Below are 71,746 nucleotides of genomic sequence, written 5' to 3'. Positions count from 1 at the left end.
TGGGGCTGTGGCTCAAGTGGTAGAATGGTAGCCTCGGGCAGGTTAGGAACAGTGGCCAACACACACACACACACACACACACACACACACACACACACAGAGTTTGTGATCAGCTTATGGTTTGACTGAAGACTACTTAAAAGTAGGGAGGACTTCTTTTTCCTTTCCATTTCTTTCCTAGGACAATCAAGACAACCTGATGAGAATTGCCTGCTACTGTGAGATTATTAAAGAACAAGTTTATATTCTGGAGGTCAATCTCAAGTACTTAAAAAAGCAAGCAAACAAGCAAAAACGCTTTCGACCCATCAAAAAAAAGCTAGGGAATACTTTCCAGAAAAATAAAAAATTAAAAAATTGAACCAAGACAAGAAATGATGTAAGGCAGGACAAGCACCTTTTCCTCTTATGCGGAAAGTTTTGAGAGTCTGTGAGTTCTGAGGAATGAAATTTAATAATAACAATAACATAAATCATAACATAGACAAGAAGGAGTGACATGGATGATATCCAGGTGCTGTGGTAAGGGCTGATGTGTACATCCATGCCTTGGAATCTCTGAGAGAGTGGGTCTAGGATATCCCCCAAATTTTCACACCAGTTCTTTTTTTTGTCGGTCATGGGGCTTGAACTCTGGGCCTGGGCCTTGTCCCTAAGCTCTTCAGCTTAAGGCCAGTGCTCTACCACTTGAGCCACAGCACTACTTTCAGTTTTCTGGTGGTTAATTGGAGATAAGAGTCTCACAGACATTAGTGCCTGGGCTGGTTTTGAACCACGATCCTCTGATCTCAGCTTCCAGAGTAGCTAGGATTACAGGCATAAGCCACTGACGCCCACCTCACACCAGTTCTTTATGATAGCATAATACTTGTGTATAACCCGAGCAGATCCTTCTGTCTACTGTAAATAAGACATATTATTCACAACTCTTGATACAGTGTAAACAGTTGCCATGCTATATTGTTTAGAGAATAATGACAAGAAAAACGTGGCACATGGTTAGCAATGATATCCCCCTCCCCCCACAAATAGTTTCAGTCCAAGGTTGGTTGAAGACACAGGCAGTATGCAGTATGAGGACCAATTGAATTGTTTTACAGAATTCTCATACAATCTCATTGGCTATTCACTTCCTCAGTAAGAACATGTGCAATAATAGATGTTAGGGTTTCTGTCAAAATAGTTATCATCTCTCCTTCTGAAGAGCTTATGATATAATCCTCTGGCGTGAGGAATATCTGGCCAGCAGGCTGTGTAATGACCTCAAAATTACTTGGTACATGGCAGGACAAGTGCACGTCTCATATGCCTAAAGGCATGTAAGATTTTATAAATATCCACAACACCCTTGTCAGAAGAAAAGAGTCCTCACCCCTGGATGGGAGAAATAGACATAAACAAATAAAAATAAATACTTATAATGAACGATAAATGACATGGACGGTGTAAGTAACAAAGAAAGGGAATGCACTTCTGGGAAATTCCTTCATGAAACTGACATTTAAGGCGAGACCTGAAGTATAGGAGGAACCCAGCAGACAGAGGAAGGATCTTGAGAAAGATGTAAATAACTGTAACAGAGAGGACCTTTTCTTCTCCTAGAGAAGCTGAAAGGTCAGGAAGGGTAAATAGAGGCAACCGGGGAAGAGTGCTACAAGCTGAGTCTAAGCCAGACCATTTAGGAACATGGTGAGTGGATTTTTCCCAAATGCAATGGGAAGCCTGTGAGGTTATAAGCAGGTGAGGGAAGGGTCTGATTTATGTTAAAAACAAAATAAAACAGAACAGTGTTCTACCTGTCTTGTGGAGAAGGGACAAGAGCAAAATTAGGAGAACTCTTCAGAGGCTGGTGAAGCATTCCACATAGAGGAGGCGAAAGTTGTTATAGGATGGTCATTGGAGAAAAGTGAATGTGTTCAAGATACATTTTGGAAGTAGATTTCAAGCTGATCGAAAGCTGTAGTCAGGGATGACTTCAATTCCTGGTCTGAGCAGTGGAGCTGATGTATTGCCACCCTCCTTGTTTCTTCAGTTGTGGAGACTAACTTTCCAAGAGAGGGGACATATCCTAGGAGATCTGGGTAGTCAATGACATCCCACCCAACTCCAGGGGCTGCATACCTCATCAAAATACATTATTCTATTTCAAATAGTCACAGCCTGCTGCTTCCTGAAAGGAGAGAAGTGATTACCTGCTGAATTATAACCTGTCAATTATAACTCTGCATGTTTAGCTTCAAAGGGAAAAACAATCTACAGCTGTATTTGTGGAAATAGGTGTTGCTCTGGACTAGATTGAAAAACATCATTTGGATTGCAAGCCGGAGATGTTGTCATTCCTTAGGCGTATGACCGAAGTAAGCAGGATCAAGTCTGATGGACTGGAAGCAAGAATCCCAGGTATTCAGATTCTGTTGCCAGGCAGAAAACCAAAATCAAGCTTTCCTTCTTTGTGTCAGCAGAAGGGTCATTCCTGAAGTTTGTTGAGGTCTTTCAGCAACTTACTTGATGTCATTAATGCCGGTTGTCCTGGGATGAAAGGGCTTCCTCTACAGGGAAATAAAAAAGGAAATGATAAAAGTTAATAGACACCAGAATAGCAGCCCACCAGACCAGACCAGACCAGACAGCCCCCACAGATAGATAGTAGGAATATTGATGGATTATAGCAGGATTAAATGAACAAGAACAAAAACAGCGTATTTACCCTGAATACAGAATAACTTTATTTTGGTGATGTCCTGAGAATTTCAACAGACTGTGGGTATTTGGGCATCTGTAAAGTGGCCCTTTTATGTTTATTTTATTGTGAAAAATCAGAGGACTGAGGAGATGGGTAAGAATATGAATAATAACAATTGAAAGAATATGAAAAATAACAATTACCTCCCTGGAATGATTAATGATGGAGTAAATTGTTAATGAATCATCATTTTTCATGAGTGTTGGGATTTCCATTTCCTGTACAAAGAAACATATTTGTTTGGACCACACAGAGACAATGAGATACATGCATTTCCCATTCTTGGGAAAGACAGTGTGACAAAAATATGCCCGAGTGTCCTTGCAAAGAGGATCAGCAGTGTTGAGTAATCAAAGGGCCTGGGTATGACTTAAATAATCTGCCTAGCAAAAATAAGGCCCTGAGCTGGGTGCTAGTGGCTCACGCCTGTAATCCTGGCTGCATAGGGGCTAAGATCTAAGGACAGCAATTCAAAGCCAGGCTCGGCAAGAAAGTCCATGCCACTCTTATCTCCAATTAACCATCAGAAAACCAGAAGTCGAGTTTCAGCTCAAAGTGATAGAGTGTTAGCTAGCCTTGGGCAGAAAAGCTCAGGGACTGTGCCCAGGCCATGAGTTCAAGTCCCAGTACTGTCAAAATAAAGAGGATTAAATGATCAAGCACCAACAGCGCAGACCTGTGAGCTTTTAGGGAGTATAGCATAGGGAGTATAACAGAACAGCAGCAGCCCACCCAGCAAGGCTGTGTGAAATTGTGTGCCAGAGGATTATTATCATGTATTCATTCATTTTTGTCGATCATGGGATTTGAAATCCGGTTCTAGGCGCTGTCCCTGAGCATTTCAGCTCAAGGCTAACACTCTACCACTTGAGCTACCGTGCCATTTCCAGTTATCTGGTGGTTAATTGGAGATAAGAGTTGCATGGGCTTTCGTGTCTGGACTGGCTTTGAACTGCGATCCTCAGCCTCCTGAGTAGCTGGGATTACAGGTGTGAGTTACCAGCACCCGCTGCATTATGTCTTTTTTTCTGGAGTTTTTGTTAGCAATAACTGGAGCTGCATGCTTTGCCTGCTGTATTCATCCCTGTCTTTCTAATGGCCTGGGCACCGTGTTGCAGCCTTCCTGGTCACCAGACACTGGCAGACCAGGAGCACCTTGGTTTTGAGAATGGCTCTGTCTGGAATATATACTGTAGTTGTAACAGCTGTAGACTTCGTCACAATTTTGGACATTTTGGAGTATTTAGACAATTATAAAGACCTGTGGGATGCTGCAGAGTACTTTTTTTCCCTTGCCCCAAAGAAGCAGCTAACAAGTTGGCTGGAGGCTAGTGTTTTTGATCTGGTGGAGACTGCTTTTTAGTTTGCCTTCATCGGGAAGTAGGAAGGCATCCTGGCCTTCCAGGATGTATAGTGTTATTTAGAAATGTGCCACCACCGGTGCTTTGTGTGGGGTGGGGACAGAGGAATGACAGGAAATTTTCGATGCTTAGCTATGGCCGTCCTATTATGTTGCTAAGGAGGAGGGGATAAATGAGGGCTGCTCATTGAATTAGACTCTCTTATTATGGAGTTACATATAAATTCTTGACCCTCTGCTCTTTACTCTGAATTCTCCATATGTGCCTAAATCCAGAGTTTGGAGCTTGCAATAGTTTGCTTTGGAAACTCTAGCTTAGTGCAACATTGATCTCTACCAAGTTTGTATACATGTGTGCATGCACGCATGCATGCATATGTGCATGCATGTATATATTGTGTTGGTACGGTACTGAGGCTTGAACTTCTGGGCACTGTCCCTTTGCTTTTGTGCTTAAGGCTGGTACTGTACTATTTGAACCACAGCCCCATTTCAGGTCTTTTACTGGTTAATCAGAGCCAAGTGCCTCAGGGACTTTCCTGCCCAGGCTGGCTTCAAACTGTGACCCTCAGATCTCAGCCTTCTGAGAAGCTAGGATGACAGTTATTAGCCACCAGCACAGGCTCAGCAAGTATTCATTGAATTCTCTAGGCTATAAGAGGATGATCTAATTTGTACTTCAGGTAGCTGGTAACGACACCAAATGAACAAGATCTACAAATGCATCCAACTGTTAGAAAGCAGTGGAAAGCAAGGTAGGAATACATGTCCTTTTAGGGAAGACTGGCAGAGTCTGGAGTGGTTTTGCATATAACTTTGCTGTCCCTGGTGCTATCTTCTCCCTTCAGTGGTGAATGTCATTTGGTTCAGTCAGATAATTGAGGTGACAGTTCATGGATAATCATTGTTTAACAACCACAACAACCACAATGATGGAGTACCCGGCTGAATGGACTCACCTGTCTTGGATGAGTGATCTGCGCATACACAGTACTCCCTGGAGAAACTAAGGTGTGTGTTAGGTTCTGTGAGGACTGTGCTGTTAACACAAAAAGTTGACATCAGTGGTAGAAGGACTTGGCTGTGGTCCTAGGACCTTGCTTTTTCTCAGAGCACTTTCTGTTCCTCCCAAAGTAGTTGTTCTAGGCTTTGCCCGCAGGGTTCATTCATTTTTGACAGTCTTTGGAATTCTGGATTGAATCAGAACCTTTCCAGTCACATGGTTCATGCCTGACTTCCTCTCTTGGGTGAGAGGTGCTCTCATACATATACCCTTATACTTCAGTGTCTCCTGCCAATACATGAAGAGTGAGTGACATTGCCTAGGGAAGAGCTGGAAATACTTAACTGGCTTGTATAAAGTCACAGAGATACCAGTTGCTGAAACAGGAACTCAAATGTAGATCTTCTCAGACCTCATATTCCCTCCTCAACAATGTGTCTCCTATCTCTCGCTCACAGGGTAAGATTCAAAGCCAACCTGAGTCACATTTTCTTTTTCAACTGTGTCTGTCCACTGCCCATGCTGTGTCTGAACAGAAATGATAAAGTCATAGGCAGTCTGGCTTTGGCCTTTGAGATTCAAGCTCTGTCTTTGGATTTGTTGGGTGACAATGAACAGGCCACAAAACATTTCACTGGCACTTATTTATTCCTGGCAGTGACCCTGATCTTGCTCTAAGAAACCATGATATCCCTCACTTGCTTGTAAGGGACGCTAGGGGTGTTTCAGGTCCAGTCATCTCTCCTTGTACCATAAGGTTTGTTTAAACAATGAGATCCTGATTTCCTCCTCTTTCAGTCCTTGGGCTTAAACTTTATACATCGATTCCTGTCTACGTTATGAATGGCAGTTGGCAGTTTGATGCTTACCACGATGCTGAGTTTGCTCAGTTGAAAAATGAAAGAAATTGGAAAAAAAAACCCAGGAAATTCAAACTAAGGACAGCAGTGAAAGAAGCCTTTTTACCTTACCTTCCTCCCAATAGGAGTCAGCAGATGTGTTCAAAAGATAGAGCAAGCTGGACACCGGTGGCTCACACCTGTAATCCTAGCTACTCAGGAGGCTGAGATCTGAAGATCATAGTTCAGAGCCAGCCTGGGCACAAAAGGTCTCTAATTAACTGCCAGAAAACCAGAAGTGGAGCTGTGGCTCAAGTAGTAGAGCACTAACCTTGAGCTGAAGAGCTCAGGGACAGTGTCCAGGCAGAGCAAGTGGGCAAATGGACTCTGAGGCTGAGTCTTGCTTTTCCCAATAGGCTACCTCCTTCAGGATATTAGCAGGTGGGTGGCCATCCCAGTGGACTAGGCTCAATGAGGGTTTGCATCCCTTCCACACCCCATTCGCCTGTCTTTGACAAGAGAGCCTTGGCAATTGAGAGACTTCAGACTGAATACCCACACCCTTGGAGAGAAAATTCAGAAGAAAACCTGCCTCTCAATTTCCTCCAAACAAGTATGCACACAAAGCTGATTATAAGTATGGTGATAACAGATATCATTATAATCCATATAGTGTATCGATTTTCCTTTGTCAAAACACCTGAAAAGAGAAAAAGAAAACACTCAGTATGTCTTGAGCTACATTTAATGGGACCCAGAGTGCTTGTGTCCACATCCCCACTGGGTCTTTCTAGGCTCTCTGCAAGGGCTGGGTGGGATCGTCTGTATGTAGAGCTCTGGAACTCTGGCAGGCCTTTGGGGAATGGGAGTTCATGTGATAGCAGGGAAGAAGGGGGCCTCGAAGAGAAGGGGGAGAAAGTACTCCTGCCTTCCCGAGACGTTTGCTCTTAGAGAAGTGCTTGGGGAGAGCTAGGAAAGGGAGGAGGGAGAGAAGCATGTACCCTTCCCAGCAGCCATTTGGCTGCTTCGCAATGCTACTATCTTGGGATCACGTTTGGAGTAGGAGGACATGCTACAATGCTGCAGCTGCTCAAGGCTCTCAGAGTGATCCGAGGTAGACTGTTACCTTTGCAGAGACTCTGGGCAGACACAGATATAGATAATTTGGTGACTGGGTTCTTAGCTATGCAAGTATAGTTCTGTATGCTGGAATTCTTGGGGTCCCAGGAGGTAGTGAAGTTTGTTCCATTGAGGCAGGTGTTTCTCGAGTCCTGCCATCTGAATGAGACAGTATCATCTGCATTTTCCACAGCACAGGTCAGGTGGATGTCACAGGTCTCATTCTCAGACAGTTGAACATGGTTGATAACTTTTACATTTCTAAATTGTCCTATGGACAGAGAAAAGATCTAGGTTAAGGACAAATGGCCTGACCCAGTTCCTTGTGAAAGAGTCTTTATTTTTGCCAATCCTGGGGCTTGAACTCAGGGCCTGGGCACTGTCCCTGAGCCTCTCTTTGCTCCAGGCTAGCACTCTACCACTTTAGCCACAGCACCACTTCTGCCTTTTTCTGTTTATATGATACTGAGGAATTGAACCCAGAGTTTGATGCATGCGAGGCAAACACTCTACCACTAAGCCACTTCCCCAGCCCTGTGAAAGAGTCTTTACCCTTCTATTTTTATATTCCAACTCTGCTGTATGCTATGGTCTATTTACTCGGTAAAAGATTCTAATTGATATCAGCAAGGTCTAAAATGATCAAATAAGTCTTTTTTTATTGTAATTAGTAAAAGGGTTACATGATATTTGCCAGATAGAAGGTGCATTAATTCACATACATTGATACCCTTTCACATGTCTTGGTACCCATTTCCCTCCCCCTCAAATAAGTCTTATCAATATAAGACTAAATAACCAATAGGGGGAATGGGAAAGGAGACTAAGGTTTCCATCATCTAGCTGGGACTTTGGAGCTGGTCATATGAACTGGCTCCAGGTTATTACTTGTGTTTCTTTTAGGCCTTGGATTCTACCATTTGTAAAGAATTTGGAGACTAAGTTCAGGGTCCTGAGGTAAAAGCAAGCAGGCAAATCCAGGGAGCAGAGAATGCAAGATATGCAGTCATTTGAGGAGAGTATGAAATGCAGAAATTTCTGAGAACAAGGGCTATGAAATATTGCTTAGAAGGATATCAATAGCTATGGACTAATGGGGACATGCCATGCTATGTCATAACAGGAAGACATGAAAAAGTTCTTGACCTGTTCTTGGCTGCAAGCATGAGCATGAAGTAAAGGCAATTCAACAAAGAATGGAATGGTTTCAGCTCTCTGATTAGAAGTGACCGAATAACTTTCATTACCTGAGTAGGAGTTGTGAAGTTACACACACACATATATATATATATTCATATTCCTATGGATCTAGCTAGTACTGTCTTCTCAACCATTGATTAGACAGCGTGATCTTGCTGGTAGTGGTTCGAATAATAATCTCACAAAGAAACATCAATGTCCTACTTCTAAGAATCTGTAATACCTTATCATGGAAAAATGGTCTTTGCAAAAGGAATTCAATAAGATGAAGATGTCATTCTGGATTATCTGTGTGGGCCCTACATTTAATGACTAAGGTTCTTACAAGAGAAAAGGAGAGGAGAAAGCATAGAGGAGAGGTGAGGAATTGCGACCACAGAGACAGGAACTGGAATGATAGAGCCATAAGTCAAGGAACAGTAAGGAATGAATGCTGATAGCCAGCGGAAGCTGGGAGAGCTGAAGAACAGCGAGTCTTTTTGAGGCCTCCCAGAAGGAAGCTAGAAGATAGAAGAGGCAGGAATAGATGGTTTTCTGGGACCTCCAAAAATAGCACAGCCCTGAACATTCCTTGATTTTGGACTTCCAGTCTCCAGAGCTAGAAAAGAATACATTTCTGTTGTCTAGGCTGAGAACAGCCCTGGGGCTGTTTCAACCCTTTATCTTTAATCTCCTGCTCAGAGCTTCTCCAAATATCCTGTCTTCTCCTGTGATATTTGCCTAATCTGTGTCATATTCTTTCAAGGACATGATTTTGACAACTCTGAAGTGGTACACTCATCAAATATTCAGGAGATACTAGAGATTAACAACTGATTTATTTGTGCCTTTCAAAAAATCTCCTAAATCAAAGGACTTCAAATGATTCTAGGCCTTATGATCTCTGGTAGGAAGGAATTTCAGAATCCCAGTGGTCTTTAAAATGGTCTAGCAGGAAAGTCTGCGAGACTCTTTCTCCACCAAAAAGCTACCACAAAACCTGAAGTGGAGCTGTAGCTCAAGAGGTAGAGCATTAGCCATGAGCACAGAAGCACCTGGGCCCTGAGTTCAAGCCAGAGGACCAGCACAAAAACAAAAAAGTTAAAGTTGTTTAAGCAGGCAATCAATTTTATGCTTCGGTCTCCTAGGAAACATTCCTGCTAAGTAATTAACATAAAGCTTTTTATGGCATCTCTGATTTTTTTATGATATAGATTCATAAATTCTTTCGTTATAGTTTCCTTAATTGTATACTGAGGAAATTTTCATTCTTGTATCTTGGGAAGACAGTTCTTTTTGGTTTTGTCTTTAGACAGTCTCACCATGTAGCCCAGAATGGCTGTTCAAGTACCATCTTTCTGTCTCAGTTCTGTAAGTGCTAGGATTACAGGTGTGGGCTCCTACTCTTGGCTAGATGGGAAGGCAGAATTTTGAGTGATGACCAACATGAGTCATCGAGGGAAGCTATTGTTAGATATCAATGCTCAGAGTAGAATTTTCTCTCTTTTGGCTTATTAGTACAGAACATTTTGCAATACATACCCTGGTGTATACAAGTTACATGGGAATTGCCGCCATCTGACATCTCTGTGACTGTGAAAGAGGCTGGGCCTAGGCATAAGATTGTACCTATCTCAGGCAGGGAGTTTGGCTAGTGCTAGAGAGCTTGCCTAACATGAACAAAGACCTGGGTTCAATTCCTCAGTACCACATACATAGAAAAAAGCCAGAAGTGGTGTTGTGGCTCCAGTGATAAGAGTTCTAGCCTTGAAAAAGCCCAAGGACAGTGCTCAGATCCTGAGTTCCCAATTTCAAGCCCCAGGACTGGCAAAAAAGTGGTAGAGTACTAGCCTGGCCTTGAGTTCAAATCACAGTAAAAAAAAAAAAAGATTATACCTGTCTCATGGAGCCTTGTGAGGATTACATGACAGGCACATGTGATATGCATGTGAAAAGTGCCAGTAGTAGTTCACTTCCTTTAATTCTATTAGATTGCTCATTGCAAGGGACTATTTTTCTGGATTCTGGGTAAGAAAACCACGAGACTTGGGTTCTAGTCTCAGCCCTGCCACCATTGGGTTGTGTCATGTCATTGAGTTGCTTTACTGTGGAACCTCATGGTCACTCTCAATACCATCCAGGCTACACTAGGTGCCAGTGAACACTTATAATCATACACGATTAAAACATACAATTTGTTTTCTTGCCTCTACGTAATTAAATCTCACATTGAAACTCACTGAAAATCCTCAGAGTATAATTAGAAGGCAGTAAAATGGTGTTTGTCGTGGTCATCTGGATGCTATAATTTCCTGCGTCTGCCATTGTCAAGTTGATGAGATGCAAAGAGTAGGAGTAGGTGAGGGCTAGCCGCTTTCCCCAACTTGGATTTAGCACCAAAGGTTTCGGCCTTCCTAGCTCTTCAGATATTTCTGTGGTAACAACAGCATTTCCATTATAAAGCCAGGTGACAGCCGACACATTCTTTTCTGCAGGAAGCTTCACGGGGAAGGTTACTGACTCCCCTAGAACCCCATTTACCACCAGAGAGGTTGAGTTGCTTCGTGACACTGCATTCCCTGGAAACAGAAGGAAAAGGCTGTAAGACTGTCCTTGATAACTATTTACCAGTTCCTTGAACTCTGCCAGTCTGGCAAAGCTCTTTGAAATTGAAACCCAGAAGATGCGATGAAGAGAGAAATGGTTAGAAGTGTTGCAGTGGACAACCACAAATGCCTTGGCATCCATGGCTAAATTGAATAGTTGGTCCAGACGATTTGGTCTCTAGCTCACTTCCACTTGGGGATCATGACCATACTCTGTGATCCCCTAACCTTGATTTCTTTGGGGATCAGGTGGTGAGGGCCAAGGAGCTATGCCAACTTTTGACATTGATTCCTCAAACTGCAGTCAAAAGACTTGCGCTAAATGAAGGCACTTACTGATTACCTATGCATCACAAAAGTAGGCTTGTGTGATTTAAAGGACTAATAACTGAGATTTACTGCCCACAAAATTCTTCTCATGCATTTTACTTGGGGATGACAATAGTTCTTTGAGATAGATAGGGTGAATATTATTATCTCCATTTATAGATCCTAAAAGAACCGAGGCACAGATGTGAACTAACTTTCCTTAAGGTTGCACAGCTAAAGAATAGAAGAGTCACAAGTTGAACCCAGGACTTTTGATTCCAAATACTTGTTGCTCTTTTCATGACACTAGAAGATATCTTCTCTGATCTGAAAGAAGATTCATGTTCTATAATGGCTGCATTCTCATGAACCCATTTTAGTGCCTTCAGTGTCTGAGCCAAAAAGGTAAAATATACCAGATGGTGCTTCTGTGATCTTACAGAAGAAAACAGGCAGAAGATGCTTCTTTAATATCTTTTCAGGTTCTTAGCACTTGTATGATTTTCTAGTTCTCCGTTTACTTGGCCATCTATCTATGCTTCAGTGATCCTTGCATGGCAGCTCTCTGTACTATGTTTGACACATGATGGGATGTGGAAATGTTTGAGTTGTCAATGAATAAATAACTATAACCACAATATCAATTTCCTTGGGATTTTTATTTCTCAGGAAAGGAAAGAAATTGTATGTGTGTGTGTGTGTGTGTGTGTGTGTGTGTGTGTGTGTGTGTGTATTCATATGTCTCCTGGTGTTTTGATAATCTACTCAGCATTTAGGGATCTCATAATTCCTTTTTCTTTCCTTCTCTGTCATATGGATTCCAGTCACAAGGCATTGCTATCCTCAATTCCCACCTACATCTACATCTACATCTACATCTATATCTGTACCACATCTGTTCCATCAGCATTTTGACACACTGTTATTTGTGATCTTGACCCTTCTTCCATTTTAGAATTAAATGAGCAAATATTATAAGCAAAATCTTGAGCCCCAAACTCCAGACACAAAAAAGAATTACAATGGTATAATTTCACTTACTTAAAGTTAAAAAAACAAAACACAACAGGCAATATAAATCTTTGCTGATAGAAGTCATGAGAATGGTTATCTTTTTTTTTTTTTTTAATTTGTGTTGGTTGTAAGGTTTGAAGTCTGGGACTAGGCACTCTCCTTGAGCTCTTCAGCTCAAGGCTAGAGCTTTATCACTTCAAGCCACAGAGCCACTTCCAGTTTTCTGGTGGTTAATTGGAGATACAAATCTCATGGACTTTCCTGGCCTGGGTTGGCTTTGAACCACGATCCTCAGATCTCAGCCTTCTGAGTAGCTAGGACTACAGGTGTGAGCTACTAGTACCTGGGAGAATGATCATTTTTGAGAAGGAGGGAGAGGTATGAACATGAAAAGCCTCAGGTGAGGAATCTGGGAATGCCGATGTCTGTGTTCCATGTCTTCATCTGCGTTTGGCTGCACAGACAGTTACTATCTGAGAATCCATGGAGCTAATACTTCAGATTTTGTATTTTTCTCTTTGTACTTAGTATAAAAATTAAAACAACAAAGCCAAAACAAAACAAAATCTTTATTATGACCTATAAAGACCAAATGATCTGACCTTGGTATTTTTTTCATTCATCTCATTCCTAAATGTGTCACTCTGTTCCCTTTGCTCCAGCCCATGTGGCTTTTCCTTGAACAGAACAGGGCTTGTGCACTTGCCATTCCCACTCCCTCCAGATAGTCCTGGGGCTCACACGTTGGTCTATAAAGCAATTGATAGTCCTGGTGGCTCACACTTGTAATCCTAGCTACTCAGGAGGCTGAGATCTGAGGATCAAGGTTTAAAGACAGCCCACGTAGGAACGTCTGTGAGACTCATCTCCATTTAACCTCCAGAAAACTGGAAGTAGAGCTATGGTTCCAAGTACTAGAGTGCTTACCCTGAGCAAAAACGCTCAGGGGAAAAAAGAAAATAATACACTCATAAACTTCTTCATGTTTTTGCCTGCCAATCTTCACCCATTTATTTTTCTCTGTACTAATCATCTGACATACTTTGTAATTTATAACTTTATTTTCTTGGTTCTTTCTCAATTCCTCTTACCTATTGGTTCAAAGACTTGCCAGATACTGTTCCTCTCTTGCTTGCACTTCGCTTATTTCCCTTGTTTTGATAAAGTTGCAGTTATTTAGGTTTTTTGTTTGTTTGTTTTGTTTTGAGATCAGGTCTTGCAGTATAGCCTACCTATGTTTCTCGGATTCACTGTGTAGCCCTAGGGTGGACGCAAACTCATGATCCTCCTATCTTAGCCTCTCCAATGCTGAGATTATCATTATGTTCCACCACTTCTTTAATAAATCATTTATTTTACTATTTTTTCCAATTCCATGTTGATTCAGCAAGTGAGAAATTAGAAACAATAGCATACAGACTACTTTTTTTTAAATTCACTTTAAGTACCAGTTCTTGGACTTGATGCTGAGCATCAGTATCTGGGTTTGGCATCTGGTAGAGGTACCTGACAAGTAAATGATTAATCACTTATGTGGTGATGGATTAGGCATTGGTTTAGGATGGGGCCTCACCCCTGCATTGTCCTTGTACTCCTATTGCACCATCAGTACTAGGCACATTTTTCTCTTTGTTATAGATTATTCCCTTTCATTTCTAAAGTCAAAAGCAGGCATTGGATCTGTTTTTCCATATTGCTATAACTTAGCACAATTTCTAGCACACTGAATAGTAAGATGATGGAAGTATGGAAACATATCCAGGGAGAATGTTAGACAGGGACAAGTGGGTATAGTCAGGAAGCACTTCAAAAGAGACGATGTTACAGGAGAATTCTGAATAATAAGTACTAAGTCTTGATTGCTCAATTATTAGTAACCTCTTAAGAATGTCCTCATTGAGGGCCTAGAGAAGCAAGCCAATGGAATAGGAAATGTATTAAATGGAATAATTGTGAAGAACTTCCCAAATATCCAAAGGACAGACCCATCCAGATACAAGAAACTCTTAGAACCCTTAACAGACCAGATCAGAACAGGACATCCTACTGCCACATAATCCGTACAAGATCAATAGAGACCAAAGAAAGGATCCTTATAGCTGCCAGGGGGAAGAAAACAATTACTATCAAAGAAAACTAATCAGAATAACCACAGATTTTTCAGCAGAGACCACGCAAGTAAGAAGGGTGTAGAATGCCATACCCTAAAGGCAAACAACTACCAAGGATAGTATGCCCAGCTAAGCTCTCATTCATAGTTGAGGGAAAGATAAAAACTTTTTACAACAGGGAAAAATCGAAACAATATATATTGACCAAACCAGCATTGCAGAACATTCTCAAAGATGTTCTACACATCGATAATCAACATGAAACAATATTAACAGAGAAATGGCACTAAACAGAATTCTACACAATTATAGAATAAATTGATAAGACAAAGTCAGTAGTTTAAAAAAAAGAAGATAAAATGGCAGGAACTAATAAACACCTTACAATCCCAACCTTCAATGCTAATGGACTCAACTCTACAATTAAACAACATAGACTAACCGGTTGGGTTAAAAAACAAGATCCATCTTTCTGCTGTCTTCCAGAGATACATCTTGCTCAAAACCAACCAACCAACCAAACAACCAACCAAACAAACAAACATACACTAAATGTGAAAGGTTAGAACAAAATCTATCAAGCAAATGGTCCCAATAAACCTATTGGAGTCACCACTCTTAAATATGATAAAATAGATTTCAAATTAAAATTAGTGAGAAGAGACAAATATGGCTATTTTGTATTAATTAAGGAATCGCTTTTTCAGGAGGTTATAACCATTCTTCATATTTATACACCAAACTCCGGAGCCCCCAAGTTATCAAACAAACCTAATTACACTAAAAACACACATAGGTCCAAACACAATATTTGTTGGTGACTTTAACACACCATTGTTACCTCTGGACAGATCAACATGACAAAAACTCAACAGAGAAACCTTAAAACTAAACAATTTCACAGACCAACTAGACCTAATAGACTTCTACAGACTATTTCACCCAGTAACACCAGAGTGCATGTTCCATTCAGCAGCACATGGAACATTCTCCAAAATAGATCACATCTTAGAGCACAAAGCAAATCTGTGCAAATTCACAAGCTCTGAAATTACCCCCTGTATTCTCTCAGACCACAACGGTATAAAGCTGGAACTCAACATCACTCTACACCAAGGAAAACCCTGTAACTCATGTAGACTGAACAACATGTTGTTGAATCACCAGTGGGTTCTGTATGTAAAGAACCCTATGGATTCCACTCCCAAGCTACTTGAACTAATACAAAACTATGGTAAAGTAGCAGGGTATAAAATTAACCCTCAAAAATCAATGGCTTTCCTCTATACCAACAACGAAAATAGTGAGGCTGAAATCAGGAAAGTAATTCCTTTTGCAATAGCCTCAAAGAAAATAAAATACTTAGGAAATAGCTTAACCAAGGAAGTAAAGAACCTCTGTAATGAAAAATTTAAAAACCTGAAAAAGGAAATTTAAACAGATCTAAGGATGCTCCTGGATTGGAATGAACATTGTAAAAATGGCAATACTGCCAAAGGCTATCTACAAATTCAATGCAACAGCCATCAATATCCCAATGTCATACTTTAACAAAATAGAGAAAGCAATCCAAAAATTCATATGGAATAATAAAAGACCCTAAATAGCAAAAACAATCCTTAGTGGAAAGAACAGCAGTGGAGGAAGATTAATACCAAACTTCAAGCTCTACTACAAAGCTATAGTAATAAAAACAGCTTGGAACTGGCACAAGAACAGGCCTGAGGACCAATGGAATAGAACTGAAGACTCAGAAATCAACCCATAGACCTATGGCCACCTAATCTTTGAAAAAGGAGCCAAGAATACTGGCTGGAAGAAAGACAGACTCTTCAACAAATGATGCTGGCAGAACTGGCTAAGCACATGTGAAAAACTAAAGTTGGATCCTTATCTGTCTCCCTGCACCAGAATCAACTCCAAATGGATCAAAGACCTTGAAGTAAAAGCAGATACCCTGAAAAATTTAAAGGAAGAAATAGGAGACACACTTGGGCTCCTTGGCATGGGTAGAAACTTTCTTAATAAAGACCCAGAGACACAACAAATCAAAGAAAGCTTGGACAAATGGTACTGCATTAAACTGAAGAGCTTCTGAATGGCAAAGGACATAATCAGCAAGATAAATAGGAAGCCCACAGAGTGGGAAAAGATCTTCACTTCTGATACAACAGCCAAGGGTCTTATATCTAAAATATACCTACAGTTTAAGTAATTAAATCTTCCAAAAACAAATCCTCCGAGAAACAACCATCCCATTAAAAGGTGAGTTAAAGACTTAAAAAGATTTCTCTGAAGAGGAAATCAAATGTCCAATAGACACATGAAGAAATGCTCTATATCTCTGGCCATAAAAGAAATGAAAATCAAAACAACTTTGAGATTTTACCTCACCCCAGTTAGAATGGCCATTATCAAGAAATCTAATAACAGCAGATGCTGGCAGGATGTGGCCAGAAAGGGATCACTACTACACTGTTGATGGGAGTGTAAACTTGTCCCGTCACTCAGGAAAGCAGTATGGAGGTTCCTCAAAAGACTAAACATAGAGCTCCCCTATAACCCAGAAATCCCACTCCTGGGCATCTACCCAAATATCCAGAAACAAAGCCATACTAAACCTACCAACACAACTATGCTCATTGCAGCAGTATTCACCGTAGCTAAGATATGGAACCAACCCAGATGCCCCTCAGTAGATGATTGGATCAAGAAGATGTGGTATTTATACACAATGGAATTTTATGCTGCCATCAGAAAGAATGACGTTGCCCCATTTGTAAGGAAATAGAAAGACTTGGAAAAAATCATAAGTGAAGTGAACCAGACCTAAAGAAACATAGGCTCCATGGCTTCCCTCATTTATAACAATTAGTATACATTTAGGATTCTCCTAACAGAGGTACATATGGCCATATAGGATGAGGCTAAGCTCAATGAACTCCAGGATATGGAAACAAGAGGTTTATCTTTGTGATTGTTGTTCTTAATGTACTATGTGAAGCTATTTCTTTTTTCTTCTTTTCCCCTTAAGGTTTATCTTATGTTGTTACTGTATCTGGGTTTGGTACTTGGTATATTATATATATGTTTATTTGTCTATTTGAAAATGGGAAGGTAAGAGAAAAACAAGATGGGTGGCAGGGGGTGAGGGGAGGGAAAGTGTGAGAAAAACATAGGAAGGGGTAACAATGTTCAAGAAGTAAGGTACCCACTACCTGATGAATGTAACTGTAACCCCTCTTTATATCACCCCAACAATAAAATAAAATAAAAAAAGAATGTGCTCATTCTTTAACTACTGCTTTATCTACAGCTCCTTCTGCCTAAAATGTTCTTCCTTACTTTTTCTATGTGACAAACTCCTATTTACCCTTTAAGAATGCGGTTGCTTCTGTTTATATTTGGGGAAGGGGTAGTTTGCAAAAAGCAAAAAAAAGTCAATCCTCAAATTCAAAAGGTCCCAAATTGTAAATGGTTTCAAATAGTCAAAATATTAATGCCAAAAAAGGAGGCCTCATGTTCCCCAATTTCAAAATGAATACAACTATAATATACAAAAGAGTGTAGTATTGACATAGGGTAGACATTTGTATATTTATAAGGAATTGAATTGAGTCCAGAAATAAGAGTGCCAATACCATTCACTGGAGAAAGAATATTCTCTTCAATAAATGATGCTACACAACTATATATTCATGTGTGAAGAAATGAAGTTGAACCCTGACCTTTTACTGTATACAAAAATTAACTCAAACTCTATTAGTCAACTAAATATAAAAGTGAAAATCATAAAACTCTTACAGAAAAACATAGTGGTAAACACAAATGCTCTTGTATGACAACAAAGTCTTAGATGTGGTACCAAAAGCACAACAACATAAGATAACAGATAAATTAATAGAACAAAACCTAGATACATAGCCCATATAGAATGATGCTAAATGAAAGGACCTCCAGGATATAGAAACAAAAGCCATATAATGAGTGATTGTTGTCCTTAATGTACTATGTTATCTCTCATCTCTTCTGTCTTCCCTTGGTTATCTCATATTGTTACAGTATTTCACCTGGTTATCTGATATATTGTATATATGCGTATTTGGTTATTTGAAGTTGGATAGGGAAGGAAGGAAAACAAGATGAGGATTGGGGGTCAGGGGAGGGAAATGAGGACCAAGACATGAGAAAGGGTATCAATGTTTGTGAAGTAATGCACCTTCTATCTGGTGAATATAATGTAACCCTTCTATTAATTACAATAAAAATATGAAAAAAGAAAACAATATAACCTAAATTTTACTTGCTCAAAATAAAAACTTTTTTTTAACATCAGAGGATATTGAATCACAATCTCACCAGCAGAGTCTTATCATTCTGATTGGTCAGATAAAAAAGATCATATATTGTATGATTTCATTTATAAGAAATAACTTGCAATGGGCAACTCCATGGAGATAGAAAGCACATTGATGTTTGCTAGGAATTGGGGTAGGGAGAGGGAAAAATGATGAAAGTAGTAGAGCTCTAGCCTTGAGAAAGCCCAAGATAATGGTCAGGCCCTGAGTTCAAGGCTAAGGACTGGGAAAAAGAAGGATTTTGTCTCATGGGAATTTAATAATAGTGTGGACAGGGATACAACTGAAGCTGGATCTGGAACGAGAAACCCAAAACTGAAAGGCATGGAAGGCTAGGGAGACCTGGAGGGGGAGGAGCACAAGTTATTCATGCTAATAACCTCCTGTAAAATGGCTCGCTTTTTGTGATGAGCAAAAATACCCATCTGAAGGTGTGAATGGTTACACAGCAATGCTCGGGGGAGGGAAGCTATCAGCTTCCAACCTTTCAGCTGTAGAGCCTTGTACAGTTCTGACTCAGAATCTCAGAGCTGCGGCTGAGGGTACAGCTCAGCGGGAAAGTACTTACTTGGCCTTTAGCACCACAAAAATAAGTAAATAAAAAATAAACTTAAAATAAAAATCTCTGGAGGACACCACTTTACATTTCTAGTAAGTATTCTCTCCTGGGTCTCAGAATACCCATAGCTTCTTCTTGTAAGATAGAACTAGTTTCTATTTTTCCCTATCACCAGTCCTGGTATGCCTAGAACTTAAGGGTCTTGCTACTCAACATGGTCTATGGATAAGGACTTTGGTGTCATATTAACCTTCAACCCAGAATCGACATTCTAGTAAAATTATCAACCCGGTTATGTGCATATTAAAATATGACAAGTTCCCATTTACAAAGAACAAAATAGACAAAGAGATGAGGTTGGTTTTCTCCAGGAACTCAGGATGGTTGATTTAGTTGTCCTGTTAGTCTCTCCCCTCCATTTGTGTTGGGGTTTGAACTCATCGTTCTTAAATTTTTGAATTAAATTTTTTTTCTTTTTGAATGGGTCACTGGTGGCTCATGATTGTAATCCTAGCTACTGGGGAGGCTGAGATCTGAAGATAGTGGTTCAAATCCAACCAGGGCAGAAAAATCTGTGAGACTCTGGTCTCTAGTAAATGACTCAGAAAAAGCTGAAAGTGGCACTGTGGTGAGCAAAAGAAGCTCTGGGACAGCACTCAGGCCTAAGTTCAAGCTCCAAGACAGGTACAAAACTTTTTTGTTTGAAATAGAATCCTATTTTCTTACTCAGGCTAGCCTCAAATTCCAGATCCCGTGCTGGGGGGACTGGAGTGAACCTCCATACTTGGTTTCGTTCTGTTCATTTTGCCAGGGTTTGAGTTAAAGCAACTGAGATTATTTTTCTACAAAGTTTGTGCTTGTCTTTTAGCTACATTTCCTAGTTGAGAACATGAAATGAGTAATTTCTCTTTAAGCTTCTTCAGGAGAAAAGTTGAATTTGTCCCACACTTCCGCCACTGCAGTCTTTCCTGTCCACAGTCTCTCCAAACTCTTCTGGACCTTTACATGTACAATTCCCCCTGCCTCATCTGCCTCCTCTCCTATACAGCCCCTTAAATCTCAGACGAGATACTGCTTTCCCAGCAATTCTATTCCTCATCACCAATCTAGAACAGGTCCCCTGGTTTTTCTCTATCATGGCAGCTGGCATCAGTGTTTTCTAGTACCATATTGTGTGTGTGTGTGTGTGTGTGTGTGTGTGTGTGTGTGTGTGTGTGTGTGAATCTAAACTGTGTGTCAACTAAGTGAAGTGGCCCTGAACACAGACCACAAAGGCAGGCCTCCCCCATTTCTCTCCAGCTGGGGCTATGGAACCCCTGTCTTCTCAGACACAGTCAAATGTGTTTCTCTTTGTATGCCCCACCCCTCCAACTGCTAGCATTAAGCTGGTTGCTTATGAACTGTTTTTATTTTCTCATTTGTAAAATTGGGACTGGAACAGTGTATATTCTATTCTAGAGGATTCAAGAAAAATACCATAGCAACTGGGAGAAAGAGACATTTCAACATGAAGACATTGAGAATAATCATAGAGGATACTTTTACAAGGAGGAAAAACCTGAAAACTCTCAGGAAAGTTTGGAAATGGTGCTTTTGTTTAAATGGCCCCAGAAAATTGGGCTAAATTGAACCATAGACTTTCTTTGTTCTATCCCCACACCATAGACTCATTATTTAGATTATCATCAGGAAGCCCAGAAAGGATAATTAACCTATTGAAAAAGCCGCACAGTAACACAATTGCTAAATTGCTAATAAATTAAACTGAGTTCTCCTTACACAACAATCTGCCTGTTGTGAACCCTAAACTGTCATGACTTACACAAGCTCATTTCCTATGTCCCAGATAACATGGACTTCACAGGGGAATCCAGCTGAAGTAGTCATCCTCACACCACCGGAGGCAGCAGCATTCAAAATGGAAGTAGGGTGGTAGCTTACCAGGTGCCATTCTTACCCCTACCAGGTCCCTGGACAGAGAACCAGCCAGTCACTTGATTTAGACTGAGTTGGCTACACAAAAATAGGGAATCCCTTAGCAACTACGTGGGTTTGCATAGACATTTACCTGAACCAAGGCAGAAGACAAGTGGGAGAGTCAGAAGCAGCCAGAACATCCTCTGAGTGGTGGGGACGAGTGCTAGTGCTCTGGAGGCAATCAAGGCGCTCTGTAATAAATTGAAAGTGCTTCTCACCGACACTTCCTCTTCCTCTGAGGTGTGTTGGTAAGACCTCGTTCCCCACCCAAGGGCACAGACTCCTTCTGTTACTAATTTTGAACTTCATTCACAAGTTGGTCATGAAAAGAATTTTAATTTAGAAGATTTATGACGCCTCACCATGCCCTGGGATTGTTGGGTAGTGCATTCTGCATGTCTGTTGGGTCTGATTTGTTTGTAGTGTTGGTCAATCCCTCTGCTTCTTGAGTTTGCCTTACGAGTTAGATATCTGGACTTTTGGGGGGGCTCTGGTTACCAGTTTTGTTCCTTTTGAATTTATCATGTTTTTCAAGTTTTGTATGTTCTGTATTTTTATTTTTGCCAGTCCTGAGGCTTGAACTCAAGGCTTGGGCACCATCACTGGGCTTCTTTTGCTTAAGGCAAACAATACTACTTGAGTCACAGTGCCACTTCCAGCCTTTCCTGTGTATGTAGTACTAAGGAATTAAACTCAGGGCTTCATGCATGCTAGGCAAACACTCTACCACTAAGCCACATTCCCAGTCCTGCTCTGTAATTATTTTTAAGCTGTAGATAGAAAGTTGTACAATTAAAATATAGATATCATTCCCAGTGTTTATAAACTAGTTCTGTAATGGGCCTGTCCCTTGCTGATTATCTGTCTTTCTCTGGAATTTGGATATGGCTTGGATGTGCCCCTAAGAGGTTCATAAGCTGGAAGCCTTGTCTCTAGGGTGGTGATGTGGATAGGATGTGGACCCTGTAGGACTTGAGGCCTAGTGGGAGGTAACAAGACCATTGGAAGGGTCAATTGTATCCTGAAGGACTCTAGTTCATTCCCATAAAAGTGGGTTGGCCCCTCCCGAATCTCCCTAAATCTCTGTTTCACCATGAAATTACCTTCCACTCACCATTTCCACATTGTGACACCATCGTTAATAAGGACCTTATCTAAGATCTAAAATCCAGTCTTGGATTTTCAGCCTCCAGTGCTGAGAGATCAATACAAGTCTGGCTAATTGAAGACAAGAGTGTCATGGATTTTTCTTCCCAGGCTGGCTTCAAATAGAGATCCTTAGATTTCAGCTCCCTGGATAGCTAGGATTACAGGGGTGAGCCACCAGCACCTGGGTAGATTTCTAGAACTGTTTATTGCTTGATAAATTTCTTCCTTTCCCTCTTCAAAATTGGTTTCCTTTGTTCAGCTTGCTGAATTTGCAGTATTTACCACTGTTCTAGTTTCTTTTCCCCTAATGGACATTGATTGAAACACTTTGATAGCTTACTAAGAAATTAATTTTCTTTATTTTGCCAGTCCTGGGCTTGAGCTCAGGGCCTGAGCACTATCCTTGGATTTTCTCAAGGCTAGAGCTCTACCACTTGAGGCTCAGCACCATTTCTGGCTTTTTTCTACGTATGTGGTACCGAGGAATCGAACCTGGGTCTTCGTGCATGCTAGGCAAGCACTCTACCACTAAGCCAAACTCCTGGCCCAGAAATTAATTTTCTTAATCATGAGTTGTGACATTTATCAGTTTATCTTGTGGAATTTGTTAGAATGGTTATATTTTTTGGTTCTCTTTTAATTTGTTTAAGTAGCAAGTAACAGTAGAAGATTCTCACAGAACTCAGTGGCATTCTGAGGATAAATCCTACTTAGCTATATTTTTCTTTTAATTCATCACTTGATCCAATTTGCTAAAATGTAAATTAAGTTGCTAATTTATAAATGAGATTGGTCTGTATCAGGATGTGTGTGAAGGTTTAGATAAGGAACATTTTAGATTTTACAGACACTATCTCCTATGCTACTCCTCAGCTCTACTGTTGTACAGTGTAAGCACACCTAATCAATCCTTACACAAATGAGTGTTGACTATGTCCTAACAAAACCTTATTTAAGGACACAGAAATTTGAATTTAATTTAAGTTTTTTTTTTTTTTTTGGCCAGACCTGGGGCATGAACTCAGGGCCTGGGCACTGTCCTTGGCCTTTCTCAAGGCTGGCCACTCTACCACTTGAGCCACAGTGCCTCTTCTGGCTTTTTCTTTGTATACAGTGCTGAGGAATGGAACCCTGGTCTTAGTGCATGCTAGGCAAGCACTCTACCGCTAAGCTACACTCCTAGCCTTTGAATTTCATTTAATTTTTACAAGTCACAAAAATACTATTTTCTTTTGAATTTATCCCAGTCATTAAAAAATTTAAAAACTATTCTTCACTGTTGAGTCATATAAAACTAGGTGGAAGCCCAGACTGCATAATAGATTGTATGTATATGTGTATGTGTATTGTATATGTATTGACTATATGTCACCGTGCGTGTGTGTGCGTGTGTGTGGATGTGGGTGGCATTTTCATTTGACTTTGGGATCAATACTGGATTAACTTGGAAGCTTTTGACTGTCTTCCAGGACAACTCAAATTACATGGGAATAATTCCAGGGTGGGACTAGATTGTTCAAAATTGCTTAGGCTTGTTGGATTTTGGGGGGGGGATTAGGTTACTGCATATCTTTTCCATTTTATACTCCAAGTCAAGAAGTTCTCCCAGTTAGGAACTCTAAGTTTATGAATTATTACAGAGATTAAATTCTGCTCCTGAGCAGTCTGTTGATTCCACCCCCAGGGGCTCTGACCACCTCTGTATTTTGGAGAAGTCTGTCTACTTCTGGGGTAGATACTGAGTGGGACTGCGCAAGTGTGAGTGCAGGTGGCCAAGTGCTATTTCCTGAGTAGGAGATGATGGTGACTTCAACACTGTGACTGGTAATGAAAGAGGAGCAGTAAGTATGTTGTGGAAACATTTTGGAAAGGGGTTGGGTGCTCTCAGAGTCACCCTCTGGTTTGGTGATTCAGTTGAGAGACACAGGACTCTACACATAAGCATGTATGTGGATACAAGGAAACACAGCAAAAGGGAAAGAGGAAATGGGGTGCAAGTTTCCAACAGTCCTTTAGTGCAGTCACTCCCAAAGTGCTAGCTTTCTTCCACAGCATATTTAAAATGTCATCTGCCAGGAAAGCTTGCCTAGGAATCCAGAAACTTATCCTGCAAGTGGGCATCCCCTGCATAGCAGACACCCAAATTTCAGAATTCAAGAAGGAAGCAGGGCCAGGAGCCTAACTGAGTGGTAGAATGCCTGCCTAGCATGCACGAAGCCCTGGGTCTGATTCCTTGGTATCACATATACAGAAAAAGCCAGAAGTGGTGCTGTGGTTCAAGTGGCAGAGTGCTAGCCTTCAGAAAGCTCAAGGGACAGTGCCATGGCCCTGAGTTCAAGCCCCTGGATTGGCAAAAACAAAAACAAAAAAACCAAAACAACCACAACAGGAAGGAAGCAGATGTTCTGCACAAACCAAGCAGTTGTGCAGTTTCTGTTCAGTGTGAGCCATTCTCAGGGAATGGAGGGCAGGAGACTTTCCAAGTTCAAGTGCTCATATGTCAACCAAGAACCAACCTTATAAACATCGATTTCAAAGGACAAGACTTGATCACTCTCTTGGTGTGGTTGGCAGTGTGTCAGTCTCATACTCAATGGAAAATATTCTTAAACCTATTACATTAACTCTGTTTTCCAACCCAACTATGTTTCTGCACAGGAGATAAAGTTAATATGTTTCTGACTGCATTTCCTACCAAAGGTCCTGTAGAATCTAACAAGGAAGTATTTTTAGGCATAAATAGGATGGCATCTATCTTTGTCATTGAGACCAAGGATTGATAATCCAGGTCATACCTGCAGGTGCTTCCTCTGAAGCATGTTCAAGCTTAGATATTGGTTCTTAGTAGTGAGATAACCAGACATGCTTTAGAGCCTGACAGAGCTCACAGTCCAGGAGAGAAGGAGACATTAATGAAATAAAAGGAAACATTGAAAGACAAAAATTTAAGGCTGCTATGAAAAAAGAGTCATAGTACGAGTTCAAAATTTGGACACTAGATATGGTGTGGAGAAAGAGAGAAGGGACATTTGAGTTGCGCTCAGAGGAATGAATGGAGTTCAGGGTGAGTTATACATTAGAGATGGTAAGGGAAGGAGTGGTAGGTAAGGTATTTCCAGGAGAGAGAGACAGAGACAGAAAGTCAGAGTGAGACAAAGACAGAGAGAGAGGGAGGGAGAGAGACACGGAGAAAGAGGAGGGAGAAAGGGGGAGGAAGAGAGAGGGAGAGAATCTTAGGGCTAAAAGAAATGAAATGAGCCAAACCTTAGAAGGAGCTAAACAAATAGTAACAAAATCCGTAACCCATTTGAAGTGGTTGCTGTATCAGTAGGATTTCTATATGGGAGCTCTGAAATTTGACGAGTGGTGGGGTGGGGGAGGAGTGGAAGTCCATTTAAGCTCTACAAGAAGGGACTGTGGAAATGTAATTGGGTGTGCTGAGAAAGCAAGCCCTTCTGCTGCAAAGACGAGCTCCGTACAGAGAGAATCTGGGCCTCTGTGCTCATAAGAGGACAATAGAAGGAAGTGTTTTTCTTACATTCTTACATTTGTTGTCTTACACAAGTGACTTCCTGTTTGAGTGTTAGAAAACATTCAGAGGCCCTGACCTTTGCATTTGTTTTTTTTTTTATAAATTTTTTATTGTAATTAGTAAAAGGGTTACATGATATTTGCCAGATAGAAGGTGCATTAATTCACATACATTGATACCCTTTCACATGTCTTGGTACCCATCACCCTCCTCCCCACCCACCGCCCACCCCCATCTTGGTTTTTCCCCCTTCCCTATATTTCAAATAACCAAATACAAATAAATTCAATATATCAGATAACAAAGTGAGATACTGTAACAATATGAGATACCCAAGAGACAGCAAAGGAGATGAAAGATAATATAGTACATTAAGGACAACAATCATTCATTATATGGCTTTTGTTTCAGTATCCTGGAGGTCCTTTCAATTAGCTTCATACTATATGGCCTTATGTATCAATGACCTCTGCATTTGTAAGATCACATTTCAGATTCCAGGTTCTTCATTTGAAAGTCTAGTCTTTTCCTTGTGTGTGTGTGTGTGTGTGTGTGTGTGTGTGTGTGTGTGTGTGTGTGTGTGTGTGGTGTGTGTGTGTGTGTGTGTGTGTGTGTGTGTGTGTGTGTGTACTGGTGTATGAACTCAGGGCCTGGGCTGCTGTCCCTGAACTATTTTTGCTCAAGGCTAGCACTCTGTCACTTGAGCCACAGTGCTCTTTCCAGCTTTTCAGCAATTCATTGGAGGTAAGAATCTCATAGACTTTGCCCATCAGGCTGACTTTGAAGCATAGCCCTCAGAGCTCAGCCTCCTGAGTAGCTAGGGTTACAGGTCTGAGCCAGCAGCATCTGACTAATGCAGTCTTTTTGTCTCTTCTAGGTGGCACTATGGGTGAGAACTCATGAGTCCCCTAGTCTGAGATTCTAAATACATTTTCCTAAGGTCTGACCCCCTCAATCCAAATTCAGCTCCACAATTATTTATTTATTTATTTATTTATTTTGCCAGTCCTGGGCTTGAGCTCAGGGCCTGAGCACTGTCCTTGGACTTTCTCAAGGCTAGAGCTCTACCACTTGAGGCTCTGGACCACTTCCGGCTTTTTTTTTTTTCTATATATGTGGTACCAAGGAATCGAACCCGGGTCTTCATGCGTGCTAGGCAAGCACTTTAACCACTAGGCCAAACTCCCGGCCCCTCCACAATTATTTATTAAGCTCTCTAAGGATAGACTTCTGCCATGCAGGACTGTGAGAGAAAGCAGAGTAGGGCTGTGAAAACACAGGACCTAAGTGCAAACTTTCCTCTTTGGCAGGCTGGTCAGGGCAGAACTCTTTTCACACCTCTGCTGCACTCCTACTTCTTTGTAGTATTAGTTTTCCCCACTTGAAGCTGTTCCTCTCCCCCAGTTGGTCTCATCTCAGATATGTTTTGCCCCACTCTTGTCTTGTGACCTCAATGTCTTGACCTCTGGATATATGCAGGGCCTGTATGCCTGAGGTGGTTTCCTTTTTTTTTTTTTTGTTAGTTCCTTCATTTCTTCTTCTCTTGAAAAGCAAAATACAGTAGGAGAGAAAGCCACATTTTAAAATGATGTTATCATGATTACCTGGTGAAATGAAGCTATTCATACCATTTCTTCAGCACTTGTAGATTACTAGGCAATATTTTACTTATAGCAGTTTACAAATGTATAAAGTAAAAGTTGATGTGTAGAGAATAAAACTTCCCATGACAGGCCCGGGTTGTGGTTCAAGTGGTAGAGAACCCACTTAGTCAGTACAAAGTACTGAGTTCAAACTCTAGACTATTCCAGTACTACAGAAAATCCCGCTTCCCAAAATTCCTGTCACAAACAGGAGATCCAGATTTAGTAGCATTTGTTATTATTCAACGCAATCTTCATGTCATTTTTAATAGGTCCAACGACCTTCTTTCTGAGGCTCTAAGGTTCATTAAATACAGGGAACTGAAAAAAAAACCTAAAATAACCCAATGAGCAGTTGACACGGCTCTGTAGTGCCTGTTTCAGAAGGAAAGCAAGCTCTTCCATACTGAATGTTGAAGGAACGTAAATAGAGAGCTGTGTATCAGCTTTGGGTGGGAGGTTCTGGAAGGCTACATAATAGAACATACTTGGTCTAACTTGTGCAGTAAGAGCCAGGTGTGATGGGAGAGGAGGGCATTCTAGGTAAAGGACATAATGTGGGCAGAAGAATGGGAGGCAGAAGTAACTGAATGGATTCATGAACTCATGATTATGCCCCGTGGTTGGAACCTAGGGAGCAGAGGTTAGGACAGGGTCCTGGAAAGTGGGATTGGTTGCTAAGGAATTTCATCCTATAGGAAAAAGTTTTTCCAGTAAGAAAATAAGAGTGATGAGCTCTGTGTTTTCTGTGGTAGCAGCCCAGGTAACTAAAAAAGCAGTAGGCACACAGGGAGAAGTTGTGCTGGAGAACAAGGCAGTCTGAGGGAACACAGTTGAGAGTAGATATAGGGAGAAGCCGTCACTGACAAGGCCTAATATCTGACTGGATGTAGAGAGGAATTGAAGTGGCAGGAAGAAAAGGAAGGGTCAGGAACTCAGCTTTTTTGTGATTCAGTTTCTAAATTTGCGATTGAGAGGACAATCATATCTCCTTCAGAAAGATGAATTTCGATGTCTCTTAGGAGCTGTATAAAACAGTACAGGGAATGTTCCATAGCATACACTTATATGTTACTTACTGCTTTGGTAGATAATTACAGTACTAGAAGAAAGCAAGAATTACAGAAAGAAGAAAGCAAGTTGGGAGTGGGAGATGGGTAAGAAAAAGCCATACATTCAATCTGGGCCCAACTTTGAATTTGAAATGACTTCTCATCTCTATAATGACCCCAAAGCAGTCAGACATATAGGTTATAAGTGGAAGGACTGAGATTGGTATGCATTATAAAATTCTCTAACAGATACCTTATGTAATTATTTCCCTACAATAAAACCTCACAAAAAGGATCTCAACTTTTCATTTGCAATGATATGGCCATTTTCAGATCACAGATAGTTTACAACCAAGACTATTGGAAGACTGTTCAGAATTGACTGCACCATCAGCTAATAAGAACTAATACTTTATCATCCATGTCTTAAATTGTCAAAGTACATTTCTCAAGGTCTGAAAGTCTCTAGAGAGTGTACTCAGATCAGAGTTCAGGACTTTTATTGATGGTGCTTTGCTAGAATCTTGAAGAAAATCATAGAATTTCCTCATGCTTGGGTGCACCCTTATACTAGAAGGGTGCCGACTTATTCACTATTTTAGTAACCACTGAATAGTGATGTACAGTTCCCATGTCTTCCATTCCTATTATTTTCATTATATTAGTGGTGGGAATTTACACTGTTCTTCTGTAGCAACTCACCAGAAGTGCAAATAGGTCCAGATTTCTTATTTAGCTGGATGTTTATTGAGAGCTTCATCAAAGCTTCTTAAATTTAACGGAAATTTCCATTGGAAAAGTCAAGTGATTGTCCAGATCACAATGGGATTAATACATGGAGTTAAATATTTTGAACTGCTTTTAGTAACTTTGAAATATTAAGCTGTGCTGGACAGACATCTGTGCTCTACTATTATGTGTCAAGGAAAGTGCTAACTGCAGGCAACACCCGAGACCTGAGTTTCAGGTGTTGATAATCCATAAGAGAAGAAGAGAGGCAGTAGACACAGGAAGTCTTGTGTTCAAATCTTGCCTTCCTACCTTCGCAGGGACATTTTACTGACAACATTGTACAAACTATGTAATGTGTGGCAGTTGGTATACGAAGAATACCTTGAATTTCTGCCCTCGGGAGCCCTATTTCATTTTCATTACTATTGAGATATAATGCCTGTCCTCTGAGTCTCCTCAGAGAGGCAGGTATTTTAGCAGGTAATTGGTGATGGTGTGGAAATGACCGAAAGAACAGCCAGTGCATCTAATAATGATCAGGACTGAGTTAAAAGATTGTCACACAACACTGCTACATTTCTGCTGCAAGAAATTTATGTTATTACTGTGGAGTAGTGTCCTGTGGAGGTTTAAGAACCTGCAAGAACAGCCTCTGAAAAGACCCAGAACTTTACTATGGCTTTGCATAATATCCTAATAAATTTTAATTTAATGCTCATGCCTCTGCAGTGTAGGGCTACTAATAATTCCCATCTTACTAGACAGGCAACCCAAGGAACAAGAGGTTAAAGTTACATGCGCAGGGTCATATCAGTAAGAAGCCAGATGTCATACCCTAGCAGTCTAATAGCAGGGCCTGAATTGTGGTATAGGGGATTAGTGGTTTTGCGCATGCGGGGTGAGCATTCTACCTTTGGAGCTACGTCTTCAGCCTTTTTGTTTGTATTTTATATTGGGTATAAGCTGTCTTTTGAACATTGCCCAAGGTGCCCTGGAAGTCAAGGTTCTTCCACCGAGCTTCGTGAGTGCTGGGGATTACAGGCGTATACCACCGTGGCAGGCAGAGGTCAAGTTTCTCACCACTCATGACACTTCCTCCTATTGCTTCATTTAGAGGTTGCCACTTGTTATTCTTAAGAAAAATCATTCAAGTCAAGGGAAATTCAGGGAAAGTCAAATAGGAAAAAAAGTAATAGAACTGTAAGTAAAAGACAGTCCATCTATTTCTTGTCTCCAGGTGGGACTTGAGACCTGCCAATTGCACAGCCAATTCCAATTATGTTCCTTCTGGTCAGTGATATTATCAGTGTTTCATCTAGCCGCTTCTCTTGTGGACAGCCTGAATAGTTTAGAGTGTTATGCACAGGGGTTTTTTTTGTTTTTTTTTTTTGTTTTGTTTTTGTTTTTTGTCAATCGGGGGCTTGAACTCTGGGCTTGGAGGCTGTCCTTAAGCTCTTCAGCTCAAGACTACCGCTCTGCCACTTAAGCCACAGCACCACTTGCGGTTTTCTGATGGTTAATTGGAGAGAAGAGTCTCACAGACTTTCGTACCCAGGCTGGCTTTGAAGTGGGATCCTCAGATCTCAGCCTCTGAGTAACTAGGATTACAGGCATGAGCCATCAGTGCCAGGGTATGCAGAGTTTTTTTTTTAACAACACTTTAAGTTAGTTTTCTTCTTCTTCTTCTTCTTTTGAGGAGCATGAGTTGCAATAGTTCTCATTTCCTTAGCTGAATCTGCTGAAAGCCAGTGTTCTCAGTTTCCACGAGAGGGCGCTGTCCCTCAGATTTCAATTTCTTTGCATATTGGGAAAACAAAATAAAAAACCCAACCAACCAAAAATGGACCTCTCAGTCCAGTATAGGATCTGAGTCCACTGAAAGACTGCTTTGCTTTTATATATCTATTGGTAACAGGAAAGCTGTGAAGGAGAAAATAAGACATTGCAGGTTTTACAGAAAGAAAATCTGAGAACTGAGCTCCAAAGGGGAGGATGGGACCGGTGAAGGCAGTGGGGAAGGTAGGTGGGAAGGAGAAATAGCTTTCATTATCAATTGGGAGAATCACAGGAATGAGAGCAGGATGGTCTTGAACCAATGGACATGTTAAGAATTTCTGTGCACAGGCACCATTACAAGTTTTATCTTTTGGAAACTCTTGCCTTGGTTCCTCCTTAGGTTTTGTGGCAAAAACTAAGGGTTACACTGGGACATGGGGATACTAGGAATTTGTATGGGCCCTTCAGGGAGAGGAGCAGATAGGCTCAAGACAGGGTATTCAGGAAGGCCTCCTCGGCTCAACCTCTGGATAAGGAACAATTTTATGTTAGGAGAAACCCAGCTTGTCACTTTGGAACTTCTCCATTCTTTATGATCAGGCCTCTTTCTTCCTTCATGTCCTCCTTGTGCTCAGTTTAGCATGTCAGTTGACCTCCTTGTTGTTCTAACTCTGAAAGTCATTTCGTGCCACATGCTCTGACACAGAGCCTGACCTGTCAGGCAGCATGTGATGTGGCATCCTTATCATCAAGGAATCATTTGGTTTCCCTATGCCTATTAGCTCCTATGTGTCTCTGCTTTCAATATGTACCATCTCTTCCAGCTGGCTGATCACCTTGGATGCTGCTCAGTGCGATTGTTGGTGTACAAGGTATTCTGTGTTGGATGGCAGTATCTACAGGGGCAATAAAGGATTAAGTAAAAGTCATGGCTCTTGTCCTTAAGTAGTACAACAATGTGAGGGGAACAAGAAGTTGCTTATGTTGCAAAGCCAAATGAAATGAGTTATAGTAATAGAAGGGCTAAGGAGGGGAAGGGAGAAACTGTTGAAAAGGAGAAATGATGAATTTTAACTGGCGATGCCAGGGAAGGCTTCGTAGAGGAGCTGCCATTTGGGATGGGTATCTGGAATGTGGATATGGACAGGGGAGAGGTGCCATTCTGGGGGTGGGTAACTCTGATAGGTGTTGGCAAGGGATGATGACGGATTTTTGTGATGGATTTTTTTCCATCCATGTGATGCTCACTTTTCCCATTTCCCTCATTAGAGACCTCTGTCTAATGTCTTTCCTACCCAAATCCCTAGTGTCCTTAGAAGCCCACTTGCCTTCTCTCTGTTAGGTCTTTCCCAAGGGCTTTAGCTCATGCCACTCCCCTCAGCTGCAGTTCAGGACTCAGTAATGGAATTACCTTTTTGGTTAAACAAGAACAAGACATGATGCTCACCTTACACTTTGGGGCCTGGCAGCCCTAACAATGGGAATCAATTTTGGATCTAGCAGTGGTAGTGCTGGAAGGTTCTATGGGTCAGTGTACCAAGACCAACCATTTCATTTTACCAAAATGTCTTACCAAAATGTCGTTCATTTCTGCTGACCAGGCTGAATGTTTTCATGGGGATTGAGGATTTAGCTGGTTAGCTTTGCTAGCACAAAGATACATAATCACATGACTCTAGTTGAACAGCTGGGAGTAAGTCCCATGGTGAGGCAGCTGGCTATGGGTTTGTAGGGGGTGGTGGGGTGAGGCTACTCAACCTCAGCTTGAACCCATGCCTCTCCTAGCTGAGCCTTAGGAACTGGGATGGACCTGGTTTCATAATCTGTACTATCATGTCTGAAGTTCCCCTGGTGAATGACTGTTCCTCCATGGTCTGACTGGGTTACACCCAGTACCCCAAATTGTCAGAAATGAAGCTGGCCAGTTAATTCTGGGGAGTGGGGATACTGAGCATAGTATCTTCTTTTGACCGAGACTGTTTGGAGAGACACAAAAGGAAAACTTAGCCGTAAAGAAAATCTTACAGAAAAAAGAAAAGAAAATCCTGTAGTTCTACAGTACAGCCCAAAGAAAATGCTCTCTAGGCTAGTCCATATAGAAAGAGCTTTTAGAAAATAAAATAAAATGATGGAACAGCCTGGTGTTGATGGCTCATGCCTATAATCCTAGCTAGTCAGAAGGCTGAGACCTGAGGATCACAGTTTGAAGCCAGCCTGTGACTCTTATCTCCAACCACCAGAAGGGGAGCTGAGGCTGAAAACACTGGAGTACTAGTCTTCAGCATAAGAACCCTAGAACAACACCAGGCTCTGAGTTCAAGCCCCATGACTGACAAAATCAAGCAGTCAAACAAAATCCCACTCCATTTGGAGAGTGTGTCTGCGTGGCTGATTGCTACAACTCACGGCTTCCCATGCAGCAGCAGCTTCTATATTTGGTTGGATAGAAACAGTGTTGTCCTAAATGAAGGTTCTCAATCACAAGAATGAGGGAGAACTGACAGGCTGCTCACCAAGCCTTGCATTCAAGGAAGAGGCTATATGTTCCTCAAGGGCAGGGCACCTTTTCCTAATTTGCTCAAGGTGCTGTAGGAACTGGTAGAGGCCATGCACCAGGACTCCTTGTGGGTGCTGAATGTCAGCAGAGCGTCCTACCTGACACATCATGGCATGGTAAAGGTGTACAGAATATTGATCTTCTTTTTCCATAGCTTCTGGACAGGGGGTCATCACCTCCAAACATGAGAGTCTTCCGGCCATGTATAGTCTCCAGAAGGGGAGTAATCTTGCTTGGTTGCCCAAGTATATTATTAAAAATATTATTTCCTACAGGTGCTTTGATGCAAGGAAGTTTTGAGAAGCACCCTACTGGGGAAACCTGCCTTGTCATTCATCCAGAAGGGAACCAGTCAGAAAGGTCAAGAATATCCGTCTGTCTATCTGGGAATAAACTGTGTCCAGCAGCAGAGAGCTGCCTACTTTGCTTACATGTTAGAATGTGGTGATTCCTAATCTTTTGGTAGGAGCTGCACATGGAAGGTCTATATCCAGGGCCATCTGTCACTATCAATGATTGTATCTAATTTCCTAGAGGGAGACCACTGCTCGCAAGCCTAGACGACAATTTCATAGCCTGAAGACCTGGGAGGTTTGCTCTTCTGTGTGCTGTTCTCCCCCACCTGTACATGAGAGGAAAATTTGAAAACATATTAATGGAAAAGTGTGGCTGGGAACGCCAGTCCTATGAGGTAAGAAAATGACCCAGGGGTATATCTTAGAGTTCTGCCGTGCTGGGGAAATCAGGGGCAGTGGGTTCTTTTCCTTTATTGAGTCCTTTGCTTAGTTGGGACCCCAGAAATCTTTTGGAACCCCTAGAAACTTTTTAGCTCAGAAAGGAGCAAACAGATGGGGTGATAATGGCTCATGAATATAATCCTAGCTACTCAGGAGGATTGCAGTTCAAAGCCAGCCCAGGCACAAAAGTCCATGAGACTCTTTATTTCCAATTAACCACCAGAAAACTGAAAGTGGCGCTGTGGCTCAAAATGATAGAGTGTTATCCTGGAGCAAAAAAGCTCAGGGACAATGCTCAGACTCCAGGTTCAAGGCCCACAACTGAAAAAAAAAAAAAAAAAGAACAAGCAGTAGGAAGGAATGGGGGGGGGGGAGTTGGTACTAATCATGGTAATAGGCTTGAGACAACATCCAGCCTATACTCTTTCCCCCGCCTGGGGGATTGAATTCAGTGGTAGGTTCGATCTCTACTAGTGGAACCACAGCGCCACTTCTGGCTTTTTCTATGTATGTGGTATGGAAGAATCAAACCCAGGTCTTTGTGCATACTAAGCTAGCACTCTACAGTAGGCCAAACTCCCCGCCCCAGCTTTGTTCCAAGTTGAATTCTATGTTTTCTCTATTCCTCAATATTTCACTTTCACCTATACCCAGAATTAAGTAACTACCTCTAGTCACCAGGAATGTCACATATGGTCTACTCATTTGGTGCCATGCATGGCTTTCCATACTGATGGATGAGCTCACAGATAGAAAACAAGGATAAATAAATGAAAGAAGGTTTACCTTCTCGAGGCTCTGCACTGTGTAGTAGATGGTGTTCTGTGGCACGTCTTTGGAGGGGAGCATCTGAAAAACACCCACCTTCCCCTTAGTGAGGGTGCAGAGGCCAAACTACAGAAGTTTCCCTTCCTAATTCTTCCCCTGCCTCCAACCCTCCTTGGTCCCACATTTACTGTATGGCTTCCTCTCTTGGCCTCAGCTCTGCTTCCATCCAACTTTGTAGGGGATCAACATTAAGGGTGACAGGGAATGGGTGGCAATTGGACAGACCCTTGGGGCAGGAAAATCTCAAAGCCAAGAGGAAAGGTCTGTCTGCTTCATATGGACTTCTGCTCCCTACGGACCGTTGCTTTCTGGATCTCCCTTCTCTGAGAGTCCAAGCACAATCTAGAGTGCCCAGGGAGACCCACCCCCTCTCACTCTTTCAGTGTAAAGGTAGAGGTGAGAGATGAGCAGATAGGTAAAAGGTAAGGAGGAGAAGCAGGTCTGTGATAGAAAGATTCAGAGTCTGCAGAAAGCAAGCCACTACCGTGGCTTAACCAACAGTCCAAGAGTCTTCCTGTTTGTCGGTGCCCTTAGCACCAACCATGGCACTGGCTCCAAGTTCTCATCCCATGTGAGCTCCTCTAAGTAGTGATTCTTCATCACAACTCACAACTAAATCCAGAGCCAGGTCTCCACGCAGAAGCCCATGGCTTCAAACCATGGGAGACTACCATGGGGTGACAGTTACCCACTTTCTTGTCCTCATGGAGAGAGACTCTGGAGGTCACTGATCTTAGTGTTTCCTGGTGCATGCCTTCAGACTCTTGACTATAATGTGTCCTAGGCAACAGCAAGGAAGAGCAATGCTTGGCCATGCTTTCTGTCTCATGGTGGGGGTGGCAGTGGAGGTGTTTGTGAATAACGACTCACCTTGGACTGGCAGATTTCATCATAGATCCTGGCCTCTGCTGGCTGGATGTCTCTGGAAGAGGTGATGTGTGCGTATATTGTTTTCTTTGAGTCATCATCTGTCACAAATTAACATAGAAACATAGTTGGTGAAGGTTGGGTGTGCCTTTAGAGATCAAGTCTTCCCTTTTTATGATGAAGAAATGAAGTCCTAAGAGTTAAACGGCTCCCATCCTATGGAGATGGATGCTTGGATCCTCTGATGGCTTTTTCCCTTCATAAAGTCTGCCTATGGGATGGGAGGTATCTGGTTTAGGTCTCACCTAGGATGTCAAGGGAAATGATCTTCTATGGAGGTCAACTTAGGACAAAAAGGATGGCTCCATCCCCTGTGTGGGAAGTCAAAGGTAGCTCTTCCATCCAAGGCCTTCCTCAGTTTCTTTTGCACTTAACATTGAAAGCCTTATATGACTAGTTTGCCTTTTATGGCAGTGTCTTAGTTTTTGAATTTGATCAATTCTCTCTGATTATATGCTGTCGCATTATTCTGGTTCATACCTTACTGAAGTGTTAAACACAGCAGACAGATCACAAACATTTTCTTTTTCTTTGATCTCAGCATAGAACCTTCTAAGGAAAGTTGTAAAAAGCTAGAATATTGGGTATTCATATTTGAGGGCACCATTCACAAATAACTGGTCTGAGCTGAGCAGTGTCACAGGGCTCGAACACTTTGAAGTTTAATCACCCAGGGCCTAAGAGGCTATGACTTTTCTTTATGAGGCCCCTTAAGTTTTGATGCATGTCAGAAACTCCTGTTCTTAGAATCCCTCCTTGGTACTATACTCAGGCCTGGCAAATATAAATAGAGTAGTTAAACATTTACTTAGTATGCACTAGGTGCCAGGAACCAGGCCAACTATCCAACATGTGCAATTCTAGTTAATAAGCTTGTGCAGCAAAGATATTGTACAACTGAGAAAACTAAAGTTTACAGTGGCAAAATAACTGGCAGCTGATGGATGATCAGGATGAGATTTCATCTGCAGTGACGTGCTCTGGAACATGTGCTTAGTCTGAACTACTCTGCCGAGAGCTCCCATCCCTCCCAGTTGTTTACTCAGGGAACCCGTGGCTGAGGACATACCAGGACTCTTAGTGAAGGCCTTCAAGTAGGAACCTGAGGAAGCAGAATGAAAGAACAGTTAGGAACATAGATATTTCACATTGTTTGTTGTGATGGATGGGAAAAGAGGATCTTGGGTAGACAGGAAATTAAGCCAGAAGAATTAAATTAAGTCAATAGAATGATCACTTAGGAGTCTAAAATTAAGTCCTCCTCTTTCCCTCTCTCCCTTCCTTCCTGATGAAGTCTGAAATTACAGGATCAAGCTAACTTCAGACTCCTGGGATCAAGTGATTCTCCTACTTTCAGTCTCTTGGTAGCTGGGTGTGTAGGAGCTCTTCACCATGCCCAGAAGATTAGGCTTTCTTATCATCACAGCAAGATTCAGAGGAAGCCCCAGCTATCTAGTGACGACCAGACCTATCCGTACATCTCCCTGGAGGACTCTCCAAAGGGTATTGTGCAAATGTAATGAAGTCAGGAGCAATCCTGGAGACTCCACAGGCTCATTGAGGACGAGAGATGTGAACACACTAGCATAACTAATTATAGCACGTCAGTGGCAGTGCTGCACTTTGACCCTCCACGTAATGGTGACCCCAGGAAGTAATTCTGAAGACCAGAATAAAGTCATACAATGTTCAGGACCATCCTCCTGGTAGGTGGTAAGGTAGTGGGGATTGTAGAAAGGCTGAACAAAAGGCCTCTCCTCTCTAGCTTGGACAAATGGCTTTAGATCCTGGGAGAAAAAAAGGTATATATTCTCACATTTAGCCTACCTTGTCTTCTTTTGTACCAACGGAGCAGAAACACTGAACTCAGAATGAGGGCAGCCAGAATTAACATGGCCAGTACACTTAGGAGTCCAGTGTGGTGATTTTGCAACGCCCAAGGGATGTCTGGGAACAGAAACTGCCATGAGTCTTGACTCTCAGGAAACAGGCCCACCTCCTTGCCCACATATCTACTAGGGCATCCCACCCCCCTCCAAGTACCAAATCTCCTACTTTCTGAGATTAAAACATCAGGAATTAAGTCAGTGAGTCAAACAGAGGCTGCTTCAAAACATCCCGAGACATGCAAAACTTTTGCATCTCTTCCCAGTGGCCCTGGGTGGGGGGTGGGGAGTGAGATGCTCCAGGACCAGGTTCAGCCAAAAAGAGGCATCCTCTGCTGGAGACAGGGCCAACATTTAGGCCTTGAAGCGCTTTGGAGTGGTATCTGAGACTTGTGAGGAGAAGTGGAGAGAGCTGCTCACCTGCACAGAGCTGCTGGCCAGAGATAGAGTCAGAATTGTTGCTGACAGGGTTCCAGGCGGTGCAAGTGTAAGTCAGTTCTTTGTCTGTGGGAGTCTGAAAAACACGAAGGACACGGCCTTCTCCTAGGGGACTCCACCTGTAAGTTACATTCTGTTGTCCTTTCTCTACAGAGCATACCAGGGTGACATTACAGGTATTGTTCATAGATGTGATTAAACTCTTGGTAATTTTTGGTTTCCCAAGCCGACCTAAGAGAGGAAAATACATAAGTCTGTGGTGAGCTGGTTGACTCATAGCAGCTTGTGAGAGCCAATTATTAAATTAGCAGATTTTTTTTTAAACCAGGTAGTTGTTAAATGCAGGAACTATTAAAATGATTTTTTGAAAATTTACAGCCAAATAAATTATATCAAAACAAAGGACAAGAGCTGGAAGCATGGTTCAAGTGGTAGAGCATCTACTTAGCACCTGCCAAGTCCATCCAAAAAAAATAGGATAAAAGTAACTTTGTATTAGTTTCTATAGTGTCTAACATTAAAATTTAATAAGATAACACTACTCACTGTCCAAAATAACACAAAAAATTATTACTGGTAAACGACTCCCTCACTAGAAAATGGAGGTGAGTTGACCTCAATCTTAATGTCCCTTATTATTGGGACAATAGCTTCCATTAGGTATTGTAGGACTAATTTGTACAGAAACGAATTCATAGATTCATGGAGATCACCCTATCCAAACTTCTTTATCATACTAATTGTTAAACAAATAATGTTAGGAGAATTTGAAGAAAAGAATAGCTTCTGTGAGAAAAAGTTGTCTTTTCTCTCAAAGTAGGTTGCTTGGAAGTAAATCCCTGCTTTGACCAGACTCTGGATGATTATCTTGCTTTGACAATAATATCCAGTAAAGAAAAGGAAAGAGGAAATGCTTTAGGATAAAGAAGCACTTTTGAAATACAAGATTTTGACTTAAGTGCTTGTCCCCAAGGAACAGCCTGCTTGCTCGCTCGAGGGGCTAACTTGCCAGATTTTTGACCGGTGGTTCACCCTTCTGCAGAGTTAAGCTTTGGCTTGCACAGAAAAGAAAATCCTCACCAAATACCAGTGAAGATACAGAGAAAATGTTCACTTATATATCTCTGGTGGGAATGTAAAATACATAATCATTTAATAGTTTCCTTTAAAACCAGAAATAGATTTGCCATCTGATTTCACTTTGAGGCATTTAGATAGATAAATAGTAATGTATCTTAGGCACACACTTGTCCATAAATAGTCAGTACTGTCATAAATGACAGTATTTATTTGTTATAGCCTCAAACTAGAGACAGCTAAAATATCCTTCAGTGGAAGAGTGGTTAAATGCACCATGGAATATTTCAAAAGAATGAAAAAATATACATATATATATAACTGTTGATACATATTATAGTTTGGATGAATCTCAAAGAAATTATGTGAAGGGCTGGGAGTTTGGCCTAGTGGTAGAGTGCTTGCTTAGCATGCACAAAGACCCGGGTTCAATTCCTTGGTACCACATACATAGAAAAAAGCCACAAGTGGTGCTGAGGCTCAGGTGGTAGAGCTCTAGCCTTGAGAAAGTCCAAGGACAGTGCTCAGGCCCTGAGTTCAAGCCTAGGACTGGCACACACAAAAAAAGAAATTATGTGAAGTGAAAAAAATCTGTAATAAAGGATAAATACATGTGGGACTATTCTATCTACATGATATTTGTAATATAGATAGGAGCAGATTAGTGACTTGCAGAGTTAGCAAGGGTATGAGAGCAGTTGGCTTTGAAGGGATAGCAAGAGGGAATCTAGGGTGCTATAGTTAGTTTTCTTGATTGTGGTAGAGTTTACATGTGACTAAATTCCACAATTCTGCATGCACGCCTACACACATAAATGGGTGCAAGTATAGCTGGTGAAATCTAAATAAGTTGTAGAGATTGTATCAGTGCCTGTTTCCTGTTTTTGAGACCGCATGCCCAGCTACAGTTATGGAAGGGGCTAACCCTGACAGCAGGGTACAAGCCCAGCTGTGCATTTCTTGGCACTTTTCTATGCATTTGCCACTATTTCAAAATAGAAGCCTTTTTAAAAAATTATATTTGTGATTGCTGTCTCTCTGGATTGTTCCTGAGTTGTATGCTGGTGGTTGTTCTATAAAAATGGAAAACAAGGGGATGGGTGAGGCTGGAAGAGATGAGGAAGCATGATGGAAGGGATGACATTGATCAAGAGACATTATACTCTGTAAACTGACACAAATTGAAACTCCTTTGTACAGTACTTAGGTCTGCCAGAGAGAACAGTCCCTTCCCCTTCCTCTTCACCTGCCTGAAACCAATAAACACAGTCAGGTGATTGACAGTCCCAGACTCTGAAGTAACTTCCTTATCCACTGAGGTCACATCCTGGACCACCCTGGTCACACCTCCCTCTGACAATGAAAGGTTCCCCAGACTCTGAGATCACTTCCACGTCCACTGTGGTCCTGCCTCCTGCCTTTCCCTAGATAATCAGGCCCATCAGGAGTCTCCTCCTCTTCTCTCTTTTTCTTCTCTTCCTTCCCCTCCATCTCTGTGCACCTCCATCTTGTATGAGCCCTAAATTTGCCCAGCCCCCAATAAACTCTTCTTTGCCTGAACCATGTGGCAGGTTTCCTTTCTGGTGAAACTTACAGCTTAAAGAAATTTCACAAAAAAAAGAAAGAAAAGATTAAACAATTTTCAGAGGACAAAGCACTGATAGAAAATAGCATAACTAAAATCTGAAGAGCCTAAAACTATAATTACATACATCTTTAAAGTATTGATGTATTTATACAATTATAAGTGTAAAAAGACTTTTAGGAAACCCAGTTGTCAGAAATACAGGTGTTTTTTTTTTAAAGATATTAACTTCAAAACAAAGATAAAACCGAGTCCTCTTTCCTCCCCCGCCTTACGGTAGACTTGCAGGTGGTAGTGCTGGGTGATGGTGTCTTCCTCTATACTTATATCTGCTTTGTAGTCACCTGTATCTTCCATCCTCAAACCACTAATAACCAGGTTGTAGTTCTGAGCTATGACTTTTATTCGGCCATAATATTTTTTGTGGGTCACCGTAAGCACAGGTGTTTTTTCTGATTCTCCTGGTTTTATGAAAGCAACAGATGTTTTAGCAGTCCAAACAATGCTTCTCAATTGCTGTGATTCTTGGAGATTTAAGGGGAAAGTAACTGATTCTTCAAGAATCCCATTCACCATGTGCATATCCGTGCTTCTTCCAGCTGCTTCTGGCCCTGAGAATGTAAATAGAAAACTGTAACCATCTGATTGTTCCACCATTTAGAGTTCCTTGTTTTCTGCTTCAGTCTCTCTGGGCAGCTTCCAAGGGTTCACCTCATCCAGTTCCTGGAGGATCTCTCTCTCTCTCTCTCTCTCTCTCTCTCTCTCTCTCTCTCTCTCTCTCTCTCTCTCTCTCTCTGTCCCTCCATTTTCTTCTCAATATATTAGTATTTTATGATAATGAAATTTTCTAAAAGATTCTCATTCAAAACCTGAATATCTAGATGAGTTTTCTAGGGATCCATATCTACCAAGGTATACAAATTCTGAAAGCCACAAAGCATGTGAAAGATGAAGACTACAAATCTCTATGAGGTACAAGATCCCACTGCCAAGTAGTTGAAGAGTTTGAGACAAGAGGCTTGAATTGTCTAGGCTGGTGAACTCTGATGTGTACTGGATTTCTAGAAGTCCCAAAGGCCTGACCACATTTTCTACATAAGATGATCCAGCTAACACGGTGACTAAGTGTTTTAGGAGCAGAATAAAGTCCACAAAGAATACCTAAAGGCCAGGCATAGTGATTCATGCCTGAATCCAAGCCATTCAGGTGAAGGAGGAGACCAGAAAAAGAACCATTTGAAGATAGCCTAGCAAAAAAAAAAAAGTTAGCAAGACTACATCTCAACAACTGGGGATAGTGGTATATACTTGATGTTCTACCTTCACAGCAAGCCAGGTTGGCAAGACGCTGGTCTGATGGAGGCTGGCCCCTGATAAAAACATGAGACTGAGCCAGGCATGGTGGCTCACACTTATAATCTTAACTACTCAGGAGTCTGAGGTCTGAGGATCAAGGTTGAAAACCAACCCCAGCACAAAAAGACCTGAGACTCTTATCTCCAATTAACCTCTAGAAAATGAAAAGTGGGGCTTGGCTCAAGAGTATGGCAGTAGCCTTGAGCTGAAGAGCTCAGGAACAGTGCCCAGGCTGAGTTCAAGCCCCATGACCCACAAATAAGCAAACAAACAACAACAGAAACTCACAAGACTGTTGAAAAAAGTACCTAAAGCAAAGAAGGGCATTCAAGTGGTGTAGCCTGCTGGACAATCACAACAACCAAATGTACTCGAACCTCTCTAGGACTTACTTGAACCAGTTCATTAAAAATGGCTTAAAAATGTCTCCAATGTGGTCCTGACATTACCAAGGACACCATAGACATGATTAATAGAAACTGTAAAGGACATACGCCAATTGATTATTAACTCCCAAATAATGGAGTTGTTTTAATTTGATAATTAACAAAGCACTTCTATTCATATCAGGTTATTTGCTAGCCACTAAGTAGATAGGGCTAATAACATAGTTATTATAGATTCTGGAAGGTTTTGTAGCTTTAATAAAGTTGCTTAGTTTGTAAATAAATGCCCCAAGCATGCCTCTCTTTCCATTCCACGATGTGGTCTGCAGCTGCCTCTCTCAGACAACGGCATCTGGGAGAGTTTTAAAGTGGCAGAATATCTTGTGCAAGCTCTTTGGCCTTTTCTCAGGGTTTTCCTTAACAACACCAGCAATGCAAAATGCCACAGGACTTCCTCAGCTTTACCTCCTACCACCTCTACTTCCTGATGGCCCTCTTACAGCACAGCATCACTAACTAGGTGACAGGCCATGAGACATGAGCCACGCTTTTCAATTTTACTTTATTGCTGGGATAATGTATGGAGGGGTCACAGTGACATTTGTCAACCACCTCAGGCCAGCCACTTGTCCTTCACCATTCCCTCACCCCAAGAAGCTCTCAGCTTTATCAAGCTGGAATGTGGCAAGAAAAGCTACCAGAATTACAAGTCCTGTGCCCTGTTCATCCCTAACCCATATCCAGAAAGCAGAATGACAATCAGGCACTAATGTCAGCAAGACCTTGAGACACTGGGAGACCTGGGACCAGGATTGGATATAAAATTTTCAGGACTCTGCAAAATTCAAACATGGTTTGCTTTCTTCAAAAAGTGTTAAGACTTTTGTAGTGGAATAGTAGGAAAAGACCAAGTTCAGGTTCCTTTTGAGATAAGGCTTTGTGTAATTCATAACTGGGACATCAGGGATTCAAGTGCCTTCTGGAAAACCTTAATAGTCCCAGTAGAATGGCTTATCTGCGAGTGGATAATCTTCAAGGATTTTACAACATATAATTACTACCACCAATGGCAGTTCTAGCTTACTATTCTGTCTCTTCCAATTATATTTTCCATGGAATTATTGATCAACAATTATATCAATATTATATATGTACACACACACACACACACACACACACACACACACACACACACACACACAATCTTGTTCTCTGAGCTGTGAACTCCCTGGGGGCTGAAATGATGTCATATGATACATCTGAAGTGTATTTAGCACTTAATGAATGTCTATTGATAGGTGTTTCTACTTTCTCTCAATCCTTCCTTTCCCCCTTAGGGACTTGTGACATCTTAGTTTGTCTGCCCCTAGAAGATTGCTTCTGAGGGAAAATTTTCCATTGATCTGGAAATAGTTGAATATCAGTAGCTCCGAGTTTCCTGCAGTAGTTTCTGAACTGAAGGGTAGGCATAGGAAGACTCTAGCATTAGGCTTAAAAAAATCTTGCATATGTTTTGACACTTTAAGGTAATATGTATTCTCAGTGGATCATCTTTTATTTAAGCCATTTTTAATGAACTGGTTCAAGTAAGTCCTAGAGGGGTTTCAAGTACATTTGGTTGTTGTGATTGTCCAGCAGGCTCTATCACTTGAGTCATACTCCCAAGCCCTTCTTTGCTTTAGGTACTCTTTTCAACAGTCTTGTGGGTTTTGTTGTTGTTGTTTGCTTGCTTATTTATGGGTCATAGGGCTTGAACTCGGCCTGGGCACTGTCCCTGAGCTCTTCTAGCTGTTAATTGGAGAGAAGAGCCTCAGGTCCTTTTGTGCCGGGGTTGGTTTTCAACCTTGATCCTCAGACCTCAGACTCCTGAGTAGCTAGGATTATAAGCATGAGCCACTGTGCCTGGCTCAGTCTCATGTTTTTATCAGGGGCCAGCCTCCATCAGATCAGCGTCTTGCCAGCCTGGCTTGCTGTGAAGGTAGAATGTCAAGTATATACCACCATGCCCAGTTGTTGAGATGTAGTCTTGCTAACGTTGTTTTGCCTAGGTTATCTTCAAATGGTTCTCCTTCTGGTCTCCTCCTTCACCTGAATGGCTTGGATTCAGGCATGAATCACTATGCCTGGCCTTTAGGTATTCTTTGTGGACTTTACTCTGCTCCTAAGACACTTAGGTTTAAAAATGAAGAACTTCCTTATCAATCAACTCTAATATATATTTTTCCTGCATGCTAAAGGGACTCAACAATTATATTTTTCACTGGAAGAAACCTCAGAAGAATCCAACTTCAGAGACAATTGTGACACAAAAATGTCTTGAGAGGGGGCTGAAAGTGAAACATAGTGGTGCAGTATATGCTTATTCATGTACAAGGCCCTGGATTAGATCCCCAGCATGCGTGTGCACACAGACACACGTACACACATACACACCCCTCTCCCCAAAGGTCTTGAGGATTTATCATGAATTGTACTCTACTAGTCCCATCTTTGGGGGATAGTTCAAAACCTGGTTAGGCATTACATCATGAGGTATTACAAGTGCATATAACTCCTTTTCAGTATGAGCTGGTAAAGGATAAATTCAAGAGTACAGATAGCAGTTCAGTAAGAATTCAAAGAAGAGAGAAATCACATGAGTTATAGTGGTTAAAGAAAACTCTGAAAGAGGGCCGGGAGTTTGGCCTAGTGGTAGTGTGCTTGCCTAGCATGCATGAAGGCGCGGGTTCGATTCCTCGGTACCACATACATAGAAAAAAGCCGGAAATGGTGCTGAGGCTCAGGTGGTAGAGCTCTAGCCTTGAGAAAGTCCAAGGACAGTGCTCAGGCCCTGAGCTCAAGCCCAGGACTGGCAAAAAAGAAAAAAAAAAAGAAAACTCTGAAAGAGTAGAATTTGAAATAGATTCTTACTAGATGTATGGGGAGAGAAAGTTGTGTCTGATTCTCAGATTTTAAATGAAAGCTAGAAACAGAAATTTTGGAATTGGATGAATGGGTATATGTTTGCCAAACAGAATAGTGAGAGGTAAAGCTAGAAATACTAGATTTAAATTTGTAATAGCTTCTAATCTGAGGTCCACCCATAAGGTGAGGAGATTTTTAAAGGATAAAGATTAAAATAATGTTTAGTAATGTTTAATTATGTTTTATATTTTACATATAAAGAGTAAACTAATAAAAAAGAGTAAAATAATGTTTTAGTATCATTATACTGTTGTGCTGATTTATAGGAAGACTGACAGGACAGAAAATAAGAACTGGAAAGCGAAGTTAGGAAGAAGGCTGCTATACCCATCTAGGCATTGAACAAGCAGAGATAATTGGATGGAAAGGAAGGGCTGGGTTTGAGAGACAGGGAAAAGAAGCAGTCAAGAAACTATTCTATTAGTTTGGTTTAGGTTTCCCAACAAAATATCTAGAGGTTCTGTTTTGTGTCAGGAAAACATTAATAGTAGAAAATGGATAATGTTTATGTTGGAAAGGAGTGAAAGGGAAAAGACAAGTTTGGTTTTAGAAATATTGAGCTTGAGATGGCACTAGGTCCTCCAGCAAACAGCTGGAAACATGGAAGTTAAAGAGAGAAGATGTACTTCATGTATTGTTAGAGCAGGGGATGGCTACAAGAGTCTGCTTGCTGTTTTCTAATGTTGGTTCTCCTCTTCATCTTAGGGATAAAATCTCTAAGTTTTCATAGGGCAGATATCCACCCTGAGTTCTGTTAGAACTGTGGTCATGTTACTACATAAAATTATCACTCATTCTTTCTTCCCTGAAGAGAATTTGCTTCCTTTATTTCCCCCTTATTTCTTTTAGGCTAGAACGCTGTGACAGCTACTTCCCAGGATGATGTTGGGGATCCAAAGGAAAAAACCAAGTTCTGAGGTTGGTGGAGCAGGCAGAGAGGAAGTGTGGGTCCCTAATGATCTTGTGATCTAGTCTACCAACTGTGAGCAGCCAACTCTGGACTTTACACATGAGCAAGAAATCGTCTTCTTCTTTAAGCCATTCTCACTTCCTTGGCTTCATTGCTTGTTGTCAAACTGCCTACCTAGTGCAATATCCTGGATTCGACCTCCTGTACCAAAAAAAGAAAAGACCAAAAAAAAAATTACAGTTAAAAAAAAAAAAAGAAAGGAGAGTTGGTCAGGGAGAATAAGACTGAAGTCCAAGGTTGAGTCTTGTGAGCTGCCATCCCGTTGATAAAAGAGGAACAACCAAACGAAAGCCAATAGATCAAGTGCAAGAGTCACACTTTTCAGCAGACAATATCATGGAACCCCAGAGTCTCAAGAAGGGGATTGCCACTGATTTCAAATGACTTTGTATGTTCGAATTGAATGAAACTGAAAATGTCTTCTGTATTTGTGTCCTAGGAGGTTACTGCTGGCCATTTGGACGACAGAGGAAGTACAACAGTCCAGCTAAAGGCTAGAGTACAGGCTATATGGTAAGAGAGCAGAAGAAGCTTGTCAGTGAAAGAGATCAAATAGAACAGTAGCCAAGTGAAACTAACTTATTTCACTTTTGTTTTCATAGACGAGATTGGTATAGATGAACAGAGTGAGATCTCCCGGATGGGCTTGCTCTAGGTTACATGCTCTTGTACATAGGCTCTTGGGAGCTTGATGTTCCACTCATAACATCTGTCACTTGTGTATACTTGTGGATTCATGAGTCTGTGTTCTAGATACTGAATGACCTACGACTGGGGTATACCAACAAATCTCTAGTACCAAACACAGTACAAGATAATCACTCCTCTAATACTTGTCATGTAACAAAGGTTAGAAGGAAAAAGGCAACAGAAATAAACCATTTTTAATCCAAGCAGGAGCACACCTTCATCTGAAGCAGGGAGAAAGGGGAAAGGTTAACTGAAAGGATAAGGATATTTTGAGGTGTTAGAATTTGGCATATGTGAATGGTATTATCTTGAGAAAATTATTGAAACTTGTTAATTTTCAGTTGTCTCTAAAAAGTACTTAACTATTAAATAATTTTTTGTGTGTATGGGTCATGGGGCTTCAACTCTCTGCCTGGGCACTGTCCCTGAGCTCTTCAGCTCCCCTGAGCTCTTCAGCTCAAGACTACCGTCCTACCCCTGGAGCCACAGCCCCGCTTCCTGATTTCTAGTGATTAATTGGAGATAAGAGTCTCAAGGTCTTGTGTCAGGGCTGTCTTTGAGCCTTGATCCTCAGCTCTCAGCCTCCTGGGTAGCTAGGATTACAGGTGTGAGCCACCGTGCCCGACTTAAATAATTTTTGAAGTTAAAAAATTTACTGCAGGGGTGGGGCAGGGGTTTAGCCTAGTGATAGAGTGCTTGCCTAGCATGCACAAAAACCCTGTTTAATTCCTTAGTAACACATACATAGAAAAAAAGCTGGAAGTGGTGCTGAGGCTCAAATGGTAGAGTTCTAGCCTTGAGAAAGCCCAAGGACAGTGCTCAGGCCCTGAACTCAAGCCCCAGGACTGGCAAAAATAAATAAATAAATAAATAAAATTTATTGCAGGGCTGGGAGTTTGGTCTAGTGGTAGAGAGCTTGCCTAGCTTGCACAAAGACCTGGATTCAATTCCTTGGTACCACATACATAGAAAAAAAAGCCAGAAGTGGTGCTGTGGCTTAAGTGGTAGAGGTCTAGCCTTGAGAAAACCCAAGGATAGTGCTCAGTCCCTGAGCCGAAGCCTAGAACTGGTTAAAAAAAATATTCCAAAGCAGTGTGAAGAAGAAGTGAGAACAACCCCCAGAGCGACCAAAGCCGCGCCCCGTTGTTGCATCCTCTCCCAGCGCCTCCATCCCGCTGCCACCAGGCCCATGAGAAAGGTGATGCTAAAGGCTGAAGAAGATAAAGCAAAGGTGAAGGACGAGCCACAGAGACGATCCGCCAGATTGTCTGCTAAACCTGCTCCTCCAAAGCCAGAGCCCAAGCCTAAAAAAGCCCCTGTGAAAAAGGGAGAGAAGGTACCCAAAGGGAAGAAGGGCAAAGCTGATGTTGGCAAGGATGGGAATAACCCTGCAGAAAGTGGAGATGCCAAAACAGACCAGGCACAGAAAGCCGAAGGTGCTGGAGACGCCAAGTGAAAGTGTGTACTCTGGTGACCGTACAGTTTGAAATGCTATTTTTTTATCAAGTTTTATAAGAATGCAGAATTTTGGCTTACTTTTTTTAAAGCTATGTTGTTAGCACGAAGAACACTTGTTTTGGGGAAAGGAGCATCTGTCACTAACAGAATGTCTCCAAAGCTGGATAAATAGGGGAGAACACCTTTCTCTGCTAGTTTTGAGAAGCTTCTTGTTGGTTCCCTAGAGGAGGAATTCCCTTGTGTTGACACACAGAAACCTTGGCACAAATACTTTGTGAGGTGGGAAAACTCAAAATCATTTTTGTCCTCCTCTTTCTCCATCCTCAGCATGGGCTTAACTCCCTTAAATCCACAGGCCAGTTGGGACCTTGATCCTCCCTGCCCCCCAATTTTCCAATGTGCCAGGCAGTCTGGACTTCACAGTGGCATCACTGAAATGATGTTCCCCAAAAGAGCAGTGCTTTCCTTTTCTAAATCGTGAATTTTCAGATTGATAATTCTGCCATTTTCATTTCCTGAAAGTCAGGGTCAGCTTATGAAAAGTTGTTAAACAACATGGTTAATGTGAAATGTCAACCCTCACTCTAAATTTTCCCTATTCAGAGCTTCAAATGAAGATGTCATTGGGTTTTATAATGGCTTTCTGAGTTTGACAGACCATCCAAGAAGGGAGTTTGAAAGTTGTTGTATACTGTTTAAATAAAAAAAAGATTGTCTGCCCATGTCCTGCCTGAAATACCATGATTGTTTATGAAAAGTATCTTTAATAAAGCTGGATACAGTTTTGCTTGGAAAAAAATATTCCACAGGCTTGGTGCTACTCAGGAGGCTGAGGTCTGAGGATCACAGTTCAAAGCCAGCCTAGGCACAGAAGCACATGAGACTCTTATCTCCAGTTGACCATTAGAAAACCAGAAGGGTTCTGTGGCTTCAAGGGATAGGGCAGTAATTATCCTTGAGCTGTAGAGACAGTGCCCAAGCTTAGAGTTCAAGTCCTGTGACTGACAAAAAAATACACAATGTCTGCCACATGTAGATAATAGTTCTATTATTATGATGATGATGAATGCAAAAAAAGAGAGAAATGCTTCCATAAGTTAACAAGAGATGGATGAGGGAGATTAAATGATTTTTGGGCAAACTTGTGAGTTCACTTAAGAAGAAAGAGGAGGGGCCGGGAGTTTGGTCTAGTGGTAGAGAGCTTGCCTAGCATGCATGAAGACCTAGGTTCACTTCTTCAGTACCATATACATGGAAAAAGCTGGACGGCTCAAGTGGCAGAGCTCTAGCCTTGAGAAAGCCTTGAGAAAGGATAGAACTCAGGCTCTGAGTTCAAGCCCCAGGACAAGAAGGAGAAGAAGAAGGAGGAGGAGGAGGAGGAGGAGGAGGAGGAGGAGGAGGAGGAGGAGGAGGAGGAGGAGGAGGAGGGAAGAGGGAAGAGGGAAGAGGGAAGAGGGAAGAGGGAAGAAGAAGAAGAAGAAGAAGAAGAAGAAGAAGAAGAAGAAGAAGAAGAAGAAGAAGAAGAAGAGGAGGAGGAGGAGGAGGAGGAGGAGGAGGAGGAGGAGGAGGAGGAGGAGGAGGAGGAAGAGGGAGGGGGAGGGGAAGGAGGGAAGGAGGAAAGGAGGAGGAGGAAGAAGAGAAGACTGGGAGCATAGCCAATGATAAAGTGTTTGCCTAGCATACATGAAGCTCTGTATGATTCCTCAGTTCCACATACACAGAAAAAGCCAGAAGTGGCACTGTGGTGCAAGTGTCAGAATGCCAGCCTTGAGCAAAAAGTGTCCAAGGACAGTGCCCAGGCCTAAGTTCAAGCCCCAGGACTGACAAAAAAGAAGAAAAAAGGAGAAAGAGGAAACTCATGCTTATAATTTCTGCCTAAAAGTGAGATTTCCTGATTTCCACATGCCATATAGTAGACGGGAAGGCTGAAAGGAAGGCAACCTACCCAGAGGAGAAGCAACAAGAGAAAGCCAAATACCAGGCAAAGGCTTAGACGATGTGTTGGTAAATTCCCATTGCTGTGACAAAATAACTGATAGGGATAACTTAAAGAAGGAAAGATTTTTTTCTTCTGGCCAGTTCTGGGGCTTGAATTCATGGCCTGGGCACTGTCCTTAGACACTTTTTGCTCAAGTCTAGAGCTCTGCCACTTGAGTCACAGCACCATTTCTGTTTTTTTCTGTGTATGTGGTAGTGAGGAATCAATCCCAGGGCTTCGTGCATGCTAGGCGAGCACTCTACCACTAAGGCACGTTCCTGGCCTGGGAAGATTTATTTTGATTCATGGTTTCAGAGGTTTCAATCCATAGTCACTTGGTTGCATTACTATGGGACTTGATGGACCCCAGACCCATATTAATGAGCAATGAGGCACTAGGGAAGTAGGAGTTAAAACTGCAAGGCCCAGAAAGACCTGGAGGCTGTCAGAGATGATTCAGGGAAAGAACCTTTTCTATGGTATTTGGCTTTTAGCTGCACCTAGATAACCAAGGTCAGGATGCTCTTAGGAAAATTTGTTTATGTTACACAAAATTGCAAGGCTAATCACCAAACTTTGCTTCTGTCACTGCTTGCTTGCTTAAGTGGAATCTACCTGGAAATCTGCATGGGTTTTGCCTTTATAAACTCAAACCCGCTGTGCTTGAGGCTGTTCTCCACTATCCTGGTAGAGGGGAAGCACTCACTGCATGGCTAATGAACAATTCCTAGCCCTAATGACTGAGTGCCGGTGACTTTATGGCTGTGGATTCGAGTCCCACCTAGGTGGTCAGTATACATCAGGCCTGAGACGGGGGAAAATGTCATGGCAGGGAGCAGAGCAGAGCTCCTCCCCTTCTTGTGGCCAAGGATCAGAGAGAGTAAAGGAGGACAGGGTCAATAAATACCTGTCTAGAGCACAGCCCTTTACCATTCCTGCCTCACTTCCTAATAGTGCTATGAAATTCTGGACTCACCAGTGGATTAATATGTAAATGAGGCAAGCGCTCTTGTATTGCTAGAATTCCCTTAGCTAGCAACCACACATTGAGCATCTAAGTCTTCTGGAGGGGCACTTCATACCTAAACCATAACAGATGGCAGTATCTATTTGCTTAGGTATCCCTAGGTAGTTCTGATAAAGAAAGAAAGAAGAGGACAAGATGACACCAATTTGAACATAGAGCACTCTGGTAGGCTGTCCATTGGAGACAGCCTTTCCCTTTTGGTTTAGGGCAGGGTGCTTTTCCTATGGCAACACCACTTGCCATGTATTAGATGTTAAGTTCTCTTCCATATCTAGTCCATCTGTGTGAATGGATTTTACCAAGTGCATATTTTATGATTAAATAGCTGCAAAAAGCCACTGACCAGAAGAAGGAAACTAGACTAGTAAGAAATAGACATTGGAATCAGACAAAAACAAACACTAACAACAACCAAAAGAGAATCACAGACTCCATGTGGGTTGGAGAACTTGATGGACAGGAGGCCTTTAAATAGATAGAGGAAACTTCTTTACTACAAAAAGAGAAGCTGGTATTGGGTGGATGCCACCATGATTTTTGGAATATCATTGTTGACAACTATGGAAAAGGCACATAGTATTACAGTGTAGGTCTCCTTAGAGCCTATAAAAAACAAAGATACTTTGCTCGTGGGAATTGGGAGTGGGGCACCTTAGTCTTCTTTCAAGCATTTTACCATCATCTGCTGGGTCCTGCTGGATCTGACCCTTGGGCTTTGCTTTTTACCCTGCTTGTATCATTCCATCCACTTGATCCAGGGGCCCTTTGGCACAGAGCTTTGTACTTACTCTTTCCCTCTTTTCTTTCCATACCTTTTCCAGCACTCCCTCACCTTTTCTGTCACCAAGCTAACATGGTGGTCTTCACTGTCACTCTCCATTGCCTTGCTCCACTTTCCTTTCCTTAATGGCAGTTATCACTATTACCCATCACTTTTACATGATTGATTTTGCATCCCCCACTTCCCCAGCCCACCTCAACCCTACTCCAATGCAGTCTTTGTTTCAGTCACTACTGTATCTCCAACAACTAGTGAATGGTTATTAAGTATTCATAAAATGAATAAACAATGATTTTTTGGTTGTAGACTCAGTTATTAAAACAAACCAAATCCAAACAACAAAAAGAAAAGGAAGACAGAAAAATTTAGAGCAAATCAATGTGGGTCAGGGAAAACTCCACTAGTAGCTCTAGTCTTGGTATAAAAGTTCATGAGTTTAAACTGATTCCTGAAAAATAACAGTTAGCTGGTTTTAGCCTCACCTTTTGAGTACTGGGTTTTGAGCTCAGGCTTTGTGCTGGCTCAACCTGATTACTTTGCTGGTGCTGTACCACTGAAGCGACAACTTCTGCCCAGATTTTTGCTGGTTAATTAGATATGGAGTCTTATGGGCTTTTTTTCTGCATGGGTTATCTTTGAACCATTATCTTCCTGAGTAGCTAGGATAATAAGTATGAACCTACCAGTGCCGGGTCCATAACTTTTTTTCTATTTCAATATTCTACACTGTTTGTAAAGAAAATCCCTATAGATCTGTAGACTGGAGATCCACAACACAGTCAAAGTGTCTTGAACTAGGGGTCCAGAAATACGTTCTATCCAATTAGCTAAATATCTGTGAATACCACTTACCTACTAAGTCTCAGGATGCTAGCTGGTACATGAAATTAAACAGAGCTGTCCTGCAACTTGGCAACATTGTGAGGATTCAGTGGCATGAGAATTCTCTCAAATGTGTGTTAAAAAAGGAGTCAGGTTTAGAAATCCTTATGGTCTTGCCTTGAGGATCCTCTGCCTGCCCCGGTGTGAGGAACTATGATTTAGAAATTAAGGACTCAAGAATCTGCACATGAATCTTGGTTTTGTCTAGGTCCTGGCCGTCAGTCCTGATGAAGGTTAGTAATCTGTCTATGATTCAGTTTCCTTTGCTTCAAAATGACGATTGTGGTGGTAATGGACTCACAGAAGTGTTATAAGGTTTAAATAAATGTACATTTATAAGCCTCTTTGAATAACACATGGTGTATCCTAATTGCTGTATCTGTTAATTATATAAAACAAGTAAGTCTTGCAGAGACTAAATTAACACCATACCCAACTTTGAAGGAAAAAAAAGATTTGGGGTATTGGGGAGATACTGGACAAAGTCTATTAGTTTAAAAAAATGGAACTGGGGAAGAGTGTGTTGTTGCTTAATAGACCCTTTGCTTCTTTGGTATCCTTTACATAAGCATTTCTTATTCATCTTGCAGTCACTCAACTTCTTTCTTCTCTACTCTCTGTCTCCCAGTGTCAACAATGAGAGCAAAAGCTCCCTGTATTTTGAAAGCCAAGAGACAGCTTGTGTCTAAAAGACAGCTTGATCACATGGCATCCCAAAATAGTTTGTTGTTATTGTTGTTGGTTGTGGAGCTTGAACTCTGGGGCTGGGCACTGACCCTGAGCTCTTCAGCTCAAGGCTATTACTCTACCACTTAAGCCACAGTGCCACTTCTGGCATCCTAAAATAGTTAAAAAAAACAGGCAAGAAAAAAAAACAGAAGGGAGGAAAAGAGGAAGAGGAAGCAAAGAGTTGGGCAGCAGAAATACAGTGTCATTCTATAATGATGGGAAGTTCTTGGTCACAAAGCTGAAAGAAAAAGGAACTTAACTATTCCACACAGAAAAGCATGCTGATTTGTCAAGAGTTATTTTTGTATTTTGGATAATTTGAATCAGTTTCTTTGAAGAAAAAAATCCAAACGCACACCATACATATAAAGTCTCAAAAATCTTCATCTATTATGGATTCAGTGTTCCCTCTAATAACTTGAACATTCAATGAAACAAAAGAAATGTGGGTGCCTGGACAGTTTTGCCAATTTCAGTCCTGTCAATGGATTGCTCATATCTTTTTTTTTTTTTTGGATTGCTCATATCTTTTCACCACCTAGTTGTACATGGATTGATTTATAGTCAGTGCCAAACTCTCAGATTCATTCTTCTCCAAGATTGAAGACTGAAAGGTTTGATTCAGGCCAGGAGTTTGGCCTGGTGGTCGAGTGCTTGCCTAGCATGCATGAAAACCTGGATTCGATTCCTTAGTACCACATACATAGAAAAAAGCTGAGGTGGTGCTTTGGCTCTAGCCTTGAGAAAGCCTAAGCACAGTGCTCAGGCCCTGAACTCAAGCCTGGGACTGGCCAAAAAAAAAAAAAAAAAAAAAAAGACTATTTAAGTAGTTGAATGGCCTGGCACTGACCCTGGGCCCCATATTGTGAAGGTGCCCAAATTGATATCCAGGGCTGCTACAGAAGGTCTGGTGCACAAGATAAGGCTCTATTTCCCCCCACTGGCATCTTGTATTATCATTAGGACATAGCTTCTAGCCTGCTTTGAAAAGTGATTAGAAACGTAAGTCTGTTACTTAATTTACCCCATCTATAATGTATTTCCCTTTCTACAACTGAGTTTCGGCTTTAGAGAAGCAGAAAGGTCTGCAGTGCATAGCTCTTCAAGTCTGTATCTAGATCCGAGGCCTTGTTTTTGTCTCGAAGGCCCCTCTTTGCAAGGGCTTCAGTCCTTTTCCTCAGGCCATCTGCCTCTACCTGTCCTATACCAAAGTATGGTTGGGGTCTAGTGAACCCTGGACAGATATTCACATGGCCCCTTTACTTCTTGAGCTTTTAAGTTTCTGCTGGCATATCTCATGATGTGCTTTAGACTTGGGGCAGGCACCAAGACCAAGTGAACACTGGGCTTTTGTTAATTTTAAAAACTCTAATTCAAATTAACTAAGAAGTGAATAGTCTTTGAGCAGTATCTGAATAATGGCTGTTTGCGCAGCTGTTTGGCATTGAGGACCTGCTGAAACTTCCCTTCATGGCATCATCCTCCCCACTCCTCTCTATAATATGGGTACAGACGTAAATAATCCACTAAGTAGGAATCCACTAACAGTGAATCTTCATTGCTCTCTAACAGAAGTCCAAACCTATCAACCATTCAAAGTAGGGTCAGTATTTTGATCCCCTTTGACGTCAAGATAGGTGGAGGAAGCATAATTCAGTTGTTAAGTCTAAGGGCACTGGGGATTTTAATTCCACTGCTTTTGACTAGATGAACTGTGGCTTTCTGTGTAGCAAAATTTTCAACTGTAAATGAATATGTTCATGACATCCATTTCATAAGGAATTGTAAGTGAGGATTAAACAAAATGCTAACCGTAGACAACTTAGAGTAATGTCCGACATGTGATTGTTCCATACATGTTTACTTGTCATTATTGGTGGGAGACAGGAGATTGCAGCGAGGAGAGGGATAGAAAGAAGTAGTTGGAGGAAATGGGAGGAGTGGAAGAGAACATTTTGAAGGGGTGGGCAGAGAGCAAAAGTAGTGGGCTTTTTGGCTTTCTACTCCCAGAGGGTGACTGGAAAGTATCAGGTGTGGAAGGACAGAGTCACCACACTCCCAAAGTGACCGTGAGATCAAGAGCAGAGCACGAGACTGTGAATCCTGATTAGTGGAGAAAACTTCTGCCAGATGAAGCAGTTAGGAGTTCACCAATTACACTCCCGTCCATGATTTCAGGGGAAAATTGGGAATTTCTACCTTCCTCTCTCCACAGCCTCTCAGCTGTTTCAGTTACTCTGACTTCTGGGAAATACGTCAATAATAACTGCTATGCCCAATCTTAAATAAAGAGATCAGCTATACCAGAAATTATACCAGAAATAAATGCATATATTTTGTCCTCAGGAAATATTTGTAGAAGAAAGAAACATACGTGAAAGTGCTTTTGGTTTTACTTCTATGAAAACAAGCTCATACCTTCTATGCCAGGGGTTCCTGACAAAATGAATATCTTACCCTTGATTTTCTTTTCCAGAACCCTGGCAGTTCATACTCTTTTTGCCTGCTCATGTTTTTTTTTTTTTTTTTTTTTTTTTTGCCAGTCCTGGGCTTGAGCTCAGGGCCTGAGCACTGTCCTTGGACTTTCTCAAGGCTAGAGCCCTACCACTAGAGCCTCAGCACCACTTCCAGCTTTTTTCTATGTATGTGGTACCAAGGAATCGAACCCGGGTCTTCATGCATGCTAGGCAAGCACTTTAACAACTAGGCCAAACTCCCGGCCCCTGCTCATGTTTTTTAAACCATCCCAGAGGAGACCTTATTTTCCCTTTCCAGAAAGGAAAGCAGGACCCTTCCTAATAAAGCATGAAAAGATCATCAGCTTTCAATAGTCAAGGGACCCAGAGAGATCATAGGGCACTGATATTGCCTTTCCAGAAAGTAATAATCCACTAGTTTCCTTAGATTCTATCTAAGGCTAGGAGTTTACTAATGTATCTTTGAAGCTGGTAGAGATACTAGAAATAGACATAAATTCTAAGCATAGACAGTTTCTATAAGGAGATGACAGGTTTTTTTTGGATTTAAAACAAAAATATATTCAATGACAGATTATTTAGATGCCTATATTAACATCGCCTAGTTTTCTTGGTACAAAAAAATAACCAATATTCATTCATCCTTTGTAGTTTTCTATCAAGCCATAGTAAAAAAAATAAAGTTTTAAATTCAAGTTCTCCACTTCTGTTTGATATTTATTTGTTAAAAATTTCCCATTTAATATAGAAACAAAAGCCATATAATGAGTGACTGTTGTCCATAATGTACTATGTTATTTCTCATCTCTTTTGCTGTCCTTGGTTATCTCGTATTGTTACAGTATTTCACCTGGTTATCTGATATATTGTATATTTGGTTATGTGAAGTCAGATAGGGAAGGGAGGAAAACAAGATGAGGGGCAGGGGGCAGGGGGCAGGAAATGGGGACCAAGACATGAGAAAGGGTATCAATGTATATGAAGAAATGCACCTTCTATCTGGTGAATATAATGTAACCCTTCTATTAATTACAATAAAAATATATGAAAAAAATTCCCATTTATTTTAGAGTTTTGGAGAGAAAACATCTTATCTTTTAAAATAAAAAGAACTCACAAAGATGAGTTTTTTTTTAAAAAATGATAACAAGGAGCCTTGCATCATGCTAACTTCATAGAGCAATGAAATAGTTAGGAAGGCCATATAGCATTTTAAAACCACAGAACACATTCTAATGCTCAAAGGAAGTTGTTTTGAATTCAAGGGTTTGGATAATTTAATCTTTTGCTGGGCTTTGTGAGTCTACCAAGTGCTGACACTTTTGAGAGAGAGAGAGAGATTTTGTTCAGATACTTTGGAGTCAGGGCAGATAGAATTTAGAAATATTAATTCCAAAGCACAGAAATACACAGGTTGACATCTTAAGTCTCTCTCCTACCAGTTGAATCCCTTTCAAATATAACATATATTGAGACGGGGCTGATCTGTTGAAACAGATCAAAGGGACACATTGATGTCTTCCTAAAAAGCAATTTCTAATTTTTATGGCAAAGTAGGGTGAAAGTTTAGCAAGAGTCAGAACTCACAAATTTGCAGGCAAAGGAGCAAGATCCACAGGGAAGACAAAGCCATCTTCTTCCAGGTCTAATCTTCTAGAGGAGAGCACTCTGTTTCACTAGTCTGTTGCACTGAGTTTTCTTGCTTCTTATAGTCGCGTTTAAGAAAGGAAGTATGAGGTAACTGATTTAGGAAGCATTGGCCCTTGAGTTACTCACTAGTAGTTTACAGTTATATAGCATAAATTACTTAGCATAAGTTAATTAATTATTCATTCAATGAATATTTATTGTCTACTGTGCACCTTGACACTATTCCTGGTACTCCTGGTAATATCCAGAGCAATCAGTAATTTCCTACCTTTTGTGGAGTTTATATTCAATTACATAGGAAATTCCAATAAAATGTGCTATGTGTTCAGGGAGCTCTGAGAGTCGGGCCTCTAACCCAGGGCAGAGTGGATTGGAGAAGGTTTCCTGAAAGGAACTCACAAAAAGCTGAGACAGATCTGCAGAGTGAATTAGCATTACTAGGCAAAAGATGGTAGAGTACAGGAAAGACTTAGAATATCTTGACCCATAATACAAGTTTAGTAAATGATAGCACTTATTATATAATTATAACTATATGGGTAGCATAATTAAATTATATAATTATATATTATATCACGATGATGAAGGCATTTATAGGCTAATGTACTTAGTAATTAATGATCTTATAATTATATTAAAATATAATATATGTATCATTTTATAGAACATATACTGAGTTATATAATTCTGCATGTAATTTCTATATATGTAATTCTATAATTATATAGTAATAATTATTATTTTTATTTTATTTTTTATGTCATAGGACTTGAGCTCAAAGCCTGAGCACTGTTCCTGGGCTCAGCTCCACTTTTGTTTTTTCTGGTGGTTATTTGGAGATAAAAGTCTCACAGACATTCCTGCCCAAGTAAGCAAGAAAATACATACATACATATGCATGTGCGCACATGCTATATATGTACAACATACATGCATTCATACAGACTTTTCAAAGGTTTCCCAGCTTGTGGCCCTATTAAAGGATTGTCTGAATGGATCAGCAGGTCCCTGAGAGTGTGCTTTTAAAGTGTCTTGTCCCTGCCTGCTACTTCTCCTCCTCTTCCTCTTCTTTTTCTTTTTTATCTCCTATTTGCCCCATTCCTCTCTCTGTGCCACACAGTGTCATCTTCATGGTATTCTGTCTCGTCACAGTGCAAGGCTCTAGAGCCAGCTGACAATGCATTCAAGGCACCGAAACAGCAAGTCAAAACAAGTCTTTCCTCTTTAAGATGGTTTTTCCCGGGTCGGTGGTCACAGGAACAGAAAGCTGAGTAACACCAGTGAGACCCTGAGCCTGAGACCTGTGCAAAGTCAGGTTTTATAACCATCTTCCCAGTGAGAGATTCCTCATGTCAATTAGTTTGTTTCAAGGCCACCAAAACCTTGATATCCTTTCCCTCAACAATGTTGCCCACAGTTTCCATATATGGTTGATCATTATTAAACAGCTGTCTCTGTGAAGATACAGTGCATGCCTCACCCTGGTCAGCGTTCCTAAGTGCTTCAAGTCTATTTCTTCAACTATAAAATAGAGATAGCCAAAACAGCCTTCTGAGATTGTTTTGAAGATTTAGCAAGAATGTCTGAAGTGTTTTCAGTAACTTCAGGATTTTTTTAAACCTTACTGTTACTGATAAGTGAATAACCTAGGGGTTACATTTAAACACTGATGATCTGAAAAGTGGTAAGTGATGATAAAGGATTAGACAAAAGCACAGGAGACACATGATTATTATCGTCTGTTGAGACACAACTTCATTTTCAGTAAGCTATTACAGACAACTTCATTTTCAGTACTCTATCACAGACAACTTCATTTTCAATACTCTATTACAGACAACTTCATTTTCAGTACTCTATTAACTTCTGAATGAGAAATTGTTTAAGGAATTGGTGATGACTTGCTTCAGAAAGAGAAAACCTGACAAGGGGTCTGGGATTAAGGCAGCAAAGGGACAACATAATAATTAGGCCCCCTGAGTGGAAATGCGCAGCTATGAGTCAGGTCTCCATAAGTCACAAGGAATGATGTTCCAGGAAGCCAACTTCAGTTCTGCATGGTTTCCTCATCTGCATTCACTTTACAAAGACAGGAGAGTCTAAGCTAAGACTGCATGGACCTATGATATGTGTGGAGATGATGGGAATTTCCCACCATGTGCTTGAATCTTGAATGTTCCCAAATAAAAATTTTAAACTGTATTTACTTCTTATGAAATTCTGCCAGGCACTCAGTTTCTAAGCCATGAGCTTAGACATTGCTTATCTAATTGATGGTGGTTTTCTAGCGGGCTTTAAAATATCACCAGCAGCATCAGAAGGGTAACCCGCCAAGATTAATATCAGTGGAGGAAGGGAAACTCTGCAACCATTTTGATCTCAGCATGCAAGACGAATTGAAGGAAATAAGCATGGGAAGAATTTATGGATATCTGTTTGGGGATTATGAGAAGAGGATAAAAGCTCGTGTTCTTAACTATTGATCAGAAAGAATATGCAACAGCAGCTAAGGTTGACTGGTATTTTCTCAAGTTACTTAGAGAAAGCTGTGAGGAGAACAGTAAGGTTCTCATGTGTGTGTGAACACACACTATGTTCACACACACATGCACATAGTAAAAGAAGGGAAAGGAATTAATTTAAAAGGCAGACTATTCGCTTTCATCAATTCCTGGTATCTGGGGAAATGACCAGTGACCAGTAGGAGGGACAGCCAATTTTCAAAGTGGAAGAGGATGGGATGGACTTAAGTTTCAGTAGCAAATATGTAGAATCATTTTTTTGTCTGTTGTGGGACTTGAACTCTGGGCCTGGGCACTGTCCCTGAGCTCTTCAGTTCAAGGCTACCAACCTACCGCTTGAGCCACAGAGCACCTCTGGTTTTCTGCTCATTAATTGGAGATAAGAGTCTCATGGACTTTTTAGTGCCTGGGGCTGGCTTTGAAACTTGATCCACAGATCTCAGCCTCCTGAGTAGCTAGGATTATAGGCGTGAGCCACCATACCTGTGGAACCATTTGAAAAAAAATTGTTTTTAAAAGCTGGTGGTGGCTTAGAAGAGGAAACGCTGGCAGCAGCTAGTGGCAGGCAGAGAGCTCAGCCTGGCAGAACACATTCAAAGGCAAAGGGATGGGAGATTGAGATAAGAGAAAGGAAAAAACAAAGCCCCCAAAACACACATTAGTGCTTCAGTGATGATCAGAAAGAAAAAAAAGAACCAAGGGAATATTGGGGAGTGAAATGATAAATTGTCAAGATAAAAATGTTCGAAAGTGATCATGGTAGAATGGTATGGCAGAGAGGAAAACAAAACAAACAAAACAAGTAGTCCCTCTACCACTCCTCTTGCCTTATTGCTTTGATACAGGGGTGAAAAATGTGAATGTTCTGAAGAAAAAAAAATAACTTTAAATTATATTTGTTGTCTTTGGTAAGTTTTTAGCAGTTAGGCAAACCAAAAATAGTTTCACAACAGCAGAAATACTTAGAGCTTTAGGCTTTCACAGTTGAACTTGAAGGTCAAATAAAGGTTTGTCAATTCTTTGTTGAAGTAGTGATAAAGTCTGTTTTGTTTCCTAAAAGTTTTAGTGAACACAAAGTTATAGTAAGAATTTTATAATACTTTCTTGTTATAGGCTGTTGATTAGGATTCCTCATTTTTGTCCACCATAATTCTAACATGCAGTTAGGTCAGATACAAATTTTGATAAACTGTTAAGTTTCAATACCAGATAGGTTCACACCAATACTTATATTTCAAAACATAAAGCCATACCTTTAATTGTCCTATGTTTTCACTTATGTTAAACTGCTTAAAGTTGGTGATATTTGTTTTGTATAACCTTAGGCACTTTGTAATAAAAAAGAAATAGATCTAAAGTTCCCAAATGAAATATATAGATATGTATGCATGTAAACTGTTCTTGAGGGGGTGGGGAACCCACCCTACTCTGAAATTCAAACTCTAGTTATAGGAGTATTTTGTTTATTATAAAGATGATTAGATAAATACAAAATTGTTTGGAGCAGAAATTATAGAACCAATGTCTTCAAATGTTCAAATACTTTTTTTTTGCCAGTCTTGTAGCTGGAACTCAGGACCTGGGCACCGACCCTGAGCTAGAACTCTACCACATAAGCCACAGAGCCACTTCTGGCCTTTTCTATTTAGTAGTACCAAGGAATCGAACCCAGGGCTGCATGCATGCAAAGCACTATACTATTAAGCCACATGCCCAGCTTGCAAATACTTTTAAGATGGAAAGATTAGATTATATTTTACTCAACTTCAAAGAGAAGAATGAGACCAGTGCATGTGAGAGGTTATGATTTTTCCCATTGTTTCTGATTTGGTGTTTCCTATAGTCCTGGAGTGGTTTAGCTCCCAGAATGGAAACTCAGAAAACCAGATCTTTCTAGCTCTGTACGCTTCTCTTGTCTTTCTTCCTTTACTTGCTACTTTTTCCTCTGTGGAGAGCAGGGCTTTTCCTGCCCTAAATTACTCTATGTTGTATAGATCAGATTCCATGCTGTGACTTTCCTTGAGTTATAAAACAGCATTGCTCCTGGAATATTCTATTTTCAGTTCAAGTGCTAAGGCAGAATGACTTAGTGTCTTGTCTGGACAAGTAGGTAACCACCTTATGCGGACAACACAGGACTTATTTTTAAAAAAACCAAACAACCACAGGCTATATAGAACAATTGGCACATGCAGGCTGATAAAGAACTCATTCATGCTAATAAAATCACTACCTATGGACCAAGAAACACAACAAATCAGAGAAAGTATGGATAAGTGGGACTGCATTAAACTGCAGAGCTTCTGGGGCAAAGGACATAGCTAGCAAACTAACTAAAAAGCCTACAGAGCGGGAGAAGATCTTCACTAACCATACAATAGACAAAGGCCTCATATCTAAAATATACCAACAGCTCAAAAAATTGAATCACTCCAAAACTAATCTCCAAAAAAACCAACCATCCCATTAAAAGATGGGCCAAAGACTTAAAGAGAGTCTTCTCTGAAGAAGAAATAAAAATGGCCTATAGTCAAATGAAGAACTGCTCGACATCTCTGGCCATAAAAAAAGGGCAAATCAAAACAACTCTATGATTCCACTTCACTCCAGTTAGAATGGCCAGGATCAAGAAATCTAGTAACAACAGATGCTGGAGGGGATGTGGCCAGGAGGGATCACTACTACACTCTTGGTGGGAGTGCAAACTCATTCAACCACTGTGGAAAGCAGTATAGCAGTTCCTTAAAAGACTAAACATAGAACTCCCCTATGACCCAGCAATTCCACTACTTGGCATTTACCCAATCGTCCAGATCCAAGGACATACTAAATCCACTAGCACAATGATGTTCATTGCAGCACTATTTACCATAGCAAAGATATGGAACCAACCCAGATGCCCCTCAGTTGATGAGTGGATCAACAAGATATGGTATTTGTACACAATGGAATTCTATGCTGCTGTCAGAAAGAATGACATCGCCCCATTTGTTAGGAAATGGAAAGACTTAGAAAAAATCATATTAAGTGAAATAAGCCAGACTCAAGGGAACTTAGGCTCAATGGTTTCCCTCATTTGTCATAATCAGTAGAAACCTTGGGCTCTCCTAACAGAGATTTACAATAGAATAAAACCTCTCCTAAGAATATCCTCCTTTGTTTTCACTGTGCAATGCTTAGGGTTCTTTTTAAGTAATGATGTCCAGGCAATTATTTGTCTTTTACTATGTACTGGATTAGCTTACAGACATATTCTAGATATCACAAATGAGGGAAAGCAGTCTGTGTTTCTTTGGGTCTGGCTTACTTTGCATAATGTAATTTTTTCCAGGTCTTCCAATATGTTTATGAATGGAGAAATGTAATTCATTCATTCATTCATTCTTTTTTTTCTGTCATGGGGCTTGAGCTGTTCAGCTTAAGGCTACCACTCTACCTCTTGAGCCACAGCACCACTTCCCAATATCATTCTTTCTGATGGAAGCATAGAATTCCATTGTGTAAATATACCATGTTTTCAATACCATTTTTTCTTTTTTTTTGCCAGACCTGGGCCTTGAACTCAGAGTCTGAGCATTGTCCTTGGGCTTTCTCAAGGCTAGAGCTCTACCACTTGAGCCACAGCATCACTTCCAGCTTTTTTCTATGTATGGTACTGAGGAATCGAACCCAGATCTTCCTGCATGTACTCTATCACTAGGCCAAACTCCTGGCCCCTCAATACCATTTTTTTCTGCCATAGTGCTGCCTACTCCAAAGCCTTCCAGACCTCTACTTTTCCCAATCCCTAAATGACTCTGTAGCTTTGTTTTTGCTATGTGTATTGCCTTTGTAAATTCTGTTGCCTTCTTTCTGAGCCCTTCTGTAATCTGTACATCATTTTGTAAAGTGTTCTGTGTGATGTGTGTGTGTGTTGTAGACTGGAATCAGATAGACTCCTTGTGACCTCCAGTCATGAGTACCAAATGAAACTAGAAGTATTTGGTAAAGTTGCTCAATATATTCTGACACTGTGGAAAGACACAAATGTGTCCATCTGTGTTACTAGCATAGCTCTGCTCAATAAATTCTCCCCAAGTCAGACCAGAGTGACTAGAATTTCTTTCCTTCAAGTGGGTTATAGAAACTAAAACTCATACTTTTCCCTTCCCTTGGAGCCAGAAAGAAACTCTCTGATCTTACCTTGTCTGATCATACACCAGTTCAGAAGAGCTTTTGCCCTTTTCCATGAGAGGGAATGCTGCCCAGAAAAGTCAACAACTCAGATAGGATGTTTGTGTTTGCCCTTTTGGCCTATCAGCACTAGATCTTAAACCTTTTGTCCTGTAACCTGTCTTCAGAGATGTCTATGCATCAACAAGCTTGCCTAGCATTGAGGGCTCCACAGTAACACCAAGGGCATAGTTTGAAAAGATTTATGTAGGGGTTCTGCACTGACAGTGGTACTCACAGAAAAGGCATGAAAGCTCTTCAACATTCCCTAATACTTCTCCTTCTTCATCTTTATCCTTTATAATATTTTTTTTACCATAAACTGGTAAATGCATCTCTCTGATTTTTGCAATCTGCTCAAGTTAATTATTTGAAGCTATGAGGGATTGGCTTATAGCCTCTTCATCAGAAAAATAGGCAAAATATCCCAGGGCTTTTGATTGGCATCTAGAGTATGTGTGCAGGCATAATCTTAGGGACTAAACGCTCAGTCTGTGGAGTTATTTCTAGGTAGACTGTTGGAATTTAGTTAATTGGAGGATGCCTACTTGGTGTCCACGCTGGTACTACTTGTTTGTTTTTCAATGGGAAGGAATCTCATACCTTGAGAGTTTACAGAAGCGATTGTATTGGGCATGCATTGTAGGAGAGAGAGTCTGAGTTTGAGTCTTTTACTGAGACAGGTGTGAGTAGAGAGGAGAATAGAATGATGGATGCTTAATCCTTTTTAAGAACTTTCTAACAGCCATTAGACACTAGGCAGGTTCTTCTAGGGGCTATCACGTGTGTGTGTGTGTGTGTGTGTGTGTGTGTGTGTGTGTGTGTGTGTGTGTTCCATTTACACTCTGGTATTGTGCCAGGTGCTGGTGGCTCATGCTTGTAATCATACCTATTCTGAGGCTGAGATCTGAGGATCACAGTTCAAATCCAGGCTGGGAAGGAAAGTATGTGAGACTCTTACCTCCAATTAATCACCAAAAAGCTGGAATGGAGCTGTGGCGCAAGACAAGGAGAGCTAGTCTTGACTAACAAAAACAAAACAAAACAAAACAAAAAAACGCATAGGAAATGCCTCCAGAGCCTGAGTTCAAGGCCAGGATCAGCACCAAAAAATATTTCTTATTGTGACTTCAGAGTTTTTTTTTAATTTTAGTCATTTGTTTGTGTGAGTTAAAGCCTTTCAAAGAAACTTGAGAGAAATAACAAAATTATTAGTCACTTCAAGCCATTCTGTTTAGATAATCAAGAGAAAAATACATTTATTACAACTCTAAATTCTCTGTCTGGAAGCATTTGTTTTTACCATTGTTTTGATTATGTTATATATGACCTCAAGCAGGATGCCTAGAAATGTGCCACTTGTACACCTTGCTTGAGGCTTTGCATTCATCAAGAGGAGAAGCCATTGTATTCGGTTCTACAAGCGGCTTGCACTCTGGGTTGTCAGGAGACTCAGCATTTCCTCATTCCCCGAGGCTGTGGTACCTGGAGTGTGATGTGTGATGTGGTAGTAGAGACCAAATTATGGACTGCATTGATTTACCATCACAGTCTCCTCCAACACAAGCTATCCACCTATTGTGAATAGAAGTGTGTGATTTATGATCCCAAAAGATTTAGGGAGGGCAAAAGCTGGTAAAAACAGCATCACTGCTCATTGCACTTAACAATCATTGTCGGATTTTAGGTCTCTTATTTCACTTCCTCATGTTTTAAATTAACTCACACAATCCCCTTCTCTCGCTAATCTGCTACCAAATTCCCTGACTCTTTCCAAGCTCTCTTTGACAACAGTGTCTGATGCAAGTGATTGCTGTGTTTTCCTTAGAATTTCTGCTCTTGTATTCTGTGATACCAGCTGATCTTATTTGCGACCTTGGTTGCAACCTTGGTTTCTGACTTTTAAATATGGGTGCAACATCTGTAGTCTGCCTATTTTTTTCTCTCTTTCTAACCTCACCTTAAAAGTGTGACTGAAATGAAGGTAATGTTCATATATAGATTCGATTTTAATTCGGAGCCACATTATGTCATCTCTGATGATGCCATGGAAAATGTCTACCCTATTTCCATGGCTACTTCAAACTTTGTTCTAATGAACTTACCTTCCTCACTCCTGAAGTTTAAAGTAGCTACACCTCCTTTGTGTTTATTGACAACCCCTCACTTCCTCTATCTTTGAGGCAACTACACATTCTTATCATTACCCCAGTGTAATTATTAATAGTATTTGCATTTGCAAGTGGATCCCGGTAGATCACATAGTGATCTGCTTATGATACAGATATGTACTACAGCATGAAGTTTGAATCAACAACAGCTGCACACACAGTAGTTGCTCCTCATGATTGTAACAGCTGAAAAGCTTTCCTGTCATCTAATGAGGTTATAGCAGTCTTAAGCAGTAGCATAATGGGTAAATCATATATTCGAGGTGATACATGCATAAATATAGCAATACAATTATTCATAGTACATAATACTTGATTGCCGGGGCCAGCCGGCAGCAAACCAGGGTTCGCGGATTGGGATTCCTGAAATAGGGGCAAGGACTAGGAAAAAATAGAAGAGAGACAAACAGATGGAGTTCAGGAGGACTACAGCCCAAGTCAGCAGTCCAAGAAGACTGTGAGCTCCAGACTGCCGCCTAAGACTCTCTCGTTTATTTTAAGTTCCGACCTTAAATACTCTTCTTAAAACTAGGGAGTTGCCAGAGGCTACATTCATACAAAATAGTAAACAAATCACATATAGGATAAATGAGAAAGGATTAACATTGCTTAAAGTCATCATGATAAGAACTGATTGACATTGCTTAAAGTCATCATGATAAGAACTGATTGACATTGCTTAAAGTCATCATGATAAGAGTTACTTCCTTGTGTATACAGTTGCGTAGGTCCAAGGTCAGGTCCAAGGTCATTGACCCCACAGTCGGTCCCCAACATCTCCCCCGTCTTTCTTTTAAAAGATGCGGTCTTGCTTGTCTTGGGTTGGGTGGATCGCTGACTCTGCCTTACCCGTCATGGGGAACTTCTTCAGATCAAGCTGAAGGCCCTGTCTTAGGTTGGTCAGAGAGCGTCCCCTCTTATCCCATCCTTGACTGCGATTCCTCTCGGGGGGGGGGGGGGGGTAATTCATCCATCTGGGGCTTAGATCTGCGGAGTTGTTCGATTGGTGACTGTTGCAGATGTGACCATTGGACGGCTACTGGCCATAGGTGTTGATTTGTTCCCAGCCATAGCTTCAGTTGTCACTTTACTTGGAGTCGACACAACAGGAGTTGGCTTGATATTGGCTGTTGGTGGATCTGAAGTGCTGGCAATTCCTCATTCTTCAGAAGCTGCAGTCGTTTTCAACGTGATCAGTCTCTGCTGTTCTGGGACCTTACTAGTAGGTTCTTGAGGCTCTTTTCTCTGCTCCAAGTGCCTCCCTTGATGATCTCGGAGTTCTCTCTCCAATCTACTGATTCGACCTTCTTAATGGGACTTAAGAGCTGTCATACAATCATCAAGTACATTTTTTTTTTTGGAGTTTTTTTTTTTTTTTTGCTAATGTTCCATTCTCCCCCTTCTTTAAAACAATGCAATAATTCAAACCTAAATGATTTTCTTGATTAAACCTTGAACATGTTCACTCACTCATTCACACACATTCATACTCAAAGATTTTAAAGTGCACAAAATTAATATTGGCCATTCATTTTCCGGAAGTTTGTGTCAAGAGAGCTTTGCCAATTTTACTCTTGCAGGTGAGAACCAGGTTCAAAACAAAACTTTAGAAAAAACATAAGGATCCATATTTAAAACTGGTACCAATTTCAAAGACAAAACTGGACAAGAAAAAATATGTAACATAATTTTACTCTTGCAGGTGAGAACCAGGTTCAAAACAAAACTTTAGAAAAAACATAAGGATCCATATTTAAAACTGGTACCAATTTCAAAGACAAAACTGGACAAGAAAAAATATGTAACATGAACAAGACAAAGAAACAGAGACTTTTACACTTAACACAAAAACATGAATTCAGGTCTTTTCCGCATTACTGGATGCATTACTGGAGGGTTGGGGGTGAAGGTCCAGTGGGTCGCTGCTTGGATGACCACTGTCACTCTCTACAATCCGAACATAGCGTTCGGGCAGCCAGCGGGCATCATTTTCTTCCTGTGAGAAAACACATACATGCCCTCTACCCCAGGTTAGAACAGGATCTGGTCCGTGCCAAGCACCAGTTAGGGGATCCTTCCATTTTACTAAGGCAAAAGCACGCTGCTCTCTTTTTTCCCAGAATCGCTGAGCAGCAGATACATTATTTGAATCCAGATTCAAAAAATTTAAAACAAATAAAGCATGATTAAGTATATTCACAGGGGTAGCGGGATACGACTCTCCTTTCTGTATTTTAGCAATTTGATGTTTTAATAATCCATTAGCTCTCTCCACGATGCCTTGACCTTGAGGATTGTAAGGAATGCCTGTAATATGAGTGATATTATAAGAATGGCAGAAGGACTGAAATGCTTGGCTTGCATAGCCAGGGCCATTATCTGTTTTTATTTGCGAGGGAATCCCCATCACAGCAAAACATCGAATGCAGTGAGAAATACAATGTTTAGTAGCTTCCCCAGCAAGGGGGGTGGCTAGGATAAAATTAGAATAAGTATCTACAGTAACATGTACATATTTTAATCGGCCAAATGATGGAACATGTGTGACATCCATCTGCCAAATGTGATTAGAAAGCAGTCCTCGTGGATTTATACCTAAATGAGGAGCTGGTGAGAAGGGCACACAGTTGGAGCAAGTCTTAACTATTTGACGTGCCGCTTCTCTAGATAATTTAAACTGTCGGCGCAAGGCTCGGCTGTTTTGATGATGGATGGCATGTGACTGCTTAGCAAGTTCGACTTGAGTTAAATAAACTCTGGTGGCAGAATCAGTAACTGCGTTACCCTCACTTAAAGGGCCAGGAAGATTAGTGTGAGCTCGAATGAAGCCAAAAAAACAGGGGTGGTTGCGAGAACAAAGCAAAGTTTGTACTTGGCGAAATTGGGTCTGGATATTGGAGTTAGTAGTTCCAATAAAGGGAACAGTTTCTATGACTTGAAGAGCACGAATTACATATTGGCTGTCTGAGTATAAGTTAAATGGCTCGTCTTGTAACAAGACGAGTGCTTGTAAAACAGCCTCTAACTCTACCTCTTGGGCGGAGGAAAAACCCGTAACCCAAGATTGAGTTTTCCCATTAATGGTCAAAGCAGCCGTTCCATTAGAGGATCCATCTGTAAATACTAAAGCGGCAGAAGATAAAGGCGAGGCCCGTACTATGGAAGGAAATAGGAACGTATGACACGCAGCAAATTGGAGGAGTTTGTTAGATGGGTAGTGATGCAAAATTTTTCCCGTATAATTGGCCCAAGCAATGGCCCAAGAATCGCAATGGGCGAATAGCCAATCTTGTTGTTGTGAATTATATGGGACACAGATAAAATGAGGTTCCTGACCTAAATATTTACGGGAATCCACTCGGCACATATGTATCAGATTAGCTACCAATTCGTAGTAGGGGGTCAGCACTTTGCCAGGTGTTGATGGTAGATAAAGCCATAAAAGTGGGCCATCCTGCCACAATACAGCAGTTGGGGAGTGAGAAGTAGCTAAAATGTAAACTCCCCATGGTTTAGAGTAGTCACAATAGTTCACTTGTTGCTGGGAAATTGCCTTTTCTACGATTTGGATGGCCCTCTCGGCGTCGGGATTTAAACTGCGCAAGGATGTAGGGTTGGTATCTCCTTTTAAGAGATCAAAGAGGGGTTTTAACTCTCCAGTGGACAGCTTTAAATAAGGCCGAAGCCAATTTATATCTCCTAAAAATTGCTGAAAATCATGAAGAGTTCTTAAGTGTGAAGTTTTTAATTGTATTTTTTGGCTTTTAAAATAGTGTGGGCCTAATATATGGCCTAAATACGTAAAAGGGGGATGTTCCTGAACCTTTTCAGCTGCTATTATAAGGCCAAAGTGGCTCAGATCTTGCTTTAGTTGTCCAAAGGCTTGTCGTACGACGGTAGGGTCAGAACAAGCCAACAAGATGTCGTCCATATAATGAACAATATAAACAGAAGAGAATTTTTCACGGGTGGAAGAAATGGCTCTAGCTACAAAACTTTGACATAAAGTTGGGCTATTTGCCATGCCCTGTGGGAGCACAAGCCAATGATATCGCTTCATGGGTTCTTTAAAATTAACAGAGGGGACGCTGAAGGCAAAGCGCTTACAGTCTTGAGGCGCCAGGGGTATAGTATAGAAACAATCCTTCAAATCTATAATAATCTTATAAGTATCCTTTGGGATTGCCATGGGGGAAGGCAAGCCGGGCTGTAAGGCTCCCATCAGTTCCATAGTTGCATTTATCTTTCTCAGATCCTGTAACAGCCTCCATTTACCTACTTTTTCTTTATAACAAAAATTGGAGAATTCCATGGAGAGTTAGAAGGGGCCACATGTCCCAAGTCTATCTGTTCCTGTACCAGCTGCTGAACTGCAATGATCTTTTCTAGAGAAAGAG

General features: G+C 41.1%; 2 protein-coding genes and 1 pseudogene across 3 annotated transcripts; 1 reads left to right on the top strand and 2 right to left on the bottom strand.

Annotated features, from left to right (window-relative positions):
* Positions 1–460: 460 nt before the first annotated feature.
* On the bottom strand, positions 461–21,340 carry Slamf6 (SLAM family member 6). Of its 2 annotated transcripts, XM_090340658.1 has the most exons (7): positions 21,269–21,340; positions 10,484–10,822; positions 7,072–7,335; positions 6,538–6,645; positions 5,063–5,142; positions 2,887–2,961; positions 461–2,549 (listed from the first exon to the last, which is right to left on the bottom strand). In XM_090340658.1, the coding sequence occupies exons 1-7, from the start codon at positions 21,315–21,317 to the stop codon at positions 2,502–2,504; spliced, it is 963 nt and encodes a 320-aa protein (XP_090196784.1). In that variant the 5' UTR covers positions 21,318–21,340; the 3' UTR covers positions 461–2,501. The 2 variants fall into 2 exon arrangements, with proteins under 2 accessions (XP_090196784.1, XP_090196785.1); XM_090340659.1 differs by lacking the exon at positions 2,887–2,961.
* Positions 21,341–33,117: 11,777 nt separating this feature from the next.
* On the bottom strand, positions 33,118–58,475 carry Cd84 (CD84 molecule). The gene is made up of 8 exons (XM_090340657.1): positions 58,382–58,475; positions 41,372–41,707; positions 38,417–38,665; positions 37,938–38,057; positions 37,180–37,212; positions 36,054–36,151; positions 35,142–35,204; positions 33,118–34,240 (listed from the first exon to the last, which is right to left on the bottom strand). Exons 1-8 carry the CDS (start codon positions 58,425–58,427, stop codon positions 34,175–34,177), a joined length of 1,011 nt encoding a protein of 336 aa, XP_090196783.1. The 5' UTR covers positions 58,428–58,475; the 3' UTR covers positions 33,118–34,174.
* LOC150058015 (non-histone chromosomal protein HMG-17 pseudogene) lies at positions 48,664–48,918 on the top strand (annotated as a pseudogene).
* Positions 58,476–71,746: the final 13,271 nt, after the last annotated feature.

Source organism: Megascapheus bottae, chromosome 10, assembly GCF_031878675.1.
Source record: "Megascapheus bottae isolate mThoBot1 chromosome 10, mThoBot2.hap1, whole genome shotgun sequence".
In the NCBI taxonomy this organism is placed as follows: domain Eukaryota; kingdom Metazoa; phylum Chordata; class Mammalia; order Rodentia; family Geomyidae; genus Megascapheus; species Megascapheus bottae.
The sequence above is the reverse complement of the archived record's forward strand: the minus strand, read 5'-3'. Positions and strand labels throughout refer to the sequence as shown.

Excerpts from the sequence above, each read along its gene's own strand:
- Slamf6 (XM_090340658.1), bottom strand. The coding sequence starts at position 21,317 with ATGTTCTGGCTGCTTCTGACTCTCCCACTTGTCTTCTGCCTTGGTTCA. Across the intron at positions 6,646-7,071 it reads TGCCCAGAGTCTCTGCAAAG|GTGTTTTGACAAAGGAAAAT; the intron begins GTAACAGTCTAC and ends TTCTCTTTTCAG. Across the intron at positions 5,143-6,537 it reads TGTTTGGAGGAAATTGAGAG|CACAGTCCTCACAGAACCTA; the intron begins GCAGGTTTTCTT and ends TTGTGTTAACAG.
- Cd84 (XM_090340657.1), bottom strand. The coding sequence starts at position 58,427 with ATGGCTTTGTCTTCCCTGTGGATCTTGCTCCTTTGCCTGCAAATTT. Across the intron at positions 41,708-58,381 it reads GCTCCTTTGCCTGCAAATTT|GGCCAGAAGCAGCTGGAAGA; the intron begins GTGAGTTCTGAC and ends TTACATTCTCAG. Across the intron at positions 34,241-35,141 it reads CAGTGCAGAGCCTCGAGAAG|GTGGGGGAGAACAGCACACA; the intron begins GTAAACCTTCTT and ends TCTCATGTACAG.